Source organism: Ammospiza nelsoni, chromosome 20, assembly GCF_027579445.1.
Source record: "Ammospiza nelsoni isolate bAmmNel1 chromosome 20, bAmmNel1.pri, whole genome shotgun sequence".
Taxonomy (NCBI): domain Eukaryota; kingdom Metazoa; phylum Chordata; class Aves; order Passeriformes; family Passerellidae; genus Ammospiza; species Ammospiza nelsoni.
The window spans coordinates 3452079-3513774 of NC_080652.1; the positions used below are offsets into that span (position 1 = coordinate 3452079).

General features: G+C 45.6%; 1 protein-coding gene across 1 annotated transcript; it reads right to left on the minus strand.

Moving 5' to 3' along the window:
* Positions 1–22196: 22196 nt before the first annotated feature.
* Positions 22197–42901, minus strand: LOC132082336 (tumor necrosis factor ligand superfamily member 8-like). Its single transcript, XM_059486576.1, has 4 exons — positions 42717–42901; positions 34841–34886; positions 23735–23809; positions 22197–23137 (listed from the first exon to the last, which is right to left on the minus strand). Exons 1-4 carry the CDS (start codon positions 42852–42854, stop codon positions 22740–22742), a joined length of 657 nt encoding a protein of 218 aa, XP_059342559.1. The 5' UTR covers positions 42855–42901; the 3' UTR covers positions 22197–22739.
* Between the last annotated feature and the right edge of the window lie 18795 nt (positions 42902–61696).

Consider the following 61696-nt stretch of genomic DNA (forward strand, 5'->3'; position numbering starts at 1 on the left):
TTCCTTCCTTCCGACACTTCCTTCCGACACTTCCTTCCTTCCTTCCGACACTTCCTTCCTTCCTTCCTTCCTTTTCTTTCTTGAATCAAAGACTTAACCGAAAAGCAAAATTCTCTAAAAGCTTCATATTTTTTCCCACTTGCAGCCTCCCTGGTATGGCACAATAAAAGGACAGTGGTTGAGGTGAAAGGTGTTACATGAGGAAAATGCTGAGAAACAGATGCTCCCTGGCCTTGGGTACTGCCAGGGATGCAGGGGCAGCCACAGCTGCTCTGGGCACCCTGTGCCAGGGCCTGCCCACCTCCCAAGGAACAATTCCTTCTGCACATTGAAGCTAATTTCCCCCTCTTTCAGGTTAGAAGTGTGTTTGTCTCTGGTACCTCTGTAGCAGCATGTCCAATTGCAGGAAAGCCAGGAAAACCCAGTGAGGATTACTCAGGGTGTGGGGAATGCAGGCAGCAGAAGGCACAACCACATGAAGTGTTCTGCTAAAAGATGATTACAGGGCTGCTTTGTGACTTACTTCATGAAATGTCTTTGAGAGGACAAAAAGAATACAGAACTGATAAACAACTTAAAAATGTGCCTGAAAAAAGTCTTTAAATTGTGTGTTCTGCACTGGCCAGTTGCTCTTCTTCTCTGGGCTTTGAATTTACAATAGGAAAATGCAGGCTGGGATTCTGGGCTCCTTACTTCACATAACCATTGATGTTGGAATGGACTTACAAGGTCATTGACCTGAAACTTTGTGAAGCGCTTAATTTAATCAGAAATTGTTATCATTAATATTGCTACTCCTAATATTACTACTGGTATTGCTATTGTTGTTATTATTGTTAAGTAAATTTCTTCCATGGCAGCTATTTCTTAAATGCTAATAATAGTTTCAACTTTAATATCAGTGTTTAGATCAGTCTCTGCTCTTTAAGATTGCAGGTCTAGTATGAAAATACTTTCAAAATCTTCCCAGATTGCATAACACAAAAGTTCTGCTGTTTAAAATAATGGCTGGGAAGAAGAGAGTAGCAGAACTTAATTTGCACAGAGGGTGAGGTGTAAAACCTCAATCCCAATGTTCATCCAGCCCTTGGCACCTCACACTGAGCCATGTCAGAGTTAGTAGAATCTTTCTAATAAAAATATTTTTCCTCTTGAGAGAAAAGTAGCTTGAATCAAATGAAAACTTGGAAGAATGATGCTGTCAAGAGCAAACCTCAACAGTTTTCATTTCAATGATATTTGATTGTCCTGTTTCAACTTAGTTCAAAATAGTCCCTCTTTTCTCTGTTTTGGTAAAAATGAAAAAAAAAAAAAACATAACGACTCCACTGAAGCTAAATATTAGACAAATCAAGGGATTATATTCAGAGAATGATTTTCAGCTTTCCATTCTGTACTGAAAGGAAACAAAGTGAAACATCTGAACATGGCCCAGAGAAAAAAAAATTCAAGTATCATCTCTGCTTAGCAGTGGCAAGATCAAACCTGTGGCTGTCACACTGTGAGACAGTTCCAGTGAGAAAAGTACAATTTTTTAGTAATACAAACAGTATTTTCACAGAATATGGACAAGCACATGTCCAGAGCTGTCCACATTCTGATTGCACTGGTGGAAAAAAATGGTTGCAATATTTTCTTCCTCAAAGTCTTTATTTATCTATTTGCAATATTTTCCTCCACAGAGTCTTTATTTATGTATTTGTTCATCTAGAAAAAGGATGTGCTAAAAAATAGAAGCAGAATTTTTAGCTGTTTCACGCTGGAACGGTGCAATCAGCAGTGTTTGTGAGATGGACCCAGTGTAGTCCTGTCTACATTGCTGTGCTGTTGCTCCAAAGATCTTCATCTGTGTTTGTCACGGTTCCTATTATTAGCTCATACTCTAAATGTTGTTTGTGGTTGCCAGGAGATCACTGGAGGTTTTCTGGACCCTCTGATTCTCATCACTTCTCATCTGGCTTTTCCTCACTTTTTGGAGGAGCCTGGGGAGTAACTAAATGCAGAAACACCAAACTTTGGGTCTGAGGTCAGACTTAGGCCTGACACATGTTAAACTCCACCCAGCTGGTTTTAAAACAATGGATTATTTTAACTTGTGATACTTCCCTGTGACCATGTTCACAGGAACCTTAGGATGAGGGAAGAGACGAGGATCTGACTCCATGTTTCAGAAGGCTTGATTTATTATTTTATGATATATGTTATATTAAAACTATACTAAAAGAACAGAAGAAAGGATTTAATCAGAAGGCTAGCTAAGAATAGAATAGCAAAGAATGATAACAAAGGCTTGTTATCATTCTCACCGTGATTGGCCATTAATTAGAAAAAACCAACATGGGCCAATCACAGACGCACCTGTTGCATTCCACAGCAGCAGATAATCAATGTTTATATTTTGTTCCTGAGGCCTCCCAGCTTCTCAGGAGCAAAAATCCTAAGGAAAGGATTTTTCATAAAAGATGTCTGTGACACTTCCCCCATTCCATGTCAAGTTCTAGTCAAACCACAGGAGCACCAAGGCTCCTCCAGCAGCCAGAGGAGCTGGGGACAAACTCCTGAGGCCAGCTCTGCCCTCAGAGCCACACAGAGCTGCCCCTGTGTCTGCTGGGACCCGCTGGTGCTGTGTGGTGCCCCTGTGCCCAGGTGAGACCCCACCTGCAGAGCTGCCCCAGCCCGGGCCCAGCACAGGGAGGAGCTGGAGCTGCTGCAGAGATCCAGAGGAGGCTCCAGGGGGATCAGGGGATGGAGCAGCTCTGCTGGGAGGAGAGGTTGGGACAGCTGGGATTGTGCACCTGGAGAGGAGAAGCTTTGGGGGGACCTCAGGGTGGCCTTGCAGGGCCTGAACAAGCCAACAAGATGGAGAGAGACAATTGACAAGGGCCTGGAGTGCCAGGACAAGGGGGAATGGCTTCACACTGACAGAGAGTGGGTTTAGATTGGAGATTAGGAAGGAATTCTCCCCTTTGAGGGTGGGCAGGCCCTGCCACAGGTGCCCAGAGCAGCTGTGGCTGCCCCTGGATCCCTGGCAGTGCCCAAGGCCAGGCTGGACAGGGCTGGGAGCAGCCTGGGACAGTGGAACTTGATAATCTTTAAGACCCCTTCCAATCCAAGCCATTCTCTGACTCTGTGACTAAGAGAACAAACTGTGTTTTTCTGTTTCTGGGGAGTTGTCTCCCTTTTTCCCCAGCTACCAGCTCCTAAGGAAGCCCAGGATTTTCAAGATCTCTTAGTCACAATTTTGTGTTGCAACAAATCCTAACAAATCTGGTCACTCAGCTTGGAGGCCATTTGAGGCTTTTTTGTGGTGCTTCATGGTAGCATCACATCTCCTCCACACATGTTCCCACCTACTCTCTTTCCCCACCATCCTGCACATGTGAGAGGTGGGCAATCATGAATCAGAAGCTTTTGTGCATCACAAACCTTCCTGTGGTCACTCTGAACACTTTACAGGAAGGAGACTTTTTTGGCAGCCACCTATTGCACATTTCCTGGGGGGAAAGTTCTGGGTGCAAAGCTGACGAGCACAGGGTGCAAGGACTCCATGTGGCCCCTGGTGAGGATGTGGCCCATGATTAACACAGACAAGAGGATTAAATTGGAAAATATTTAAGGAAAATTTCAATTTTTTGTTTAGGTTGACAGACAAGATTCACTTTTCTCCCTTTGCTGGTCAAGCAGAGCAGCCCAGTTTAATTCAAGAAACTCTTCAGCCACGATGGAAAAATGCCCAAGCATGAGAGAAGAGTTCCAGAAATAGTGCAAAGCTTGATATCCTCACACTATTATTCACATTTCCAGTGAAAAATACCTGCTTCTATCCCTGGACATGATTTACATAAAGATGCTGACGGAAAAAAAATAAATTAAAGTCCTGTAATCCCACGCATGTGACCACAGGGGCAGAAAATCCCACGGCTTGCCTCAACACACCCTCTGCCAAGTGTTTCCTCTCTTGCTCTTGCTCTGGGACTGGGGATGGCCTTTTCAGCCACCCCCACGCAGAGAAACTCTGCAGCTCCTTCTGTGCTCTGCAGCTCCTTGACAAGAGAGGCACCGAGGAATGGCGTGGGCGGGACAGCTCCAGGGAAACCCCGACCTGCCGCAGGAAAAAGGCATTGAAAACAAACTATTTTTATTCCTCCAAGTACTTGTGCTCGAGAGGAATGCAGTGAGAGAGTCACCAGAGTTGTGGTGGGGTGACACTGCTCGTTTTGGCCCAGGGAGGGGAAAACACCAGAGTCCAGAAAGGATTTTTTTCATGCTCTGTGTGCAGCTGGCAGTGCTGCTGGGTTTGTGGCAGTGCTGGGAAAATTGGGACTGCTTGTTCCCAGTCCAGTGAAATCAGTGGAGGGAGTTCTACAGTTTTTGGTAAAGATTTGGGACAGGCCTCATGGCACCGAAATGATGGAAAAACCAAGTGTTTTCTTTTTATCTTGTTAAAATTCAGGAGAAGAGAGGCCAGAAAAGCAAGGGGCAAAGTTAGGGCTCTCCACTTGGTGAGAGTGAGACTGTGTTGGGAATGTAATGTCCATTTCTGGATCAGGAGACTGGGATGGGATGGGATGGGATGGGATTATAATAAATCAAGGTAACTCCAATAAAGGGGAGCAATGACAAGGAGGACTCTATTGATATCAGAAGGCTAATTAATTACTTTATTATACAATATTATTCTATACTATACTACATTACATCTAAACTGAACCTGCTCAAGAACTCAACTCCACAGAATTTTGTGACTGGCAGCCCACAGTCCCAACACACACCTGGATTCAATTGGCCAGTGAATCAAAACACTCACACCAGAATCCAATTTAGCAAATTCCTTCAGGTAATCAATCTTCCTCAATGCATTCCACTTGTTCTAAAACACAGGAGCAATGAATGAGATAAGAATTGTTTTTTCTTTCTCTCAGGTTCAGAGAATGTGAATCCCAGAAAATATCCTTGGGAAGTTGTGCCTTGCTTTTCTCTGTGAAGAGAAATGGGATGGGATGGGATGGGATGGGATGGGATGGGATAGAATAGAATAGAATAGAATAGAATAGAATAGAATAGAATAGAATAGAATAGAATAGAATAGAATAGAATAGAATAGAATAGAATAGAATAGAATAGAATAGAATAATCTCAGCTGGAAAAGACCTACAAGGATTGTCTTGTCCAACTGCCAGACCCCCGCAGGGCTGACCCAATGTTAAAGCAGATTCTGAAGGGCATTGTCCAAAAGCCTCTTAAACACAGCCAGGCCATTCCTCTCCAGAAATTCTGTTCCAGCCTTTGACCACACTTTCTGTGAAGAAATGTGGAGTCTAAACCTGCCCTGATGCAGCTTTGGACCATTCCCACATGCTCCATCTCAGGGAGCAGGGATCAGCATGTGCCTCTCCACTTCCTAGAGATGCTCAGGGTCCTGCCCAGCACAACCTGGGAGATGTTGAGGGAGCTGGGCTGGTTTTTTTTGGCAAAAGGGAGCCAAAAAGTCCTGGCAGTGCCTGATAATGCACCCAGGGTGCCACCACTGCCTTTTAGGAGATGGATTATGGAAGCTGGGATAACCCTTTTCACTCAGAGGGTGATAGAGCTCAGGAACAGCCCCTCAGAGAAGTGCCTGAAACCCTTCCCTGGGGAGATGTCAAAGCTTGGCCAGAGAAAGCCACGACCAAACTGATCTTGTGCCAGAGCCAGTCTTGCCTTGAGCAGAAGGCCAGGCTACAGATCCCCAAAATCTGGTCCAAAGTACATATTTATATCCATATGTAACTCTTTCAGCCAAGGACTTTGATTAATTAAAGCTGATGATGCTATTAATAATCATTTAAATAGCAGCCTTGTAGTGTCAGGTTTCTCATGTCTCAGATATTATGCAAAGTGAAACAATTATTGATTATGCAGCCAAATTCCTGCTATTTCCTGAACTAACTTCCTCCAGCTTTGCTTAACTGGGACAGTGACTGGCAAGACACTTCTCCAACACATAACTGGACCCGTCCCAAACCAGAGTTATCATTGCACAAAACTTTACATAGCAGAGAAGTCGCTTTTTCTGAGACTTTTCTGGGGAAATGTTTGGATGCCTTTGGGGTAACAATTGCTCCTTGCAAGGGGAGAGATGGCCACGTGGCTCTGAGAGGGGACAGGGATTAGGATGAGGCAACACTGGCCAGCAGAGTAGGCAGCCCTGCAGATTTCTATCGACGTCATGGTTTTATTTTCCTGATTGTGAGATGATGTCCACGATGACCACGAGCAGAAAAAGCAGAAGGAAGACTAAAGCAACTGCTGTGAGTCAGCAGGGCCAGGGCTTTGTGGAGCCCTGCCTGTACAGCTGCCGGCAGGGAACATGGCCAGGACACAGCCAGGGCCCAGCTGAGGTTTCTGTGCCTTTGGGGGTGTGTGTGGGGCAGAGCTGTTGGCGAGGCAAGGGGCACCTCACCCTCCTTTTGGCCTCCTCTGGGTCAGAGGACATGTTCACCTTGTGGATCCTGAGCAGATGTGGAGCACACTCAGCCTTCCCTGGGAATGTGCAGGTCCAGGAGGGCAGGAGGCTTCTCCTGGCTCTGTGGTGGCCACTGGAGTTCCTGCCATGGGAGCCCTCGTGCTACAGATGGTTGAGAGCCCAGGGAGGAGAGGGAGGACCTGGAGGGATCCCAGGAAGTGTGTGGGAATGGTTTGTCACTGAGAGCACAGAGGAGCTGTAGGAGAGGGATGTTTTCTGGGGCAGGGGAAGCCCAGGCCTCCCCACAGCACTTCCAGGTCTGTGGTTGCCCACAAGTCAACAGCAAAGGAAGCGTGGAAAGGGCTGAGCAGTTTTTGGAAGATCAGCAAGACCACTGGGGTGAGACAAAGCAGAAAAACCTAGTCTCCAGAGCTGAAATATCCTTTTGTTTTTCCCTCTCTCCTTTTCTGCAGTGGGAGACCATTCCAAGCTGCAGCCAAGGCCTGTGATGAGTAATTTGTTTAACTCCGTTCAGCTTTTCTTTTCTAAAAGTTTTTCTCCCAAAAACCAGCCTTCTCTTCCTGCCAAGAGCAGGCTAATTGTTTACTGAATTGGCCCAAGTCCTGGAGCCATTCAGCTCCCTAGCATGATCCCACTGATTTTGCAATGTCTGGTAGGGCCTGGTCACATGTCATCTTCCAGATTAAAGAACCCCTTATCTGTGTGCTTCAGAAGAAGACCAAAAGCAGCAGAAAACATGTGCAGGCCTCCTTAACGTGCACAGTGCAGAGCTAGGCATGAAGGAAAGAAATTAGGATGGGAAACGTAACAGGACCTTGAGGTCTTGCACTGACGTTAATGAAAATAACCACGTAAAACAGCGGCCGATGGGCAGCTGGTTATTGTGATTTGATTAAAGTCAAATTGATGTCTATTTAATATTTAATGCTCTTTAAGGAGGGGAGAGGCAGTTTCAGGGCACTGTGGCTGTGGTGGAAGGAGCAGGAGCTGGATGCTGTAGCTCACGGGCATGTCTGAACACATGTGAGCTGGCTCTGAGGACGTCACCGTGCCCTCAGCAGCTTATATAACTTGTTTTTTTTGATCCTCAGCGAGAGGCCAGGCCTGAAAGGGGAGCATGGAAAACAGGAGGCAAATTGGTTTAGCTCCTGGGCTTGTGGTTTTTCGCCCTGGCTCTTCTCACTCTCCTCCTCCCCTCCTTAATTGAGCTCCTTGTATGGTTTCAGGAGAAAGCAGCAAAGATGGGATCACTGCCTGTGCTGTCCCAGGATGAAGTCTGGCAGTGAGCACATCTAGATAATCAACCAATTATCAGAGTGAACAGCACTTGCTGGCTCCTGTCTACAGCACTCAGTCTTAGGTCACTTTTGCTTTTAGCAGCAGACCTGGTAACATCGAATGTTCTCACAGGGTTTCACATTGCCTGTGCTCAACCACATCTTCCACTTGCACAAGACTTGTGTGTGGGCCTCTTTCCATGGCTGAGATGATCCCAGATTCTGCTCAGATTTACAGCGGCCTCTCCTTCATGCTGAGCAAGTTGCCACCAAAGCCTTGCTGTTGAAATGTGATGGGTGCTGACTGCCTCAATGCTTGACAAAATATCCATAAAATCACTGCTCTTTGCTCTGCCTTGAGTGATTTCCTCCCATTCCCCACCAAAATGAGTTGCTGCATGAATCAGAGCGTGGGGGTTTGGATTTATTCAGAAACCTGCAGGATCTATGGTTAAATAAAGATTTGTCTCATAACCTTGCACCTTTATTTGTCACCCTGCTCCTGCTGGCTGGGAAAGGGGCAGAGTGTTAAAAGCTCTTTCCTTGAGTCACAACAGCAGGAGAAGTGCCAAAGGTCCCAAAAAATTCTCTGGGAAAGAGAATTCTCAGGGAAAGAAGGAAGGGAAAAGTACATTTCATGGGGTTTTCCCTGGCTCACCATGGCATGGGCTGCCCAGGCCTGGCCTATGGAAATCAGTCTGTATGACTTAATGAATTTTACCCCTGAGAAAATGTGCTGGGTTTGTGTCTCTCCTCAGGATGGGCTGGGAATGCTGCTCTGCCAGCCTGCATGGGGCTGGGTTGGGTTGGGATGGCTCCACAGGGAATGTGGCAGCTCCATGTTAGGGCATAGCTCGGGGAGGCTGAGAGGATGTGGAACACAAAATTGTTCTTCTGGGCAACTCTGCTTGATATCTAGGAGCAGTGAAAGGAGGGGAATTTGTCCATTGTCATCCTAAAAATGAAAGTAATGAGAGCAATGCACATCAATTAATGCCTGCATATAATTTCCAAGGTGAAATCTAGCATCCAGCACTTCCAAGGGAAGTTGAAGAGAGTCTATGATTGCTTACGACCTGTGATTAATTTTTCTTAATATTTTCTAGAAAATAATTAGAAAAGGATTTGACTTCCCAATATATGAGATAGACAATTATTTTCCACTATAAGCTTACATTTTTTTTGACCATTCCTTCAATCTCAATATAATGAGTCCTACACTAATGCCCCACATGTTAAGATCAAATTATTTCAAGTAAACTGAAATATCCTGAAAAACAGAAATCATGATTAAGCAGCAACATTTTGGACAGAGGAATGCACTGAAATTTCACTTTCAGAGAACTGAGGAGAGTAGCAGAATTAAACTTTTTCTTTGGAAGACACCTCTGTGGTTGAAGTAGATAACCCAATATGTGATGTACAGTTGAAATGCCTCCAAACTATTTTAAGTCTATGTTTCCATGCTGAATTAATTATGCTTCCATGGCACTTGGATGCTGATCAGGAGCACTGTGGGAGCTGCCTTGGATCCCTTTGTCCCAGGGCTGTATCCCATAGGGGTAATTCATCCATATGCAATAGTGAAAACTCATTTGTGAAAGCTTCTGGGTTTTCTACAAATACACCTGACAGTGTTTGCAGCTTTTCTGAGAAAATGATTCCCCAGCTTTTGAGCACCCATTTATGACGGGGAGTTGGAGTAGTGCTTGGTGTGTTTCAGGTGTGTTTTATTGTGGATTGGGAAGCAAACCTCACATGGGATATAGGCAGATATTTTCTTGGATCATTCTGTGCAAGTGCTTTTTGAGGGTGGTGAGAGCTGGGATGCACCTACAGCAGGGCTTGAAATGAGCCTCAGAGTCATTGTCCTTGCCTTGCCAGAGCTTGCGAAGGATCTTGAGCCCAGCTTTACTGTCCCTTTGCTGTCCCATGCTGTCAGTGCAGAAGCAGGCAGCAGGTGGGAGGTTGATAGAGGGTATGAGGGAAAAGTGCCCCTCACAGGGGCCAGGATCACACCTGCCTGCAGGTGGGCCAGGCCTGCCTCTCTGTCTGCCCTGGAGCGGCTCCATTGCTCCCAGGATCATCCATGGATGGTCCCAGCCTCATGCTGGTGTGGGGTTTGTCACTGCCAACCCACCAGCATCCCACACTGGGACTGACCACACCTGAGACAAACTCTGCTTCTTTTGGGGGTTTGAGAGGAAAGCTCAGAATTTACAGTCCGTAGTTGTTGGAGCCTTCTGGAAATGCCCATTATGCTCCAGAGGAGGTTGTGCCATTCTTCCATGTTGTTCCAAACACACCCTTGGAGCAGCACCTGGAACAGCACTGGGAAGCCAAGTCATACCTCAGGTTCAGCTTTTCTATTTTTCACATTCTGTGCTGCTTTACTGTGTGGGTCTGAGCTTCACATCAGGGGATGCTGAGCTCTGTGCACAGAGCAGGGAGACAAAACAATTCCTGCTCCAGCTGGGCACCAAGGACAAATGATCCAAATCTCAGCCCAAGAGCACAAACACCGTGGGCTGGAGAGAGAAAAACAAGCAGGGTGGGATTGCCTGGGCTAAAGCTGGAATGGGACAATGAACTGCAAGGTGCAAATGGAGCAGAACTGATCCCAGGGAGAGACCCCGTGCCCGGCCGTGCATTTTGGGACCATTTTTGTTCACCTGACACAAACTCTGCCCTCAGGCTGCTGTGGGCACAGCCATCCTGAGCCATGGCAGAGCTGGGAATGATCAGAAATGCTGTCATTTCAAGGATCTGCTGTCCAAATTTCAGTGGGTTTCTAAGCAAGCTGTACGTTCACTCTTTCAGACTCCTTGGAAAACCCCAGGCAAATGTCACTGCGAGCTCTGGCAAGATGACAGATCATTCTCTGCATCTTGCAAAACAGTTTTCTTCTTTCTCCAACCCCCACAGAGTTTCTTGCGAGAAGAGGAAGCAGGCAGTGGTGTCCCAGTGCCCTTCCACTGCAGAGTTTGTGTCTGACTGTGTTTGTAGGACACCTCCCAGTGACGTGACCCTCCCCAAGGTGCTGGACGGAAGGTCACAGAGTGCATCTGGAACACAGAAAAATCAGCATAGGAGAGAAAAGGACTCGAGGAAATGGAAAGACGAAGAGCTGGCCAACAATTTGTACTTCCTGCTTTTATTTGTGGTGGGAGGAAATACCAAAGAAAAGGCCGAGCACATATTTTCCAGGGATTCCCTTGTTATTAAGGGAGCAGTAAGAGCCTGATGGCAACAATACAGTGAGGCAGAGCTGGAAAATCAGTGAAGGGGAGTGAGCACTCTTGGGATGCCTTGTGCAGTCTGGCTAGAACAAAGACTGGACAGACTTAAAAAGTAAAGCATGGATTTATTAAAAGGATCTCCTCAATGGATGCACCTTGGGCAGCACAAGAGCCCAGCCAGGGCTGCACCCAAGATGAACCAAAATGGCCCCAAAATGCACGGCCGGGCACGGGGTCTCTCCCTGGGATCAGTTCTGCTCCATTTGCACCTTGCAGTTCATTGTCCCATTCCAGCTTTAGCCCAGGCAGTCCCACCCTGCTTGTTTTTCTCTCTCCAGCCCACGGTGTTTGTGCTCCTGGGCTGAGATTTGGATCATTTGTCCTTGGTGCCCAGCTGGAGCAGGAATTGTTTTGTCTCCCTGCTCTGTGCACAGAGCTCACCATCCCCTGATGTGAAGCTCAGACCCACACACTAAAGCAGCACAGAATGTGAAAAATAGAAAAGCCAAAACCCAAGGCATGACTTGGCTTCCCAGTGCTGTTCCAGGTGCTGCTCCAAGGGTATGTTTGGAACAAGATGGGAGGATGGCACAACCTCCTCTGGGGAGTGATGGGCATTTCCAGAAGGCTCCAACAACTACGGACTGTAAATTCTGAGCTTTTCTCTCACACCCCCAAAACAAATAACTGACACTCATTTATTAGACCTCCACCACACAGATAAGGCATTCTGGCTCCCTAGGGGAAATCAGGCATTTTTGGACCACCAACCCTTCCAGCAGAGGAGTTTTACTGGACCATCCCCAGCAGCAGCTCCCAGATTCAGTTTCCAGCACTGAGATCCTTCCTTAGCATTTTTGTGACTTTTAAAAATCTGTTATTAGCAAGGAAGCACCAAGGCTGCAGTCAAGGAGAGGGACACCCCAGCAGGATGTTCTTAACACAGTCACATCCCTGTGTTGGTTATCAGGAATTTGAGCAGGGCTGGGCCTGGTGTAAAGCTCTCAGCCCCTTCTGGCACTGGGAAGAGCCAGATCCCCTGGATATTTTATGTTAATGCCTTGGTCTTTCTGTGGTTTTGATCAGAAATCCCAGTGATGCTCTTAGCAACCCCTGTTGATACAAGCTCCAGTGAAACTGGTACTTTCCAGAAAAAGTGAGAAAATATTGTATCTTGGTGGAAAAATCCATGGCTTACACTTTCTGAGACATTGGTTTTCTTTGTGGGGTGAGCCCTGAAAGCTTTGGGAAAAAGAAACAAAACTTTTGGGTTCAGTTTCTTTTCTGTGATACTTCCTTTTGTTTTCAACATAAACTTCATTTTCATTCTCTATTGGGCAATGGCTAGTGAAGAGTGGAGAAACAAAAGTATTTTTCCCCCTCTGGATTCTGATATTCCTGGGAAAAATAAAAAAAGGAATGATAAGAGTTTACGTATTCAGTAATACAGGTCCCTGTTAAACAGGGAAAAATCAGGTTATTTGCTCTGAGTAGGCTCAGACTATTTTATAACCCTGGAATGTAAACCAACTGCAGCCTATAAACTTGGAAAAATCATCAGGGGAAAAATTTCCTTCCTGTTAGGAGCTGGGATTCCTGCTAAGGGGCGGGAGTGGATTTTTTCCCCTGGATTACGTGTTGCAGTGACTGCTGTTCAACGCACTCATTTTGCCTCATTTCGATAGGATTTGGAAAGAATGGTAAAAATAGACAGCTTCTAGGAACCCCTTGAGATGTATGAAACCAGATTAGCTGAGTTATCTCCCAGTTATGCAGGGCACTCTGTGACTGGGCTGATTTTCATTGTTTTCTCTTTTATCCTCGAGCTTCCTCTCTGGATGGTTTGCTTACAGATCCATAAATAAAAAGGATTTATGCATTTTCCCGTGGTTTTTTTTGGATGGCTCAGGTGGCAGCAGGAGGGAAAAATTGCAAAACTGAACGAAGTCAGCGATGTCACCCCAAGTGAGGGCCATGAGTCATTTTTGGGGGACACGGTGAGGGAAGCCAAGCAGTGATGGCTCACCCTGACTGAAAGGTGATTAATACAAAGCAACCCAGAAGAGTGATTCTCCCCTCCACATTACTGAATAATTAATTAGTCTGTGCTTGTTGCACCTCAGGAGGTTGCAGTGGTGAGATTTTAATGTGATTTCTTTTGATGCAGCATGTCCAGAAGAGCTGAGACATCTCGTGTCAGAGCAGGGGATCTCCTGGTGGGATGGGATGGGGCATGGGACAGGCCTTGCCCATTTACCTGCTGGGTACTCCTGGTTTTGACTAAAGACCAGCAGGTTTTGTTTTCCCCTGCAGTGCTTAAACCAGCTTTACTTCAATTTTAAAAGGCTCATGTTGCAGTAAGGTAGAAAAATTATAAATAAAAGCCGTATAAAATCAGGCCTGCTCTGGCTGGCCTGTCATTTCTTCTAAGACAAGCCAGCACTGTGCAAGTTCCCATGCGGAAGCAATCCTGGTGTGAGCAGTTCATTAGCATAACAATCTGTTCCTGGGTAAAAAACAACTTACACCTGTCTAAACTCTTTTTCCACAGTTAGACAAAGAAATGAAATTTTCTCTCACAAACGACTTTTCCTGCACTTACACACCAAAGCTTTGAGTGACCAATCCATACAGAATAACAACTTGTTACTGACCAATAAAGTGATTGGCAAGAAAGCTCCTGACCAATGGGAGTGACACACGAAGTCTGTAAAACTGTATGAAAAGGAGTTCTGTGAATAAAGAATGGGCTTTTTCCACCATGAAGGAAATGGAGTCCCTGTGATTTATTCCCATAGCTGAAGTGCACCCTTGACTGTAACATCCCAATGAATCTGCTTCCATAAATGACATCCTTCCTCCATGAAAGCAAATCTCTGACTGGAAATTAAAAAAAAAAAGTATTTGGAATTGTACATGGCATATAACTCATGGGGCAGATAATTAGTAAAGTTATTTTCTCCTTTCTCTGTCTTTTACAAGAAGGAAGTTACTTTGCCTAATCTTCATGGAATTTAACATAAGAGACTTATGGAATGAGTCAGGTCTGTTGTGTTTTCTTCTGAATAGTTACTGTAGTTTGCTTTTCAGTTTTTTTAAATTTTTTTCAACAAAAGTCAGCTTAAGAATTTTTTCCCTTGTCCTGTTATCCTTTGAGCGAACTTATGTAACACCTAAACAAAATGCACACTGAAGTCCTTGTTGCTTAGTGAGTTTTGCATCTTTTAAATTGACATTAGTGAGTTTTACACCCTTTAAATTAAATTTATTTGGGCCCTTAAAACACTCCCTAATGTGTTTTGTAGTGAAAGGTCAGCACAGGGTGCCCAGAGCAGCTGTGGCTGCCCCATCCCTGGAATTCTCAAGGCCAGGTTGGACAGGGCTTGGAGCAACCTGGGATAATGGAAGGTGCTCCTATTTTTAGCATAGAAGTGGATAGAAAAGGAAATCCAACATAAGTTAAAGAGAGAAAAAGGAAAGAAAGCAAAGTGTGGAGAATTTGGAAAAATACCCCAGCAGTTTGAACAGTTAGATGAGCTCTAAGAAGCTCTGACTCCAAGGATGGAGGGAACGGGCCTCTAAAGTCAGGCTGGACAGGGCTTGGAGCAGCCTGGGATGATGGAAAATGTCCCTTTCCATGGAATGCAGTGGAATTAGATGACCTTTAAGGTCTTTTCCAACCCAAAAAAGTTCAGTGATTCCATGATCAAAGCTGGAGGGGAAGACCAAGTGACTCATTAAAAATCCTGGCACTAAACAAAGGAATCTTACTCAACTGTTGATACAATGCCGTGACCCCGAGCTGCTTCAGCACCTGAACTCCTGCACTGTGACTGTTCCTGCTTAAAACCACTCCAGAACTGAAGTGGTTTTGTATTTTCAGAGCCTCTTGGTTGCTATTGAACACCTTCTGGCAGTGAGGTCTCCACTGAAGTGTTCCTCTGCGTCAGAGCACAAGCACGAGCTCTTTCCAGGCCTGAATTCCCAAACCTGGACTAGCATCCAGCTAAGCTCTTTGAATCATTAAATCTTCACACAGACATTTGACCCTCGTGGAGAAAATCAGAAACCTGCCAAGCACTGGGAGATCCTGAAAACATCTCTGCAGCTCTGAAATCAATCAGAGAACCACAGGGAATGACAGAGTCAATTTAAGTTGGAAAAGACCTCTGAGGTCATTGAGTCCAACCTGAGCATGTGGTGACAGGACAGGGGAATGGCTATAAGCTGGCAGAGGGGAAATTTAGGTTGGATATTAGGAAGAAATTCTTCCCTGTGGAGGTGGGCAGGCCCTGGCACAGGGTGCCCAGAGCAGCTGTGGCTTCCTCATCCTTGGAATTCTCAAGGCCAGGTTGGACAGGCCTTGGAGCAACTTGGGATAATGGAAGGTGCTCCTATTTTTCTGGTTTTATTTTTTGCATAGAAGTGGATGGAAATGGAAATCCAACATAAGTTAAAGAGAGAAAAAGGAAAGAAAACAAAGTGTGGAGAATTTGGAAAAACACCCCAGCAGTTTGAACAGTTAGATGAGCTCTAAGGAGCTCTAGCTCCAAGGATGTGAGGGAATGGGGCTCTAAAGCCAGGCTGGACAGGGCTTGGAGAACCTGGGATAGTGGAAGGTGTCCCTGCCCATGGAACTGGGGGAATGAGATGGGGTTTAAGGTTCTTTCCAACCCAAACCAGTCTGGGATTCTGTGATTCTCTCCCAGCTTTATGGGAGAAGGGCAGATCCCCCCCTGCAGCCCTCTGTAGCCACATTTCTCTTCACAAAGAAAAGCAAGGCACAATTCTTCCCAAGAATATTTCTGGGTTTCACACTCTCTGAACCTCAGAGAAAGGAAACACAATTCTTATCATTTGCTGTGCCTGTGTTTGTGCCAAAGTAGAATGCAATGTGGAGATTGTTTACCCGAAGTGAAGATGTTTTGTTTCCTTGGCCTACTTTTCTCATAGAAAATTGTGTAGTAAACATTTGACAATTTTTTCATTCCTTCAGTCTATATTTTTTAATTTTCTTGGGTCATTGTGCTTCTTCCTTTCTTTGCTTCTATTTTTGTGTCTCTATTTTTTACCAAAGCAGATGGAAAAGGAAATCAAACATAAGGTAAAGGGGAGCCACATTCCCTCACATCCTTGGAGTCAGAGCTTCTTAGAGCTCATCTATCTGTTCAAACAGCTGGGGTGTTTTTCCAAATTCTCCACACTTTGCTTTCTTTCCTTTTTCTCTCTTTAACTTATGTTTTATTTCCTTTTCTATCCACTTCTGTGCAAAAAATAAAGACAGAAAAAAATGGAAGGAGCACCTTCTATTATCCCAGGTTGCTCCAGTTTCCCTTGGTGTGTGTTGGGACTGTTGGGTGACAGTCATGAGATGCTGGCAGTGTGAGCAGAATTGAGTGCTTGGCAGATTCAATTTAGGTGTAATGTAATATAGTGTAATATAGTATTGAATAATATAGTATAATAAAGTAATTAATTAGCCTTCTGATGAGATGGAGTCAGATGCATCATTCTCTCCCCTCATCTGTGAATCCCATCACCCTTAGCCCAAGCAGTTGTCCAAAGGGCTCCAGCACCAGGAATTCCTTTCCCATAAGGAATATTTTTGTTTCTTGGCCTGCAGGACCAGCCTGTGCCCATCTATACCCTAAAAGCTGCCCTGTGATTTGTCTGAAGATGGTTAAAAACACTCTCACCACCATGCTCTGAACCAGGTGTGTTTATTCAGGAAAACACCTGTGCTCTCAATATTTAAACTGAAATAATTAGCACAACACAATTTCATTTTATATGGGAAAATTGATTTTCCTTTCATAGGTGTCATTGCTAAAGCCCCCAGTGAACACTCACAACACAGTTGGGTTTATACATGAAAAATCCCTTTAAATATCAAGGCTCTGCAATGCTGCTCATAATTCTGCCTGCCAGAGGCACAAGTCCTGCTCTCCCACCACTGTTCATATTGAGGAACTTGGTTGAAGCCTCTGGAGTTGCATCCATATAAAGTGTTTTAAAATTGCATAAAATTAGTATTTTTCACCATAAAACTTCGTTTTCTTCTACAGCATAAAATGTGGAAATTGCTGGTGTCAATTTGTGATTGATGTGAATATTGGAATCAAAGATCCCAGACTGGTTTGGGTTGGGAGGGACCTTAAAGCCCATCTCATTCCCCCCATTCCACGGAAAGGGACACTTTCCACTATCCCAGGTTCTCCAAGCCCTGTCCAGCCTGGCCTTGGAACCACATTCCTTCAAATCCTTGGAGTCAGAGCTTCTTAGAGCTCATTGAACTGTTCAGACTGCTGGGGTATTTTCCCCAATTCCTCACACTCTGTTTTCCTTCCTTTTCCCCCTTTACCTTATGCTTGATTTCCTTTTCCATCCACTTTCATACAAATATAGACACAAAACTAGAAGCAAAGAAAGGAAGAAGCAGAATGACAAAAACCATAGGAAATTAAGAATTTAAAAACTGAAAGAATGAAAAAAAAATCGTATATTCGCTCCACAGTTTTCTATGAGAAAAGTAGCTTCAAAAGTGGCTTCCAGTTCTGAATTGGTGCTTAATTTAATTCCAAAATGTGGCTTTCCCTCTGTCAGGTCTGGACAAACCCAAGGAATAAGTGGAATAAAAATGACCTAAACAGGCAAATCTTATTCTTGTGTGGCTATACATCTACCAACTTGCTCACTTGTCATTGTGTTTTACCTCACAAACGTGTCCCGCTTGGAGGCCTCAGTCCATAAATTTCCCCCCTGGAAAGTGGCCATAAACTATCAATCCACATATTAAATAATCACTTCTTTATCTGGAACTGCACAAGGCTGTTGAGTGTGAGGTGGCTGGACAGAGTCAAGGCTCACTCAGCAGCTGAGCCTGGCTTTTCTGGGCAGCTATTTTGGGTGCTCTGACTCACCTGGAGCTTCCTGTTTCACACTGGCTCTAAGAAGGAATTAGGGAGCCTAAATTTAGAAGCTGTTGACATGAAGGGAAATGGAATGTCGGGAGTGCAGGATATGGCAGCTCAGGAAAATGAGCTGATGGCTTCACTGCTGGGGTGCAGCACCCCTGACTTGCACCAGAGCAGGGAGGCTGCTGCAATCCCAGGGAATGCTGAGCGTGGAGAAGCTCTGCTCTCATGGGAACATCCAGCTCTGGGGTCTCACAACCTTGGAAACACCTGAATTACTCCTGGAGCCTGAATTTCAGACAGTGCCACGCTGTCCTTGGGGCTCCACCCTTCTCCATCCCAAACCTTCCAGCTCCTGGGATCAGCAATGAAAAGAAAAACTGGGGATTGAAACCATGGGGGCTGGGGGGGTTCCAGGTGTGACTGCAGAATGTGCTCTTCCAAAACATTTTTCCAAGACCATTTATCCTCACTTTCATTGAAACTGAGACAATTAAAACCATTAAAAGCTGGGGCTGGAGGAGGTGTTGAGGTCACCGTGTGCAGCTACTGCTGCCCCAAGTGTTGCTCATCAGAATTTGCATTTGTTTCAGTCATTCTCCCTCCAGAAGCTGCCTTTGCTCTGAGGTTTTCTCTTGCTGTTTGCACCAAACACAAGTTGTATCACTTCTGCTTTCTAAGGTCCCAAATAGAAAAGTTTCTTATTTATTTTGCTTTTTAGGTTGGTTATTTGTGTTGAGGAGTCCCTTTCTTATATTACACTCAGGATAAGCTACTTGAAAACAGTGGAGCTGCTTTGAATTTTTCTATCTAGTAACATTATGAATAATAATAATAAAAATAAAAATAATAATTATTTAAGAGCATGAGCAATTAGCCAAGAATTTTGCAGAGTGCTGCTTGTTCTCCCAAGGGATCTGTGTGGCTCAGAGCACTGCAGAGTCAGGCAGTGGCTGCACAGGAGCTCAGGGCCCTATTGATCCAGGTGGGATATTTAAATAAAAACTGCTGTGCATTTTCAGGTTGCCAAGAGCCCCTGGTTGGCACAGGAAGGGATTTTCTCTCTGAGTGACTCTGGTGTATTCTTCTCATGCTGAACAAAAACTGAAACAAATGCAGAAGTGAATGTGAAAGTCCCTCCGTGGATAACGAATCTGTGTCACATAAGCCATGGCTTCATTTTCACAGCTGAGCTTTCAGGAGTTTGGGCTGGGGCCAATTTCACGGGAGGTGTCACCGAGCCTTGTGAAATCTGATTGCTCTCGTGGTTTCAAAGTCTCCACGGCTCCAGCAGAGCTCAGATGCAGCTCTGTGATCTCTGATCTTAAAAACCTTGATCAGATTTGGAGTTGCTGCCCCCGGGTGAGCTGGGATGGAAATGTGTTACATCAGCATGGCTGTGATTGAAATCCCTTTTCAAGATTTCTGCTGCAATTAACGTCAGACAAAATTAAACCAATAATAGGAATTTTTTTTCTTTCTCAACCAAGATTATGGATAAATCCTATCAATGCCCCATGGCCAAGGAGGAATCAGATTAAGAGTGCAACTTTATCAGTGATTGGGGAGGGCCCAAACCCCTCGACAGAGCAGAGCTGTGGGATTGTTGCTGCTCCCTGTGTCTGGTGGAGTTGGCAATAACACAGGCACAGAAAACACCACATTTGCCCCCTCTGAGGACCAGGGGAGGAATTTGAACAATTTCTCCATGACTTTGATGCCTTAGGATTTTAGCTTTTATATTTTCCATATATTTATAACCCTGCTGTACCATTTCCATGAATATGGAAAGTACATGAATGTACATCTCTATGAATTCCCTTCAAATGTTACAACCTAAATTCTTTAGTGCATAACTCCAAACTCCACACCCAGTGTGAGCTGCTGCTCTCCCAGACTAGGCAGACACCACAATTCCTCTCCAGGCCTGGCAATCAAGGACACCTCACTGCCTCAGGCCCCAGAGATGGAAACAAAAGTGAGTTTGGGGGGAGCAAACTTGGGGTAAATGACTTCATTAGTAGAAGCTATAATTGGCAGATTAACCCCCAATATGCAAATGGACCCAACTTATAAAAGTGTGAAACCTGTGAAACCATCATCCATTTTGGGTATAGCCACTGGGGCTTCATCTGCCTAAAATGTACCTGAAGGCCCTTCAATAAATATAACAACTTTTTATTTTCTTAATTTTGTCTGGCTTCTGTTTTTAGGTAGCCCAAAAAAGCATCAGCTTCAGTGCATTTGGGATTGCTGCCCTCTCCTGTGCTGGGGAGCCAGAGCAAGGAGTGGCTCCTCAGAAGATGGAACCTCCTGCTGCAAACTGGGCTGTTCCCCACAGAGAATTGCTGTTGATGCTCCTGGAGAGACACATCCTTGTGGGAAGGACCAGCCTGGGTATTTTTTTCCATACAGGTTTGTTGTCAAAATGACCTGCTTCAAAAACTTAGGAAAAAAAAAAATTGAAGGAAAAGGGATGAAAGAATGAAGTGGCTTGGAGTGTGCCTGCCTCAGGGCCTTGCTTCAGTTAAAGCTATTTAACATTTTTGTAACTGATGGGGAAATTGTCCACTATTAATGGGCTTTCTTTCTGCCTATAATTTGTTCTTATTTCTCAGAGGCAATGGGGTAGAGGCCAGATTTCTTTATCCAAAGGTATTAAAATGCCTGGGGCTGAGCAGCTTAGCATTGCTTTGTCAGGATTTTCTCCATCTGGCAAAATATTATAATAAAATCACCCTGTGCAGGGAGATCTGCTTTATATTTTAAAGAATGCCCTTTCTCCTTGAGTTCAAAGCCTCGAGGGAGAGGAGGAGGGGTGGGATGTGTGAGGAGATGCATATTTTCATTCACTGACTGCTTCTATATTCAGGAGCTATGATCCCTCTCTGCCAGGCTTGCTTTAACTTCTCTGGAAACTGGTTGTGTGGATCAAAGTGGAGGCAAATAGAAGATAAAAACCTTATTCAGAGACATGAGGGATTTATACGGCCCAGAGGAGTGAGGAGATCCCAGAGGAGGTTCCAAAGTCATGGGCAGGGTCAGCTGACTCTTTTAAAAATAAATTTCTCTATGCTAAGAGAAAAAGAAAGAAGAAAAAACTAAATCCATGTTTTTTGTTTTTTTTCTTTTTGATTTAGTTTTCTTTTCTTTTCTTTTCTTTTCTTTTCTTTTCTTTTCTTTTCTTTTCTTTTCTTTTCTTTTCTTTTCTTTTCTTTTCTTTTCTTTTCTTTTTTTTTTTTTTCCTGAGTCATTAACAGCAAAAGGAAATTTTGGTTGCATCAATGTTCATCAAAACAGAAAGTGGGTATCTCTAACAGTGAATCATATCAGCTCCTGACCTTTAGAAAGTGTCTGGTGTAATTTGAAGTCACCTGGATGGATGAGACAAAACTTCATTGATATGCACCATCAGTTTCTGGTGATGTAAAACAAGAAACAAATTTCTGCTCTGAGGAATATTTGGAGTGTGCTCACACAAACTGAGCTCCATCAGTCACCAGCATCCAGTGAGCTTGGGTGATAAAGCACCAGGCTTCTGGAGCCAGAAACTCAATCTATGACTAAATGTTTGCTGTGGAGAGTTTGCCAAGCTGCAGTCATAGAAAAATGTCAGTTGTGCAAGGAGAAAAACTCTAATAATGGTGAGAGTAGGCCTTCCTGGATTCCCAGAGATGAAGGGAAAAGGGAAGGACTGAACTGGGACCAGCTTTGGGAACATCTTGGTCCCTTCTCTCCCCACACTGTAAGAATGAAATTGCAAATACATGTCTGGGTTACTGCAATTCATGGAATAAGAGGGCTGGAGAGTTTTCTTTTATCCTGAATTCTCTAAATATTGCAGGTATCCAAAGAAGCTCCAATACCACCCATCCCCTGGCCTGCTCAGACATCCCAGCTCTCAGCTGAGGGCCAGTCTGAAACTGTTTGTGAAAGTGTGGAGTTTGGGGAAGTGTGGAGCCCTGGCTTTCCAGGCAGTGCTGGTGCTGGAGGAGGATTCCCAGCCCAGTGTGTTCTGTGCCAAACTGGCAGGGCAGCACTCGAGGAAAATGCATCCTGATGGACTTTGCTATCTGCCAGATTGGCAACTCCATTGCTGTTTTAATGTTGAACGTAATAAAGGTCTGAGAACCCAGGGGAAAATGGAGGCTGAGCACTCTGCTTAGAAATTCTGTCCCAAAGAGCTTTATATTTAAATAGAAAAGATGGATAAATAGTGACAAGGAAGACACTTGAAAGAAACGACATAAAGTCCATAGCAGAATGCAGCCCAGAAATATCCTGTAAATCCCAAATCTCCTATGTCCTGCCCCGGAGTTTCAGCTACCAGCCCAATAGTCAATAATTTCATCATTTCTGCTGTTGCACAATGAATCTGCTCCAGAGTTGTCACTGTGTGGCCGTGGTAAAGAAAAGCTTTGACTACAAGCTTTGACTGTTGGGTTTTTGAAAAGACTGGGTTAAAACACTACTCCATAAAATAGAGTTAAACACATTTCCCCATGTCCTGAGCACATGTGCCAGCAGTTTATGGCCCTAAAAATCTCTGTATTGTGGATTCTTGCCATGATCTGGCTGGGTTTTAGTCTGTGTTTGCACAGATTATTTTGAAGAACCCTTGGTGGGTTATGTGCTGGATAGTCCAACAATCCCACCCAGAACCAGGCCAGGGAACCTGGCAGCTGCGGCTCTTCAGTGTTTGTTTTTCTGGGACACTCACAAAGTTCCTTGTTCACCCTAGGGATGAGGTGAGGTGTGAAATTTAAACCAAGGTGGTGCCTAGTGAAAGCAGGCTGGTGTTCAGAGGAAGGGTCTGGGCAGCAATGGGAGGTCAGGGAGCTGCTCACATTTCATCGTTGTACTTCAAGACCCCAAGAACATTTTCATTGGGAAGAGAAACATCATTCAGGAACTCAGGATGGTTCAGTGTCACTGATATTTTGTCCTCCTTGTCCAGGTGTGTCAAGTGCAGCTGGATCAAGGTCTTAAAAGTCTCGTCCTGGCACGTTTCTGAGGCACAGAATGTGGACAATGTCTGCCTGTCCACCCTGTTGTTCACCAGGAGCTCGATCTTGAGGTCGATGGGGCTCTTGGAGCAGTTGGGAAAGTGAAAGTTGAAGTTGCAGAAGATCAAGTAGAGGCCGTGTTCCCTGATCACCAGCTCTGGGCTCTGGCACTCGATGCCCTCACAGATCCCCTTCTCCACCAGGCTCAGCTTGGAGCTGTTCACTGTCCTGGACACTGCAGGGAGAACAGAGGGATGTTAGCTCTGAGCTCCACCGAGCTCCCTTCAGCCCTAGGACACCTCCAGCAGGGTTTCCTGCTAAAAGGAGACACCTGCCCAATGGTTTCCTGCAGGAAACTGCAGGAAAACCCCTGGAAAGACAGCTGGGAGCTCACACATGGAGGTGGGGCACTAAAAATTCCAAGGATTTACTCAGCCCGTGGGAAATCCAGGACAGCGAAATGCATGAGTGTTCATCTCCATTATTTCCCCACTTGGCATTTGAAGGGAATTCTTAGAGGTGTACATTCATGTACTTTCCATAATTCATGAAAAATGGACAGCTCATGGAGGTGTACCTTCCTCTGTGGGTATGCAGAAGTTGAATCTTTATTTCCTTTTATGTTTATTAAGTTAAAATAAAAGTTTCTACTATCAGATAGGGGTTTGCCAATCACATTCCAAGAGAGCTAAGGAATTTTTTCCTATAAAATGCCATTTTGGAAAAAAAAGGCTATTTGCTAGTAAACCAGTGTGAATGACATGAGCAGCTTTTCAGACAGCTCTGAAATTTCCTTTTCCCAACCCTCTTCCCCCCTGGACTCCCCGCTGACCTCTCATGTAGGCAGCAGTTCCATTGGCTGCTGGAACACTCTGTAGGATCCTCAAATAGTCTTCAAAGGTGTTACCTGAAGAAAACAACAGATTAACTCATCGCTTCTGAGCTTTTCTTTAATTTTTTGGTTCAATAAAATGCAGCCAGCACTTGGTACCCCACTTCCAGCATGGTTCTTACTCCTTGGCTGAGGATATCTGAGCTGCCCAGGGAATTCAGAGCATTGTCACTCAGCTGGTAAATCTATAACAACCTAAAGCTCTGGCCGATTGCAGCTCTCAGCCGTGAAAAATTAAATTCCTTACCCTGCTTCTTAAAAATAAGAGTGATTGTTTTAAATTAAAAGAGCGTGTATTTGGAATAGATACAAGGAGGAATTACAGTGAGGGTGGGCAGGCCCTGGCACAGGGTGCCCAGAGCAGCTGTGGCTGCCCCTGGATCCCTGGCAGTGCCCAAGGCCAGGCTGGACAGGGCTGGGAGCACCTGGGACAGTGGGAGGTGTCCCTGCCATGGCAGAGGGTGGGATGGGATGGGATTTAAGTCCCTTCCAACCCAAACCAGTTTGGGATTCTTTGATTCTATGAAACAGAAATTATGTGCACCTAAGCTTAATTTAACCAAGTTGTTTTCGTGGTGCAATTACAAAAAGCTTTTAAACATTTAAGTGGGACATAGTGCTGAAAATGGCTCTTTGAGTGCTTTTGGAATGTTGCTCTGTTCCCTCACGATTAAAATGTGGATTTTACCAGGACTTTAGCATGTTTATAAAATCCTAGAGTGCTTTGGGATGGAAGGGACCTTAAAGCTCATCCTGTTCCACCCCTGCCATGGCAGGGACACCTTCCACTGTCCCAGCCCTGCCCAGCCTGGCCTTGGGCACTGCCAGGGATCCAGGGGCTGCTCTGGGCACCGGGGACCCGAACGCTGCTGCTGGAGGGGCCGAGCCGGCCCCGCTGCCCCCGCACACCCCGAGCCCGCCCCAAGACGCGGGTCCGAGCCCGGGGCAGCGGCCGAGAGCCGGGAATGGCCCGAATCCAAAGCGCCGGGACCGGGAGGAGCAGGGACTGCCCCAGGGGGGACGGCTCCGTCCCTCGGGAGCTGCTCCATCCCTCGGGATACAGGAGCTGCTCCATATCTCGGGAACTGCTCCGTCCTGCGGGAACTGCTGCATCCCACGGCATACAGGAACGGCTCCATCCCTCGGGACACGGGAGCTTCTCCGTCCCACGGGATACGGGAACTGCTCCATCCCACAGCCGCGGGATCTGTTCCCTCCCACGGGATGCGGGAACTGCTCCGTCCCACGCCGCTCTGGGATGGCTCCATCCCACGGGATGCAGGTATTGCTCCCTCCCACTGCCTCGCGGGCTGCTCCGTCCCACGGCCGCAGGAATTGCTCCATCCCACGGCCGCGGGGACGGCTCCATCCCACGGCCGTGCCCGGCACTGCAGGCGCCCGCAGAGCACCGAGGAGCCGAGTCCCGGCACCGCATCCCGGTGTCCCATCCCCTGCATCCCGACACTTCATCCCGGTGTCTTGGCACCGCATCCCTGTGATCCAGATCCTGCATCCCAGCCCCTGCTCCCTGTGGTATTCACATGGCCTCTGAACAGAGAGAAGCTGGGAGACAAGCAGAGAAGGAGGAAAACACAATTCTTGTCTCGCTTGCTGTGCCTGTGTTGTGCCAAAGCAGAATGCAATATGGAGACTGTTTACCCACAGTGAGGATGTTTTGTTCCCTTGGCCTGTCAGGGCCAGGTGTGTGTAGGGGACTGTTATGGGACAGTGAGGAGAGAATCAGAGGTGATGAGTGCAGGGTGAGCAGTTGTTAGCAAGGGTGAGTGCAGGGCAGTTCAGTTTAGATGAAATGTACATAGTACAGTATAATAAAGTGATTAATTAGCCTTCTGATGATGGAGTCAGATGCGTCTTTCTCTCGCCATTTCATCAGAGTCATCTTTGATTTACGATAGCTCCCCACTTCTCCCCCTTGCATTTCACCTCCTTTCCATCCATATTCCTGCCTTCTATCTCCTCTCTGTGTTTCCTCCTCTCACCACACTAGATGTTCAGTTAATGGCACTGATTATCCATCCCTGGCAGTGCCCAAGGCCAGACTGGACAGGGCTTGGAGCAGCCTGGGACAATGGAAGGTGTCTTGCCCATGGCAGGGGTGGGATGAGATGAATTTTAAGGTCTTTTCAAACCCAAACCATTCTATGATTCAGTCAATGATTCTGTGATTATTCTGTCTTTATTCTGCATGACACAGAATTGTCCCCTAGGACACACAGGTGTGTCCATCCAGGAAAACAGTGCACATCCCAGTGCTGCAGCTCGACAGGTGAATGGTTATTTATCCTTGCATTTGCTCTCCTTTACATCTCCTGGCCCTGCTGTGGCTGTGGAAGTGCACAGGAGCTCAGATGGCAAACTGGGAATTTTCTGTGTTCCATTCCACAGCTGAACACCAAGAATAAAGCAGGAAGGAATTTCAGTAAAGCTTTTCAAAATAATACTCCCTCTCCCTGGGTACACAAAACTCTGAAGTTTTCCTGTGACTCTGTTATAAAACTGATACCACAGTCTTCAATCCTACAAGGGTCTCTGAAGGAGCAGTTAATGCACAAAACTGAGTTCTACTAAAACCTGACATTACATGTTGTGTGTCATGATCCTCACATGTCCCACTCTGCTCGGTGCTGGTGTGGCCTCACCTCAATCCCTGGGGGCACTTTTGAGAGTCACAATGAAAGAAAGATCTAAAGGTCCAAAGGAGGGACACGGGGATGGTGAAGGGTTAGAAGGGGCCCATGAGGAGCAGCTGAGGGCTCTGGGGTTGCTCAGCTGGAGCAGAGTGAGGGCAGAGCTCCCCGGGGCTGCAGCTCCTCCCGAGGGGCAGCTCCCATCTCTGCTCTGGGCCAGGGACAGGAGCCAGGGCACGGCTGGGGCTGGGCCAGGGCAGCTCAGGCTGGAGCTCAGGGCAAGGCTGTGCCCCCAGAGGGTGCTGGCACTGCCCAGGCTGCCCAGGGAATGGGCACGGCCCCGAGGCTGCCAGAGCTCCAGGAGCCTTTGGGCAGCGCTGCCAGGGGTGCCCAGGGTGGGGCTGCTGGGGGGGCTGTGCAGGGACAGGGGCTGGGCTGGGGGATCCCTTCAGTCCCTCCCAGCTCAGGATATTCTGTGGTTCAATGATTCTAACAAGAGCTCTATTTATATGCAGTGTGGGATAAGGATCTTAAATTTCATAGGATTTCTGAAACTGGGGTAATGATAAGAGATTTAAATCTCCAGACCCTTGCTGTATCTACATGACCTGATTTCTGAGGGAGTTTTGATAACAAAGATGGACAAATCGGGAGAAGCTGGTCCCACACCCAAGTTCCCCCGACTGAAGGGGGTTGGTGTGTTGTGTATTGCACCCTTTGCACACTCCACTGGTGACAGAAACTGTGGATATCTTGAAAAAAATGTGATATTCATCTGATTTCAGTAGTTTAAAGACTTTTGTGGTGAGCAGGAGCTCACTGCTCTCCAAGAATGAGTAAGTTATGTACCCAAGTCCCTTCACCATTCTGGAAATCCCCAAAGAAAAACCAAAACCTGCTTTCCTGGTGTTAGTCATGTCAATTTGGTGTTTTAGTGAGGGCACAGGCAGAGATGTGGAGATATGGCTTAGGATGGGCAGAAACCCTTGTGGCCCTTATTTCAGCTGTGGTGATAACAAGAGTCTGGTAACACAATCAGCACCCTGAGCCAACTCACACTCCTGTGTGTGCAGGAAGGGGGAGATTATTTACAGAAACTCAGTGGCATTTAGGGGGTTTACCCTCCAAAGGCTGAAAATCCCCTGCTGCAGCAGCAGCAGCAGCCCTGCATACTGTGCCAAGCCAAGGGCTGAGCCTGCCCACAAAGTGCCCAGAGCTGCCCTGAGCTGCTCAGGGTGTCCATGGATTCTCCAGAGATCTCCCCGCTCCGACATGGCTGCACTGTGCATTTCCAGAGCTGTATTTAACATTTACTGCTGTCAGCAAGTTTTGTGTTTAAAGTGGGTGACATCAGCTGCATTAGTCAGAAAGGAAATTATGGAAAAAAATTTGTTTTACAGAGACAGGTCTGGTCCTCACTCTGCTGAGGCAGCTTATAACTGTTTTCTACTTTTATTTCTCAAGTTAATTCTTTTATCTGAAACATTTCAGCTCAAGCCAAGAGAAGCTGAAATTCCCTTCAGGACTGATCGATGGATGTGCTCACATGGCCTAATTGGCTCTGCACGAGTCATGGTGTAAATCAGAGCTAATCCCTCTGCAGTCAATGGGATTAGATGGGTTTAAAAATACTGTGAGAGGAGGAAAAACAAAGCTACATCTGGGGCTAAGGAGCAAGGAGAACACACTGGTTTGTGTTTCTCTGTGTGCTGTGAGGCACAGCCACTGCAGATCTTCTGTTTTAAGGAAATCTGCTGGGTTAGGGAGGGGTCTCAGGGGGAAACCCTAAAAAAGTTATCAGGAGATCACTTATTTTTGACTCTTTTGACCCCTTTTATGGGAGGATGGGTATCCAAAGGGTGCAGCTCCAAGGAAAACAGCCTGGCTGTTTCCAGGAGGTCCATGCAGCTTTTCCCCACTGAGAAAAAATGGGGCTAAAATGGGACTGGGAAAAGGGGCTGGGAAATGGGGCTGTGAGATTGGACTGGGAAATGGGGGTGGGAGATGGGACTGGGAAGAAGGGCTGGGAAAAGGGACTGGGAGATGGGGCTGGAAAATGGGACTGGGAAAAGGGGCTGGGAAATGGGGCTGAGAGATGGGACTGGGAAATGGGACTGGGAAAAGGGACTGGAAAAAGGGACTGGGAAATGGGACTGGGAGATGGGACGGGGAAATGTGATATTTATCTGATTTCAGTAGTTGAAAGATTTTTGTGGTGAGCAGGAGCACACTGCTCTCCAAGAGAGAGGGAAATGGGGCTGAGAGATGGGACTGAGGGATGGGGCTGGGAAACGGGACTGTGAAATGGGGCTGGGAAATGGATCTTAGAGAAGCTGCAGTTCCACTGAAACCCCAGAATTTCACCCTGAGGTACAAAATGAACCCCTGGGGGTCTCTCAGAGCATCAAAACACAGCAGCACCATGTCCAGCCAGGAGGGCTCAGGGACACGAGGACACAAGGGCTGCTGCCAGACAAGTCCCAGAGGATGTGGCTGTGCTGGGGAAGTTCTCTCTGCTGGCTGCCTCAGTTTCCCCACCTCTGAGACGGGTCTGAAGGAGCACCAGCAAAGGGCACTGAAACCACGAGCTGAAAGTGGCTCTGTCAGCATGGAGGGTGCTGCTACCCAGGCATGGAAAGCCCCTCGAGGGGGGCTCCTGAGGCTTGTCCTGCTCCCAGCCATGTCCCACAGGTGACATTCCACTGCCAAGGGGGTGGCATCACCTCTGGCTGGGGGCAGGCACAGGAGCAGGGCAAAACCCTGAATTATTCTGTGAGGTAAAGAAGGAAAAGCAGGCAACAAACAGCTTTTGATTCCTCTGTAACCCCCGTGGATTTAAGTGCTTATGAAATTAGGCAAGGTGATGTCACACATCTCTGCAGCATGCCAGAGTTAGCTGAATTTGCCTTATTTTTATTTCTCAGCAGCCACTCCCTGAAGTCCCTGTGTCTAATTTTAACCCTCTCCTGCCAGTTCAGTGCCCTGCAAACAGCAGCCAAGGGACTGGCCCAGCCTGTGATGCTGTGACAAGTGACAGCTAGGTGACATCCCCTGCTGGGCTCTGTGACAGAGCTCTGGGCTGTGCCTGTCACACACACACCGAGAGCCTTTGGACCTCCAGAGCTGCCACTCAGGCCTGAAGGGGACTGAACTCAGCTGCCAAATTTCCCTCCAAAACCAGAAATTAAAGAAATATCCCTTTTTTCCCCCACCAAATTTAGGAAGAACCTCTGATGAATTCCTCACTGCACACCTGAGTACTGCCAGGCCTGTGGAATTTTAGGTTAAAACTCTTCAAATCTCTGCCTGCTTGTCAGTGTAGCAAAGGACACATAATATCATGAGTTATTATCAAACATAAACATAAACATAAAAGTAAATATAAATATAATTTATAAATGTAAATAGGATATAAATATAAATATAAATATAAATATAAATATAAATATAAATATAAATATAAATATAAATATAAATATAAATATAAATATAAATATAAATATGTGTGTTTTCATATATATTTATATCTATTCATATATACATATTTATTCACACATATATATTTATACATATTCACATATAGCTTGTGTTTTTAGTGTTGGGGAGAGGGCAGAGCCACCCCTGAGCACTCTGAGCAATGCCCATCAGCCCAGCTGTGATGCCCACAGCCCGCCCTGGCTGTGTGTGTGCATTTCCCCAGATGCTGGCCGGCAGGAGGCCTCTGCACTCTTTCTAGCATTTACAAGTCCAGGCTTGCCCAGGGTTTTTCAACCTGAGAAACACAACTGCTCTGGGTCACATTTATGCACCCAGACACCTGCCTGGACTGAGGCTGACAAGGGAAAACCTTTTTGGCTTAGTGTGAAATATCCATTTCTGAGGAAGCCACTGCTGTGGGATGGGTGTCTGATGCCCTGCATTGTCATCACACAATCACAGGGTCATCGAGGTTGGAAAACACTTCCAAGATCATCAAATCCAAGCTGTGCCTGGTTCCCACCTCATCCCCAGCCCAGAGCACTCAGTGCCACCTCCAGCCCTTCCTGGGACACCTCCAGGGATGGGCACTCCAAACCTCCCTGGGCAACCTCTGCCAAGGCCTGATCACCCTTTCCATGGGGAAATTCCTGCTGGTTCCCTCCTGCTGGAAATTCCTGAGGCCGCTCCCTCTGCTCCTGTCCCTGTTTCCTGGAACAGAGCAGGCATAGCAGGGATGTGATCAGGATGTCTCTGGCTCATCTGGAGCTTGCCCTGAGCCTTTCTGGCTCAGCTGAGCCAGATCTGCTGGATCAGGGAATCAGCCAGGTGAGGGAAAACACACTCTGGTTTTGTGGCTGCCATGAATAAAACAGCAGCCAGCTTAGAACCCCAGGATCATTTAGGCTGGAAAAGGTTTCCATATCATCTAGTTCCACCTGTGCCCAATCCCCACCTTGTCCCCAGCCCAGAGCACTCAGTGCCACCTCCAGCCCTTCCTGGGACACCTCCAGGGATGGGCACTCCAAACCTCCCTGGGCAGCCCCATTTGATGTTTAACAACGTTTTCCATGGGGAAATTCCTGCTGGTGTCCACCCTGAGCCTGCCCTGGCCTACCTTGAGATCATTCCCTCTGCTCCTGTCCCTGTTCCCTGGAGCACAGCCTGACCCCCGGCTGTCCCCTCCTGTCAGGAGCTGTGCAGAGCCACAAGGGCCCCCTGAGCCTCCTTTGCTCCAGGCTGAGCCCCTGCCCAGCTCCCTCAGCCTCTCCTGGGGCTCCAGCCCCTCAGGATCCCCTTGCCAGGAGGGGCCAGGACTGGACACAGCCCCTGAGGTGCCCCAGCAGTGCCCAGGAAGGGGACATTAAATGACTCTCCTGGTCCTGCTGGCCACTCTGCTCTTGATACAGGCGTTTTCTCCTTTTCCCAGCTCCCTCAGCTGCTTCTCACAGTGTTGGGATCAGATTTGGCTGCAGAAGACCAAACTGCTCTCAGACACAGCTGCAGATCTGGAAAGGCTCCTTGGCTCGTTGGCTTCAGCCTAATTTTCTCTACAGCAGCAGGTTTGAGACTGTCACCTGTATTTTATTAATTTCTCAGAGCCACATTTTTTTTGGGAACAAATTTCCCATTAAAACTGAAAGCAGAGTGCTGGATTTCTTTTCCTGGTTTGTCGAGTGTCAGAGAAAAATACCTATAAATTGTGTGTGTGTGTGTTCATTTGTATCTGCAGGGTTTTATTTTTTTCCCTTTTGTAAATGAGAAGATATTTTGATACCAAATCTTTGCAGCTCAAATAACAAGAAAAGCCATCGGCCCAGATTACACAATTCCCAGTGAAATGAGGCTCAGAGGCCAGCAAGGAGATGATGAAGGCTGTACCTTTCCGGGTCATCAATTTGTCTGTGAGTTCATTTTCCCTCTAAAAAATGAACTTAACAATACCCCTCAGATCCACACTAATGGATGATTTGTTATTTGTGAAATGGGGATGAGTTTCTGCAGAGAAATGCTTCCACAGAAAGAACATTTCACAAACACTTGGTGATGGATTTCATTCCTCCCCCCTGTTGCTCAGGTACTGCACAGACAGTGGCACGGAGCATTGGAGGAGACTGATCCCATTTTTCACAAACATTTAATGAGCTGACATTGCATCCCTCTCAGCCTGTGCCTGTGGGTTCCTGCAGCCCATCCATTGGGGCCTGACAGCTGAGTCAGGGCTGGAAAACTCCCATAAATCTGCTTTAGTGCCCACTGGTGTTTAGCTAACAATAGAACATAATCTCATTGGGGATTGAAATGAAATCGTGGCATTTCTCTGCTTTAATAAGACAATTAATCTCTGTTGTGGCTGGGGCTGGGCTGCTGCTCAGTGAGGTCTCTGCCTGAGTGACCTCAGCTGGACCCAGCACAGAATTGTGTCACAGGATCATGGAATGGTTTGGACTGGGAGGGACCTTAAAGCTCATCCATGGGCACCTCCCACTATCCCAGGTTGCTCCAAGCCGTGTCCAGCCTGGCCTGGAATACCTCCAGGGCTGGGGCTGTGTCCCCCAGAGCATCCCTGAGGTGCTGGCACTGCCACAGGGCTGGAGCCAGGCTGAGCACCCAGCTGGGCAATGCTGGTTGTGGGAATCCACAAAATCAGAGGGTTTTGGGAAAGCTGCAAAAGACAGGCTCTAGAGGCAGTAAAACTGTGATTAGAGCTAAGCAGTAGCCATGAGATTGGTCAGCAGAAAAATTATGTAAAATGTAGAAAAGCAAGGACAAATAGAACAATGGTCTGTGGATTAACGCTTGTCTAGAATAGCTCTCTAAGCTGCAGAAAGTTTATCTAGCAAGATATTAGGAAGTTTGAAGCTTAATAATGGAGCTCTGTGCATTGTGTTTTAAGGCTCACAAGCAGGTATTGTATTTGAAATAAGCAAGCATTGTTTAATCAAAGGTACATGTGCTTAGAGTGCTTGGATAGAACTACTGTCAGTGTGCTTTTGCTTTGTGTGATTGGTCAAAAAACTTATAAAGTGAGTTGTAACATTAAGTTCTTGGTCTGCTGCCTAGGATGTGAGCTGCTGGCATCTTCCCATTGTCATAACCATGTAATGAGGCTGATGCTGGAAAATAAAACAGCTCAAGGCAGTTCCCAGCAGCCCTGTCCTGTTTGTGATTTGTACACAGACCCCAGTGACACTGGTTTTTCACTCCCTTGCCCATTTTAACAGTGCAGGAGCCTTGGTTCATGGCCACAAACCACACCCAGTTTCCATCTGGGCTGCCTGGGAGGCAGAATGGATCCAAATCTGGATCCACAGCAACTCCAGCCTCAGCTCAGTCCCTTTCCTGAATGTTTGACCTGCTCCTGCCTCTGGGTGGGACCTGGCAGCAGTGGCCACAATCCCTGCTTGGGTGCCAGCAGCTGACAGAGCTTCCTGTGAGAGGCCCTCAGTAAATTACCCACTGGGTATATCAATTAATTGTTGGGGTACAGAAAACAGAGAGTACTTTGGACCTTCTTAGAAGACATTTGATAAAATGCCTTGGCAAGAGCAAACTGAGGATTCAAAATGCAAGAAGATTCAGACTAGTTTACCAGAAAATGAAAATTACATCAGACTTCTGCAAGCAAGAGATGTTTAAAATGTGTAAGTTTGTTTATGTGATCTTTAACCCAATCATTGTAGTAAAGCATTAGTAGTCTCCCTAAAATAGTATATAAACATTTGTCTCCCACAATAAAATTGGATTCTTTGATCACCTCAAAGTCTTCCCCATCTCTCTGCTGATAATTACTAAGCTCTGCTTTATGCATTTTAAGAGGAAAATAAAAAGCCCTGACAATTTGCTCCCACTTGAATGCTCTGTTACCCTCCAACAGAGACTGATGGGCTGGGAGAGCATCTCAATGCACTAAAACCAACTTTCAGCAGCTCCTCCTGGGGTGGGCTCTCACCAGCAGCCCCCTTTGGTCCCTCACTAATGCATCATCTCACACTGAGCAGCAGAATTGGGAAATTCAGAGCAGGAGGCTGCCTCAGATTGGTATGGACCTAAAGACAGAAATGTTCTGGCTGATGAAAAAGCATCCTGGCCATTCCTCGGGAGAGCACACTGCTCCTGCCTGGCACCTGCCAGCTGCTGGTGAGGAGCAAAAACAGCTGCACGAGTTGCTTCAGCTGAAATAAAATCATATATACATATATATCTATAAAAATATACATGGTTTATTTATGTTATATATGTGTATACATATATGGGACTGGGCACCAACTTGCATTTGCAAGGAGTCAGATACTGGTGCTGAGAGCTCTGTGAGGCTCATGTCACAGTGTCAGTGACATAAACAGTGCTCCTGATTCCTGCTAGGGCAAAGCAGAATTTTGGTAAATTGTCTCTACTAGACAGATTTTGTTATTTCAGGCTCCCTGTGCTCACAGTCTGCCTGTTCCAATTCCTTGATTTGTTCCTTTTGCTTCTGGTTTCCCCTTGTCCATTCTCGACCCACCCATTCCCTTCTCTCTTTTCCCCTCAAACCAAGAGCTGTTTTGGAATATCTCAAACACATTTTTACCCCTCCTTCGTGCAGATGAGGACTTTACACACATTTGCAAGAGCCAGCACTTAAAATAAGACTTTAAAATCAGAGTGATGTTTACATCTCCTAACAAAAAGCTCTTTGGAACAGACACCCCAGGGCATATTCAGAAATATTTGTTATTTCCCCAGCCATACACTTACCCAGATGTACTGAGTAAATGGAAAGCTTTTTTCTTGTTTTCATTTTTTCCTCACTAATTCAACTTTTCACCAACAGGAGCCTTTATTGGAAATGTTAAGATGAGCACAATTGACTTATTTGTGCCCCTGGGAAATATTTGCATTAGAGATATGACAAATTGCCTGTGTTCCTTAGGGGTCTTACCTGTCCTGATGGGGTTTTTGATGCCCTCCATGGCAGGATCAGCTTCCTGAAAGAGGGGAAAGAGTAGAGATGGATTATTCTGAGAATGGGAAATACCCAATTCACTGGGTATCCATGCATCTGTGGATCTGAAACATTTCTGGTTTATTCTAACATAGAAAATCGACATTTTTCACACAGCCAGATTTTTTCAGCATAGTAAGAAAATTATGTGGGTTCTGTTGGGGATGTTTCAGAAGCACAAATCCTAAAAAAATATCCCTCTCTGTGTCTTTCAGGGACTGGACAACCTGGAGAGCCAAGTGCTGGGAAAGTTCATCAAAGCCCCAAACAGGTCTGAGCATGACAGTGATGTCCTACCTCACCTTTCCTCCTAATTCTTGCTGAGGTGTAAAACCAAGGGTGAAAATGGCACAGGAAATTCTCCTCAGTCAGCATGTCATGAGAAATTCCCAGAAAACCAGCTCCAGGGGTGAAATGCAGCAGGATTCCCTCTGATGACACCTTCCTGCCACCCAGACACACCCCCCAGAGCTCCTGGCACCTCATGAACACCCTCAAGGGGCAAAATGTTCTCCCAACAGCTGAGCAAAGCACTGGGAGTTCCTTGTTGTAGTAAGGTTATAAGAAAAATTGTAAAGAAAAGCCTCATAAAATCAAAAATTATAAAGAAAAAAAAAGCCTCATAAAATAAAAATTTATAAAGAAAAGCCATATAAAATTAGGCTTGCTCTGGCTGGACTGTCATTTCTTTTAAGTCAAGCTGGCACTGTAAGTTCCCATGTGGAAACAATCCTGGTGTGAGCAGTTCATTAGCATAACAATCTGTTCCTGAGTAAAAACCAACTTACACCTGCATAAACTTTATATACTTTATATATATAAACTATAAATATATAATAAATATATAAATAGATAAATATATATAAAATATAAATATATAATAAATATAATAGAAAATAAATATATCAATATATTAATATAGATTTATATAGATTTAATATATTTTTTATATATTTATATAGAAATATAAATAAGTAATAAATATAATATAAATTTTATATACTGTTAGATAGAAAAATGAAACTATCTCTCACAAAGAACTTTTCCTGCACATCTCACTGAGGGTTGGATTGACCAATCCATACAGAATAACAACTTGTTACTGACCAATAAAGTGATTGGCAAGAAAGCTCCTGACCAATGGGAGTCTCACATGAGGCCTGTAAAACTGTATAAAAAGGAGTTCTGTGATTAAAAAATGGGCTTTTTCCACCAGGAAGGAAATGGAGTCCCTGTGATTTATTCCCACAGTTCCTCATTGTGTGTCACATCCCTTCAGTGCCACCCTGGGTGATCCCACAGGGATTTCAGTGACACAGAGAGTGGGCTCTGCTCAGGCTGGGCTGAACCAGCTCCTCTTACCTGGCTGCAAATTACCTGGGTTAATTGTGCAGGCTAATCAGGTTCAGCTCAGCACATTGAAAGGGATCCATTAGGATCATTGAGTCCTTCTCCCTGCTCCTCATTATCTAAAATTAAACCACAGGACCTAAAACCTCTCCCAGCTGCTCCTTGAGCCCTGTCAGTGACCCACCTGAGCACCTCCCTGTTCAGTGACCCACCAGGACATGCAGGAAGGAGAAATTTGGGAAGCTCTACTAGCTTTAAGACAACATCTGATATCTCCTGCTGTGGTAGGAACAGCTTCCTCCATAGTGGTGTTACAGCACATACACCTCGTTTCTGTGTCAGAAGTGGATAATGGGTCCTGTGGGGAGGAGGAAGCTGGTTGGACAAGGAGAAAAGCTGTGTTGGATCTGTTTGTGGTACTTAATGTTCTAATCTTAAATGTTTAGGAAGGTTTTTAATTAGATTTTGGCTCCGTGTGGCCACGTTTGAACAGCAGAATGTGGAGCTACATCTGCTCCCAGCAGAGAGTTGTTATCCTTTGGTCTGGTGCCAAATGCTGTGTCCTGCAGAGGTGGCAGAGCTGCTCCCAGGAGGCTGGCAGTGACAAGTTAATGGTTGGACTCACTGATCTTTGGGCTCTCTCCCAGTTTGGATGATTCTGTGATTCTCCGGGAATTTGTAGATCAGTAATTTGTTCATTTTCTCTCCCCACACCTGTGTAAGGCAGGGCAGAGTCACCTCCTGAGCCAATATTTCTCCAGGTGACCTTCCTGAGCTGGGCAGGGAGGTGCTGGACAGCAGAAGAACAGGAACCCAGAGACGGAATTTGCAAAAATGAAGATTTCCAAGCTTTTTGGCCCTGACACAACCTCCTCCCTTGGGAGCTCTCATGGATCTCATCACCTATCACCAAATATTAAACTGAGCAGGGTTTAGGCTGAAAACACCCCCAGGAATCTCTGCCAGGACCTCTCATCCCCTTCCCTTGCCCCTGCCCTGGGCTGTTGTCTCACACACACTCAGGGCACAGGGAAGTGTTGCTGTTCAATGCAATATCTGAACATTCCTGCTCTCTGTGGAGAATTCAGGATATTTCAGGTGACAGAAAAAGGGGGCTCTGCCCCCAGTGAGATTGCACTCAATGAAATCAGGCAGCCAGGGAGGTGTTTGCCTTGCTGGTGGCTCAGAGCCTGCTCTACATTTAGGGCATAAAAACAAAATTAAAATGGACTAAAGGCATTGTGTTCTCACCTGGGAAGGCTCCCAGCACATAGCAAAGCAATTTATTTTAGTGACAATTGAGTAGATACTGAAATAAACCTTTAGGACTTCCTTTGAGATATTACTGGTGTTATTTCTTTCTTTTCCAGCAGCAAGAATATCACATGTAATGCTGTCATTTGGAATGCAAAGAGGCACACAGGAGGAGCCCAAACAGATTAAATTCCACAGTGCCAGCTAAGAAAAAATTCAAGACAACAAATTTCACCCTGTCTGGAGTGATCTGGGGGCTGGTGATGAAAGAGCTCAGTCTTTCCTCAGCAAGCAGAATAATTTGAGTTTGCTTTATTAGAGAAAATGACAATCAGGTGCCAGTGAAAGTGATTTATTTCTTCTTTCTCTTAATCATTTTACAAGAAGCTTTCTCAAGCTGAGGCAGAATAAAGGGTCATTCTAAATTCCTGGGTCACAATAGTGAATATTCATTGAACCAGACACCTCTGATCCTTGTGAGGGTGGGCAGGCCCTGGCACAGGGTGCCCAGAGCAGCTGTGGCTGCCCCTGGATCCCTGGCAGTGCCCAAGGCCAGGCTGGACAGGGCTGGGAGCACCTGGGACAGTGGGAGGTGTCCCTGCCATGGCAGGGGTGGGATGCGATGAGATTTAAGATCCCTTCCAACCCAAACTACTCTGGGATTCTGTGAAGTCTTTATCTACTCTAGAAATCCAAGGAAATTCCCCAAAACCAGTGACCATAATGGGGCTGGGCTTTCCTGGAGCAGGTCCTCATGGCAGCTCTGTGGGCAGGAGCTCTTTGGTCCCCTGCCCTCAAAGGAAATGCTTCCATTCCAAAAGAGGCCCCAAGGCTCTCCCGTGTTCCTGCTCAGCCTCTCACCACCATGATTTCAGCAGGAATTTCCCCATGGAAAGGGGGCTCAGGCCTTGGCACTGCCCGGGGAGGTTTGGAGTGCCCATCCCTGGAGGTGTCCAAGGAAGGGCTGGAGGTGACACTGAGTGCTCTGGGCTGGGGACAAGAGGGGATGGGGAACTGTTGGGGAATATGAAACAGAAAAGTCTTATAAATATGATTGCCTGGCAAAAGATTTTGAGAATGTGGAAACTATAAATCAGATTGAAATGAAAGCAAGCTTTGAGATCCCTCAGTTACTGAACAACTGGAAAACAATGGTGTGGCCAGCTGAAGGTGATCCCCTTTTGATGGAACAACACCCTCTGCTTGCAGACAGGCCCAAGGGTCAGAGCAGACCCTGCAGCTTGGCAGAAGGGGCCCAAAGAGGAGTTTTTAGGGTTTAAAATGTAACACAGTGTGGTAATGTAATGATTCTTATAGGCTGTATGGAAATGCTATAGGATTTGTATCTTGTACTAGATTGGTTAGTGAGAATGAGAATATTCAACACAGAAGATGATTTACTGTATTGTAACAGGAACCTCGCGCTCTTACCCTTTTATTCTCTTACTCTTTTTACTCTCTTACCCTTTTGCTCTCTCACCCTCTCTCCCCTCTCTTCTCTCATTCCTGCTCTGAGCTGTGTTTGGCAGCTCCCAGCAGGGCCCTGCACCCAGGCCCTTTGCAATAAACCCCAAGTTCCAGACCTGGCTCCAGAGATTTCTCATCCCCACCCATCCCCACCATCCTATCCCTGACGCTCCTACAGGGAACAGGTTGGATTTGATGATTTTGGAGGGCTTTTCAGTGATTTTGGGTTTTATTCTATGACCCAGCTCTGGCTGGGGAAGAAGACGTTGGGGGCACTTCCTCCTGAGGTGCCAAGAGGCAAAGGTTGAAGCTGGACATGAGAAGAGCAGAAAGCAGAGCACTGTCCCCACTGTCCCTCATTGGATAATGAGCCTCACTGGAAACATGGTAAAAATCAGTTTTTTCCTGTGCTGACCAAAGCAACATCCACAGCAAGAGCTGGGCCAGGGCAGTTTTCTCCTAAAATGCCTCCCTGGATTTCCTGTAGTGCTCAATGAATGAAAATTCTGCTTTTAGAGGAATTTTCAGTATTTTAATTTAATTTTATTTTAAAATTTTATTTTATTTTATTTTCCTGTCTGTCAGGGTTGCCACAAGAGGGGGCACCCAGGGCCAAAATGAGTTTTTAGGAGACATAAAAACCCAATGAATAGTGCAGAACTGTGCTGGCTGCTGGATGAGTCATTCACAAATCTACTTCTAAAGGTTCTTAACAGCCTAAAAGAGCAGATCAGCAAATAGAAAAACCTACTCTGACCTTTAGTATTTGCCACACTGCTGATAAAAGGTTTTCCCCACACAATTTAGAAGTTCAATAAATGAAGTCTACAAAATCCAGAGCAGTGATGGACTAACCCAGATCATGGACTCTGGACATCCACACAATTTGTTAATGGGAGGCCCAGGTGTCTGATGAACTTTTCTGTACAGCATCAGACTTGTGAGGGTCTGTGTGCCTTAAAATGACATTTTTCAGCCCTTCCTGTCCCATTCTCTGTCACTGGTTTGCCATGTCTCTCTCTCTATACACACAAATATCTCCAGAGGTGGGTATATACACATCTATCCAGCAAAGAATGCAGCAGGCACAAGGGTGGAGGGTTTAACACACTTATAAACAGTGTTAAGAAGAAAAATGATGGCTCCAGACCACCTTACAGAGACTGTGCTCATTCCAGAGGAAAATTGAGTCACTTGTGAAAGATCAACAATGGCCTGAAGCCAAGTGGTTCTGCAGATGAAAGCTGAAGGAATGAACTGACTTCAGCACTGCAAATAGTTCCAAAAAACCAGTTTAGCTCTAAAATTGACCCTTCCCAGCTATGGCACTAATGTGCTGTGCCACCCTTCTGAAAAACAAGGCGTAAAGGAAATTTCTTGGGGTGCTGGAAAGTGGGGAGGTGTGATAATCTCTGTTAGAGGTGCTGTAGGATTCAGAGAAGCAGCTTTGAATCATAGTTGCCTTTTTCATTCAGCCTTTCATGTTGTGTTTCCCTTCTTTGGAGCACTCAGATTGTGGGGGTTGCAAGTGCCTGGTTTCTGCAGAGTTTGATTTTCCTTTTCCAGTCTGTCTTCCTTCAACTTAAATTAGGCAATTATGAATTCATCAAAAGGCAGCCTGTGATGGGGGCAGGGAGAGTTTGATTTTGTCACCACAAGATTTCTTAATGCTGTGGCACGCAAGGGTCCAACCACTGCATTGTGGCCCCCAAACACCCCTTGGAACAGAGGGAAATAAAAGGGTGAGGAGGAAAAAGCATAAATATAAATAAAAGGGTGAGGAGGGTGTGAAGTTACCCCTGAACTCACACACACAATCCAGCTGGCAACATCTGGAGAGAAAACCTCATTGCCCCAAGGAGATTATAACACAAAATAGTGGGTTTTTTGTCAGTTATAAAGAAAATAATGAAGTCAGCTGGTGGTGCTCTGATCCCTACAGCAGCTCAGGGCTCCAAGGGCTCCCCAGTCAGGGCTGGAGATGCTCAGATTCCCCAAATATCCTAAGCCCAACTTCCCTCTGACAGTGCAGCCAGAGCTGAGGTGTTTTTGGAGCTCCCTGTGGAACCTGTCCCACAGAACCAACCCTTCTTCTCTGCTCTGGGAGTTCAGGACCAGGCACAGATGGGGGTGGCTGTTCTGCTTCTGAGCTCCCTGAGAGCAAAACACAATCTGGGTTTCACTGCCAAATTCTCCTCAGAGCGTAAAATTGCTGCTTGATTTTATTTGTTCCTCACAGCCCTCAGCTTTGTATTTCCTCCTTCAGCCAAGCTTGTTTTCAAAGCAGCTGCAATGGTGTCATTACTCTTTTAAGTTAAAACCTTGGCTCTTTCAGCAATCTTGTTCCTCTGGCAACTCCTGTAACTGCTTTATCCTGATGGAGAGGTGATTTAATGCTTGCTTCCATAATCAGTACAAATGAAAGCCTCATTATACAGCAAAGCTGGGGCAAGTCTGTAATTACCTAGACTGTTATTTTAAAGATCTCCCCTGATAGCCCACTATTTCTCACTTAAAAAGCCCCATGTCTCATGTTAACTGTCCTCAAAGTGCTTCTCTTTTGGGAGAACACTGATTACAGGTAAATGATTCCTCTCTTGGAGGAGTATCAGTCAAGCCTTCCTGGTTTAATTTCTGGGTAATGTGCATACACGGGCACACAAATTGCACAGGGTAAATTTAGCAAGAGAAAATATTGAGTCAAAGGATCATATTTTGTTTTCCATGGCCAGTTCCTCCAGCAGCTCTGTGCTGGAGCTTTCCCTCTGTGAACAGTAGTGGGGGTACCTCAGCACTTTGATTTTTGCAATAAGATTTCAGAGACTATAAAACTTCTAACCTGGTATTTTACCTTGGTGAAGTTGATGGTAATGCCCCTACAAGGTCAGAAATTCACTTTTTATCCTCACAACCATCCATCTCCACTCTGGCTGTCACTGGTTCCCCATCAACCCCGGATCCACTCAAGAGCAATATTTTATTTTAGGATGTTAAAGTGACTATTGGTAGAGGGAAGAGTTGTTTGTGTGTGACCTTGTGTCACTGATATCCTTTCTACAACTCTGGCTCTGCATTAAAAATCACACCCAAGGCAGGACTGAGGGGACAGGGGCCACGAGGGAGCTCCTTGGCCCCCAGCACTGCTCTGGGTGCTTTGGGACAGCTCTGCCTCACCACATCAGTACCACAGGGTGTCACAGAGCTGTGCATGCGTCCTGCTGCAATCCGTTCCAGAGAACCAGACCAGACCTTCTCAAACACTGAGGTTCTTCTCCAAAGAGCCAGCAGGAGACACACACCAAAGCAGGTGGGACAGAGGCTGCTTGGTTCCTTGGTCAGGAGCCTTTTCTTTCCGTTTACAGAGTAGGAACTGTGTGCCAAGAATAAATGTTGTCTATGGAGGAAGGTTCTCTTTTCCTGAAGTTCTTTTGTCTGTGTTTCATCTTTCCCCTAATTCATGTGTGTGTGCATTTATAACAGAGGTGGGAACTGTTCTTCTGGCCACAGAACGAAAAAGAGAAGGGAAGGGAAGGGAAGGGAAGGGAAGGGAAGGGAAGGGAAGGGAAGGGAAGGGAAGGGAAGGGAAGGGAAGGGAAGGGAAGGGAAGGGAAGGGAAGGGAAGGGAAGGGAAGGGAAGGGAAAAGAGAAGGGAAGAGAAGGGAAGGGAGAAGAGAAGAGAAGAGAAGAGAAGAGAAGAGAAGAGAAGAGAAGAGAAGAGAAGAGAAGAGAATCAATCTCTTACCGTCCTCTGGACGACCAGGACCATGATGGTGGCCAAGGCAAAGACAAGCAACACACCCAGGGTGGCGATGATGAAATACAAACAGACTTTGTTAGTGGCTCCAAGCCTCCTGGAATCAGTGTCTTCATTCACATTCATGGCTGATTCATGCGAGTCCTTCACCTGAGAAAGTGTTTGCTCCTGTTCCTGGCACGTTCTTATATAGCTCTCCAGGCACTGCTGTGTGTCTCCCCTCGGTCAGGTTCAAGTTGCAGCCCATCTCTGCTCCTGGCAGGATTTTCCCCCTTCATCCTGGCTCATGTGATCTGGAAAAAAAACTTCATCACTTGCCGTACAAAGAGAGAGGGCCCCGGGGGCGTGAGGCAGGACGCAGCTGTGAGCAGGGGAAGGAGCTTCATGTTCTTGCTCAGGGATTTCTCCACCGAGGTCCTGCGCTGCAGCCGAGGTTTCTGATGTCACAAGGTGCACAGACACCACGATTCCCCGCCCCAGGCTCTGTGAAATGGGCAGATATGCAAATTCTCTTTCATTTTATACTCCCTGCAGCTGCAGTTGGGCTCAGGGAGTCGCCCCGAGCTCTGCCTTCCTGTTGTGCACTGAAAGCTCCGCTGCCTCCCAACAGGGAGCCACCTCCAGAGCTCTGCATCCACAGGTGGCCTTTGGGCAGCCCCACTGTGCCCTGGGGTGCCCCAAGCACAGCATCACATCCAGGGGACGGAGAGAGGGAGGAGATGGATCTGCTTTCTCCTGCACTGTGAGTGCTGGGAGCAGTTTTGGGCACCTCAGCAGGACAAGGACATTGGACTCTGAGGGTGTGTCCAGAGTGGTGAAAAAGGCACCAAGGGCAGGACTTATGAGAGACATCTGAGGAGATTTGGTTTGCTCAGGCTGGAGAAGAGGTGGTTGAGGAAGGACCTCATGGCAGTCCTGAGCTTCCTCCCAACAGGAGCAGGGTAGGAGCTGCTGATCCTGGACCAGCTCCTGCCCTGGAGCTGCACCAGGGGAAGTTCAGAGTGGACTTTATGGAAAGGCTCTTCCCTGAGAGGGTGGCTGATCACAGGAATAGGATCCCCACAGCACTAACCCTGCCCAAGGGGAAAGGAACCTCTGGGTGAGCCTCTTGGTCATAGGAGTTTGTGCTGGGCACTGCTGGGAGGAGCAGGGAGTTGGACTCAATCCTGTGGATCCCTTCCAACTCAAAATATTCTATAATTATACGGCTAGCTTTGTCTGGGGAGGTCTGGAGATATTTGGGTGATTGAAGAATTTCACAGAAATGTGTCAGAAATAAATTTCTGATGCAGGGTAAAAGTTCTGGGCAGAAAGGAAGCAGTGACATCAAAGTAGCTGAATGCAGAGGTTGAGATGTGCCCACAGAGGGTGTCAGTACAGGATTATCTGTAGACAGGGAATTCCTGCTCATTTCTATCCTCTCTTGGCCTGGGACTATCACCCTGGCTTTGCACAGAGCTCAAGTGAGATTTATCTGGAAACATTCCCCCTCTATTCAGTGCTAAAGGACCCTGCATGTTTTCCGTGGGATGACTCCTGACTTTCTGGCCAGTCCAAGTCAAAAGACACCTGAGTTTTTCTGAGAATGTTCCCAGCTGGGTGTGTGTCCCCTTTTGAATCACATCCATTCAAACCAATTACTTTATTTAACAGGAAAACAAATCCTGGGTTGTCTCAGCTAATCCCAATTTGATATTACAAGGACATCAGAGAAGGCAAGGAGAATCTCACCAATGGTCCACCCATCTCAGCACCTTGCCTTTGGCAGAGAGCAACAAGAAATTCCTTGGGAAGAATATCAGACAGGCATTCATTGAGTGCAATTCTCCAGTTTCCTCTGATTTGGGCTCGTGGCCTCCCACATGGTAGAACTTTTAAATTTTAATCCAATTGTTCTTCTTTACACCCCTGACATGGCAGAGTTGTAGCATTTTCTATCATTACCACCATCTTTAATGAAATCACTGGAGCACAGCACTACAAAGGTTTCTACAGATTTGCAAAGCAATGTTTTTCACAGCATCCCTTATCACCATGGGAACAGGCACAACCTGTTTAAACCAGAGACAAAGGGATGAGAAAATGGTCACACTCGGTCAGACCTGGCAGGTTGGATGAGGTGGATCCTCACCTTCTTGGTGGATGCAAAACTTCTGGACAGCCATGAGCAGCAGAGATTCTAGTTCTGGAAATTAACCTTTATTATAAAGGAAAGATTTACAAATTCTTGCCTGTGGAAATTCATTTGACCCTTTAAGGCAGCAAGTACAGAGCAGCAAATTCACTCTTTGGGAAGCAGCACATGGAGATTCCCCACCAAAGTAATCCCCAGCCCTCCTCAGCAATGTGACAGCTCTGAAATGCAGGAAAATCCCAATTCCCAATGTCCTGCAGTGACTCTGGAGCAGGCAGTCAGCACCTCCTGCTCATGACTGAGCAGGTACATCCCTCACTGGGGTAGATGATATTGCATGGGATAATGGAGGTGTAGTTTGTGGGGTGTCACCTTGTGTGGTGTCATGAGGAGGATCCAGTTCTCAGCGAGCTCTTAGGCTTTTACACTCACACCTGGACTGCAGGTCAGCTCTTCAAACAGAGAAACACCTGTGCTAAACTCATGTAAGCACAACCAGGTGTAGTGGCTGCAAAAGGAAAAGAGATCAGTCAATATCAGTGAGAAAAAATTGGATAAATTTGTGCAAACAAGTGCAATCCAGGCTAAACCAGTTTCTGAGATAAATTTGCTCAGCCCATGAGCACAGCACTGCAAACCCACAGGGTGAGCTGGAATCTGCTGGGAAGGTCCTATAATCACAGAATCCCAGACTGGTTTGGGTTGGAAGGGACCTTAAAGCTCATCCTGTCCCACCCCTTCCTGGGCAGAGACATCTCCCACTGTCCCAGGCTGCTCCAAGCCCTGTCCAGCCTGGCCTTGGACACATTCAGGAATTAGGCATCCCCATTAGAGGTTTTGGAGTCTTCTGGCTGTGTGTTCTGGCTCAGAGGTGGTTCCTGTCCTGGCCTTGGATACTCCCAGGGATGGAGCACCCCCATTAAATTGGGATTTTGGGTATTCTGGCTGTGTGTTCTGGCTTAGAGGTGGTGATGTGCTTTCAAACGTGACAACATCACCCTGCACACCTTTCACACTCTCACCTGCCTGATGATGCTCATTCCCAGAGCTCAGTTTCATTCTTCTGACCAGTATTGCATCAGTTCTCCCCAGCTCTGATTCAAGAGGTTAAAGAGCAGGTGCTTGCCCCAAAGTTGCATCAGCACGAGCTGTGTCCTCTGCAGCAAAGAGCTTTGCATAAAAGGGCAGAGAGGCAGAAAACAAGGCAACCACAAAACCAGCAGCTCTAATTATTTCTTGGTAGATATTGCAGGTGATTGCCTTTGTCAGGAGAAATACAAAACATCCCAGCCTGTTGTTTGTACTTATTGTTCTGCTCCTTGGCTGAAAGGAAATGAACTCACTGAGAGCTGAGAACCCATCCATGGGGTCACTGGAAATTCACCCTTGACCGAAGCTTTATCAAAGACAATAATGCCCAATTTTTGAGAGATGTGTGGGCACCCAGCTGCCACTGAAATCCAGGGGTTGAAGAGTGTAGGTGCCTTAGAATGTTCCTGGGTTCATATGAACTGTGTCCATTTCTTGTCAAAGCCATCAGCCATGTTTACATCCCAGAACCTCACCCAAGATCTGAGAGACAAAATGAACCCTAATGTCTGTTTTATTACCCTGAGTGACTCCTGCCATCACCCTGATGGAGGGCCAGTGATAGCAGGGATGCTGTCAGGCTCCTTATGGAATCAGGGAATCACAGAGGGCTTTGAGGGGGAATGGACCTTAGAGATCATCCATCTTTGCAATGTCACTCTCAGTTTGTGCAGGCTGAACTATTTAATCTTGCCCATTCTTGAATTCTGCCTCCCTCTTACTCCTTTCTTTGATGTTTTTGTGCAAATCTCTTGGGGCTTTTCGAGCACACAACACACAGCAGGTTTTGCTGGTGGAAAAGCAGGATTTTCCCTGTCCAGGAGAGCTGGGCACTGAGATGCCTGAAAGACACTCAAGAGAACCCATCAACACGAGCCACTGTAACAAAAAGTGTTTTTCTGGCAGTTCTACTTTTCCAGACTATTTCCTTAGATTTTCCACAGTGCAGCCCTGCCAGCCTACATAGATCACAGAATGGTTTGGGTTGGAAGGGATCTTAAAAATCACCTGGTCCCACCCCTGCCATGGCAGGGACACCTCCCACTGTCCCAGGGTGCTCAGAGCTCCATCCAGCCTGGAATGAGAGGATTTCCAGAATCCTTTGTGGAGGTGTTTGCAGGGGTCCCAGGATGAGGGAAGAGACAAGGATCTGACTCCATGTTTCAGAAGGCTGATTTATTATTTTATGATATATATTATATTAAAAGAAAACGATATATTAAAAGTATACTAAAGGAATAGAAGAAAGGATTTTATCAGAAGGCTTGAAAGGAATAGAAAGGAATGGAATGATAATAAAATCTTGTGACTGACTGGACAGTCTGAGCCAGCTGACTGTGATTGGCCATTAATTACAACCACATGAGAACAATCCCAGATGCACCTGTTGCATTCCACAGCAGCAGATAACCATTGTTTACATTTCATTTCTGAGACCTCTCAGCTTCTCAGGAGAAAAGATCCTAATGAAAGGATTTTTCATAAAACATGTCTGTGACAATCTTTATCTTCAGTGAGAGACCCCAGTGGCTGCAGGGCTCTCTGGCCCCCTCTGAGCTGCAGCTGATTGCACACCCATGAACATGTCAGCACATGTGGAGAGCATTTGATATGGAAATGCAAAATCAGTAAATTGAGGTGGTGCAAAACACCCAGAGCACTTTGAGGATGAATCACCTCCTCAGAGGCTTTGTTTCCTCCGATGAATCACTGAGGGGTTGTGCTTGAGCTGCACATCTCAGCCCTTGGCCAAGGCTGAAAAAGTTGTTTGGGTTTATTTTTAACAGCATTTATTAGAATCTCTGTCCATTCACATGGTCCTGAGCAGAGGAAATGACACTCCAGTATCTCATTGCCCACACTGCTGTGAGGATGCCTTTGGCTGTCAGCACAAAACTCTCTTTTGAGGGAGATGTTGCCTATCTCCCATCTCTCATCCCAGCCCCTTGGAGGGTTTCCAGGATTAGCAACATTCTTTACTCATTTTGTTTCTCAAAAAAGATCACTGGATAAAAATAGACATCAGACAGGAGTAAAATGAGAGGGAAAAGGGAAGGTTAAAGCAGCCATTGAGCAGTGTTATCTCTTTGGGAAGCTGCAGAGGGTTTATTCATGCTGTGCTGCTGCCTCCTTGCTCAAAAGAATTATATCACTCAGTCTTGTAAGAATATGGAAAATCAGGTGTGTTAAATTAGCTGAAAATTGGTTATGGGAAAAAAAACCCACCTCTTGATACTGCAGTGGATGTGCACCATCCATCTCCTTTGGAGAGCAGAGGTGTTAGGAGAGATAATAAAAAGCAATAATAAAACAATACAAATGGAACAGTTATAAAAGTGCAATAACTTCCACAAATTTGTCAGAGACAGAGTTTGCTCAGTGGGATTTACTGTCTGCTCAAACACACCCAGAGTTCTTCCCCTGTGGCATCCACCAAATTGGGGAGCTGGAAAACTTCTGGTGCCTTTCAGCAGCACTTGGGAGAGTCAATCCAAGTGGAAAACTCATTTCTGGGTATTAAACCCCTCTGTGTTCTGCTTAATTACCAGAAGAAAATAATACATGAATTGCAAAGCTGGTAGAAATGGAATAATTAATATAGTTTAAATAAAAAAAATATGCAGAGTTATTCAGAACGCGATTTTCAGGCACATCTAGAGATTTCAAATCACTGAAATTCCAGTTATTCTGTTATAGAACACCAGAAGAACATTCATTTCCCACAAGGATGTCATAATTTCTTGAATACCAGGCCATTGCTATGTGATTTCAGCAGCATAATAAAAATATTGATCCATACAGAAGTACATTCAGACTCTCAGGCATACTCTGGGATCTAATTAGTAAAAAAAAAATAGAAGAGGATTGTATCCATTTCAAGGTCATTAAGAGAGAGAAAAAGAACATTTCAATTTCCTGGTGTGAGTGTGGCTCTTGAAAATCTTGGCCTGAGAAAATCCATGAGGTGGATTTGGGTCAGGAGGAGGAAGTGCTCATGGATGGATTTGGGTAGCAGGAGGAAACAAGCACTGGAGCCCAGGGGTGTGAAGGGAAAAGCTCAATTCCAGAGTGCTGGACAGGGGCAGTGACAGTGGCACAGTGTCACACACACCCCAAATGGGCACAGAGAAGCAGCACCACCACAAAAACACCACTGAACAGGATCTCACCCACAAAATCTGCAGGAGAATTACAGGATTTAAACCAGAAAGGGCCTTTTAAGATCATATAATTGGATACACTATTCAGGAAAGGGCACAGAGTTTTACCCCAAACCCTGGAAAATGAGAATTGTGCTGAGCATCAGTGGGGGCTGAGCTGTGGGGCAGGGTCAGGCTGGAGCAGCATCCTGGGGCCCTGTCACCCACCCAAGGGATGGTGTGAGGCTCGTGGGCACCCAGGGGTGGGGATGAGCAGTGATTTTGAAAGGGAGGACACTGGGAAGGGCAGCTTGGGTGTCTTTGGGACACAGATCCAAGGATTTGGGTTAGGACAGGCAGGGCTCTGGAGTGATTCAGCTGTAATAATCAGAATTTCCCCCTGTGTCAGTATGAAGTATTAATCATTGGCCATGGAGAGAAGTGGAACTATGAATTAAAGGTTGGTCAGTCTGATTTAGGGAGGAAGTTGTTATTTGTGTTCCCTGTGCATGAGTGTTGGAAGCTTTTGATAAAAGAGAGATGAGAGATCTGAGGTCAGATTGAAAACAACCAAACCTTTCCAGGGACCACATCATCTCTGGTTAGACCTCACTGGGAGAGCAGAGTTACCTCACAGTGGAATTCACCGGGCAGCATGAGATACCCAGGCTGGAAATAAACCCCAAATAAACCCCAGGCCCCAAATAAACCCCCCCCAAAAGCTGGCATTCAGCATTTGACAGCTCTCAAATCTCCCTGTGTCCTACAAACAGGGTCTGCTCAGCATGGCCTTCATACACTGAACCCTACTGGGAAATAATATGAGAACCACTGAGAAATCAAAGTTTCCCTAGCTTGAGATGCAGTCTGTACATCAAGAGAAGTGCAGGAATGTGGGGTGAAAGTCTATTTATAATTCTGGCAGGTTGAAAGGCTTTGTTGGTTCACCTTTCTCAAAATAAGAAAGCTCCATCACTCTTCTGCTCAGGCAAGAAACTGTGAAGTTGTTTATTTTTTCCATCCCCATCGGGCAAATAAGGAAAGAGGTTACAAAATTCCCTCTGTAGAGTGCCTGGGGTGCCAGGACCACCTTCTGTCACTCTGTCTGGGGTGGAATTATCCCCACAGCAGCTGCTGAGGTGGGTCAGTGCTGGGGCTCCTCCTCTACCTCCCCATTAAAGGACAGAAATGAAGCATCAGAAGGTGGAAGGGTCTCTGTTTAAAACTGGGAGTTAGACACAGCTGTGCCTCCAGTCTGAGGACCTTCTTTAGGTATTTGTGGCCCTAAAGGCTCCCTGAAGCTGTCCCCAAGACTCTGGGGTGTCTTGGGGATGCCATGATTGCCAGGGCATCACCACTGCCTGTTCATTTACATGAGCCACTAAATTTATAAATCACAGCCGAATGAAAAAGGAAAATTAAAATACTCAGCCTTGAGTGACAGTTTTTGTTTGTCTCCACAGAGGTATTTATTTGTCAGGTAAAATCCTGCATCTGCCAGCATTTTTCTCTGGAACAGTTACCCTGAAATTATCCAAAGCCTTTTCAGAGCTGTTTTTCCCAGCCACAAGAAGGACACATCCACTCTGGATCCCATTTGGTTTGCCCTCTGTAGAATTAAGTTTGACATTTTCCTTTGATTACAATCAGGGCATACAAAAGCTCTGTGCATTGCCATTGATATTCACATCATTTCTACTCCAGTTTCTGTTGAATTAATGAAACCCCAGAATCTTTGCAATGTCACTCTCAGTTTGTGCAGGCTGAACTATTTAATCTTGCCCATTCTCTAATTCTGCCTCCTTCTTATTCCTTTCTTTGATGCCTTTGTGCAAATCTCTTGGGGCTTCTTGGGCACACCACACACAGCAGTTTTTGCTGTGGAAAAGCAGGATTTTCCCCTGTCCAGGAGAGCTGGGCACTGAGATGCCTGAAGGACACTCAAGAGAATCCATCAACATGAGCCACTGTAAGAAAAAGTGTTTATCTGGCAGTTCTATGTTGGAATTCAGGACATCCCTCTGGCTGTCCTGGATTGCCCAACCCCCTGCCAGGGGGCTCAGAAGCCCCTGGCACAGAGCCCGAGACCCTTGTGACTTTGATTATGACCTATGGAAAAAATTACCAACCTTATATGAGGATCTGCAAACCATGAAAGTCTAAGTAGAATAATGGTTAGTTTGTCACAGGGTGAAAATGTAGAATTTTGGGGATTTTAGAATGGGGGTTCAGGAGGCAAGATGGAGGAATCTGGGCATGTCCAGCCTTTCTCCTTCTTCTTCTTGGCCTCCATCTTCTGCTGTGGTGGTGGCACTTTTGGATTGGTTTAAGGTAGAAGCTCACTGTCTGACATAGGTGATAGCTATTTGAAAGTAATTGTAAGTAATGTACACGTAGTTTTTAATATAAAAATATAAAACTGCCCCAGGGGCAGGCAGAGTGCCTCTGTCTGACCTGCTGGATGAACCTCAGCAGGCCAGGGAAAAAATTTTATAGATAAGAATCAATGAACAACTTTGAGAACGAGAACAGAAGAGTCCTGACTCCTTCTTTGACTGCCAGGCTGGGAAAAGAGACTTTCTAATGTATCTTGGGGTCATCCTGACCAGCAGAATCCTGAGAGTTCTACTTTTCCAAACTCCTTCCTTAGATTTTCCACAGTGCAGCCCTGCCAGCCTACATAGATCACAGAATGGTTTGGGTTGGAATGGATCTTAAAAATCACCTGGTCCCACCCCTGCCATGGCAGGGACACCTCCCACTGTCCCAGGTGCTCCCAGCCCTGTCCAGCCTGGCCTTGGGCACTGCCAGGGATCCAGGGGCAGCCACAGCTGCTCTGGGCACCCTGTGCCAGGGCCTGCCCACCCTCACAGGGAAGGATTTATTCCCAATACCTCATCCAGCCCTGCCCTCATTTACCTTAAGGCCAGTCCCCCTTGTCTCATCACTGCCCATCCTCATGAAAGTCTCTTCCCAACCTTCTCCCAAGTCCTCTCAAGCACTGGAAGGTGCTCTAAGATCTCCCCAGAGCCTTCTCTTCTCCCAGAGGAAGGAATGCCACAAGGGGAAGCTCAGCCACACCTGCAGAGGTGCCACCAAGCAGCACCTGGGGACCTGTGTGTTCCCCAAGCTGGCTGACAATTCCCAAGGAGCTGAAGCCCTGCGGGATCCAGGAGCTGTGGTTTGCTGAGTCAGCAGCAAACACCACCCAGAGCAGCTCAAGGCGATGCTGAGCTCCGTGAGCAAACCTGGCCTGTGGTTTCATGCAAAGCCCTTTTCCTTCTTTTACTCTGTGTGGGTTCATGCCCCCTAAATTTCGCTCTCAGTTTCAGGTGTGAATGAATTCAATATCTTCAGGTTGTGTTGAGTTAAGAGAAACTCCCCAGTTTGGACTGGTTTCAGTACAAACCCAAGCAAAACCACAGAATTGCTCATGGTCTCCAGACCAAACCATGCAGTTCACCTTGTTTTTTGGGGTTTTATTATGAAAATTTTAGGGAATCTGAAATAGAATAGACACAAAGCTTTGAGTTTTGACCTGTCCATTTCTGCCTACTGGGAATACAATGGTTGGTAATGGAAATCTTTGCAGCCAAGAGACATTTCTGTGCTCCTCAGTTGGTTTTAAGTGAAAATTGATTGATTTATTTGCCCTTCTTGGGTCCTGAGCTTTGAGCTTGGTTTTGGCCCTTGCTTTGGTCTTCTTAGCATGGTTTCAACCCTGTCACCCACCCAAGGGACAGAGTGAGGCTTGTGGGCAGCACCATCAACCCATGTCTGGAAGATCAAAAATCATAGATTCTTCCTCATGGTGGGAAATCAGTGCAGGCATGGCAAAGCCAAGCCTGTATCTTTCATATCTCAGGGTTTAAGGAGATTTAAAAAATGGTGAGACTCTGCTGTTGTTCTCTCCTACTGATTATCAGGGGATTCTTCCAGGGGAGATTAAAACTTGGATAATTTCAAAGTCAGGGAAATTATCAAGCACTTGGTAACGCAGAGTTTCACACCTGTGTGAGTGTGGTGCACATGAAAGACAGCTTAGCCTTGAATTTATGACAATTAAACAGCAGAGAATTAAAAACACGAGTGAGATGGAGAGTGAGCAATACTGGAGAAAATTTGTAGAAAATTTGTCTTGAAATATATCTCATTTTTAGTGATACACAAGCAGATGTGTGTATTTTTCCTGGGTACACTTCCAAAGGCTGTGTCTCACCTACTGAGCCAATTCTGTCATCCAGGATACATCAGTGCTGATCCATTCTGCTGAATTCCTTAGGAATTGCCTTACTGAGCACAACTGAACCAAGAAACAACTAGACTGGAAGATTTCATTTTAGAAGACAGCCAGGTTTCAGCTCAAAGCTTCCAGTCAGGATGGACTTGCCACTTCTTCCAAGGAGTCACAGCAATGTTTAACTTACTCCAGTCTGATGGGTTTGCTTCTTTGTTCTGTTGGATTGACAGAGCCAAAGGGAAAAGGGGAAATCCTTGTGGATTATTTTCTCTCAGCTGTTGTTAACTCACATTTCCACTTATTTATTTATTTTTAAAATAAAATTTTATTTATTTTTAAAATAAAAGCTTTATTTTAACCTAAATTCACATGAACCCAGGTTCAGATTTCCTTCTTTCCCCAGCTGAAATAAAGAAATGAATAAATAAATAAATAAATAAACCAAATTTGTCAATTTTTTCTTACTAAAGATGTATTCTGCACCACAAACCATTTGTTAACTCCTCATTCTGTTGAGCAGGGAAATTCTGTACCCAATTTCCCCTGCTCAACAGAGAGAGAGACTTCTCAAAACATGTAGGATGGGAAAATGCAGCTTCAAACAGTGTTTTGAATGAATGAAATAAAAACACAGCAAATAATTGAAACGTTTGAGGCATCCACTCAAATGAAAAAAATATCCCCTTTCTGTGTGGCCACTGCTAAACGTAACGAGGCAGTTTCAGGATGTGTCTTGATATTCTGTTTTTGGTTGGGTTTGGTTGGGTTTGAACTATTTTCTAGAGGAGGCTGGCCTGTGGGAAAAACCCAGACTGGGAGGAAATTTGGTTTCACATCTGGTCCCTGTGTCACAGCCATGTCCCACCCCGGTGGCTCAGCATCCCTTGGAAGTGCAACATCATTTTAGAGGAGATATTCAGGACTTTGCCTCGAGTTTCTTAGGCCAGAAACCCAAGGGAAAAGAGTGGGAGAGAAGCAGTGATCAGTCTACAAGGAAAAACTGCTCTTTTATTGCTGCCCATTGTTTCAAACAGATGCATTTTAGTTAGAAAGGCAATCACTGCTACATACATTCCAAATATTACGGTAAAATTCCTGACTATCTGCATACCAGGAGCTCCCAAATCATTAAAATTAAAGCTGCTTACTAGGAATATTCACCACTTGAAACATTTACCTGGTTATGGGATGGAGCAGCATATCTCATTTAAGGGAAGCTTTTGATAACATATATTTTAACATTTTCTTCAAGAAAGAGGAAGTAGGAATTTGAATGCAGTGTAGGACTCAAGACCACCCAAGGGTAGAAAGAATGATAGAAGCAAATGTATCTGAAAAAAAAAATCTTAACTCTTCCTCCTACAGCTTAACACTTAAGAGCCACCAAGATGTGTTCTGCACTTTTCTGCTGCTCCATGAACACCTTGGGAAGGGAGATTGGGCCCAGCTCTGAACACAAGCACGTGATAATGATAATATCTACAGGTCTAAATCCAGCTATTTTCACCCCACAACTCAAATCCTGTTAGAAGCAAAATCTTCTTGGCTTTTCACCATTTTACAGACAGAAAACCTCAGGCAGGGGGTGGAGAAGGGAAAAATGGAGCAGAGACTCCCTAAAAGCTTTGTTGGATGAATTGGACAAGTGAGGTCTGTGGAGCTGCAGTGGGGCTCTTCCCTGAATTGCAACAGGATCATTGGGCAGAGAAAAGCTCCAGGAGCACGTGTGACAGGGGCTTGTCCCTGTTGTCCCAGCTGAGCAAGGCAAGGAATGAGGGAGGGATGTGGTGAAGATCATGAGGAGGTGGTGGTGTAGGTTGTGAGAGAACACGAAGCAGCTTCGAGACAAGCAGAGGAAACTTCACATTTGGAATTTCAAAGTCAACTCGACATTTCTGCTGCAGCAGATAAACATCTCAGTCTCTTTTCTGGCTGGGAATCGTCTTTTTCTGTTTATAAATAGAAAAATACACAACAAGTTATCCGGTGTTATTTCCTCTGGGGCTTTTTGGGGGTGGGTATCTGTGGGTGCTAAGCAGCCCACAAAGAAGTTGTTGTTATTAATGATCAATGTGAAGCAGGGGAGGGCGGGGGCTGAGGCTGACATGAGCCAGGTTTGGGCTCACCACAAACCAAATATAGGTGAGGGAGGGATGGCACAGCCACACTGCTGCTCTGGGGCTCTGATTATTGGACACAGTCTCAAGCTGCATCAGGGGAAATATAGGTTGGATGTTAGGAGAAAGTTTTGCACAGAAAGAGTGATAAAATTCTGGAATGCTCTGCCCAGGGAGGTGGTGGAGTCACTATCTCTGTTTAAAAAAAGCCTGGATGTGGCACTGGGTGCCATGGTTTAGTTGTGTTAGGGCTGGGTTGAACTTGATGGTCTTGAAGGTCTCTTCCAACCCTGTGATTCTGTGATTGCTGCTTTGTGATATTATATATATCCCTACCAGCATTTTTCTTGCCAAAAGACACCTTAGGCAGACACATGAAGACCTGAAAGCCTCAAAACTATAAATGAGCCATGAAGGCATTGACAAGCAGCTGGACAGGGTGAGCAGAGCCCTTGAGGAAATGTTTTAGCCCTGGCAAAGCCTTGCTGGTGTCGTGGTGCCAGCCAGCAATGGACACCTGTGGGCTGGGGTGCTGCACAAACACACTCTGAGGCAGCCTGGCTGTGACCGTGCTCACAGGGGTCTGAGGATGAGGGAAGAGATGAGGATCTGACTCCATGTTTCAGAAGGATTGATTTATTATTTTATGATATACATTATATTAAAACTATACTACAAGAATAGAAGAAAGGATTTCATCAGAAGGCTGGCTAAGAATAGAAAAGGAAAGAATGATAGCAAAGGTTTGTGACTGACCAGACAATCTAGACAGCTGACTGTGATTGGCCATTAATTAGAAACAACCACATGAGACCAATCCCAGATGCACCTGTTGCATTCCACAGCAGCAGATAACCATTGTTTACATTTTGTTCCTGAGGCCTCCCAGCTTCTCAGGAGGAAAAATCCTAAGGAAAGGATTTTTCAGAAAATATCATGCCTACACCTGGGGAGTGCAGCCCGGTCAGGTGGTGCAGAGGCTGATGAGGAGGAGAAGCACAGCACATTTATCAGGGATTTGAGGCTCTGTGTGCCAGTCTGGCGTGCAGGGACTGTTCTTGTTCTCCTGGAGCATCCCCAGGGTGGGCAGCAAAGCCTTCAGTGCTGCTCCTGCAGGGGATGGATCTGCCTTTGGGGAGAGGGCAAGAGAAAACCTTTGGAGTTGGGACTCTGAGGCACCCAAGGCATTTCTGCATGCCCAGGTGGGCTGTGCCAAGGGGGACAGTCCCAGCTGGTAAATCCGTGCCAGCTGCAGCAGCAAAGCCAAGATACCCTAAACCCTGTGGGTGCTGTGCCATTTGGGATGTGCTGGGGGCACATCTGACCAGTGAGCCTTTAGAGGGACCCTCAGGGTGACTGAAGTGACTCAGCCATCAAATCTGAACCCAGCTGGAGTTCTCAGGGTGCCCAGAGCAGCTGTGGCTGCCCCTGGATCCCTGGCAGTGCCCAAGGCCAGGCTGGGCAGGGCTGGGAGCACCTGGGACAGTGGGAGGTGTCCCTGCCATGGCAGGGGTGGCACTGGATGAGCTGTAAGGTTTCTTCCAACCCAAATCATTCTGGAATTCGATGAAATATCACAGTGGATTCCCCTCCTCTCAGAAATGCTGTTTCACTGAAAGCAAAACTGGATTTTGGAAAGATGATCATTCTGATAAAACTATTCAGAAATAATAAAAAAAAAAATCCCCTTTATTTTAATAAGCTTGAAAGACACAAGTTCAGCATTTGGGGAATAGAATGATTTCATTTTTCTATAAAAATGACATTTTGTTTTGGAACTCTTCACTTGTTATTAATTTATTTATTCAATATGTTTATTCAGCTTGAAACTATTGGGAAAATTAAGCCTTTTGATCTATGTTTGCAACATTTTAGTGGTGGAGAAAGGGACTTGTTTGTGATAAATTTCTAGGAAATTTTTTTTTTTGTAAATAGAATTTATTCTTAAGCTGCCTCATAACAAACCAAACACAACAGCCAATTAATTCCTGATGAAATATTTGCATCACTGGCAGTTTTTCAGTGATAGCAAACTCTGTCAGCACTTCTATTCAGCAATTCAGGAAGCCTTCCCTAACTGCCAATCTAATGGATTTTGTAACACTTTGGAAAAGAATCAGCTTTGTTTTATTTCCTGAAGAAACAAAGAATTCCTCAGTGCAACAAGGACTGGATGATGATGCACAAGAGGGGACAGGGACTTGCAGGCAGGAAAAACAGGTGATTCTAGGTAGAGGTGGAGAAGGAAGGAGCTGTAGGGATAAGTGAGGATTAGGTGGCTGAAAGATTTAATTTGTGGGTCCAAGGGAATGGGAAGAATGTTGTCATGAAGTTTTCATGGGACCTGGGCACAGGAAAAGGTGCCAACCTTGCAGGGCACTGTGCCAGGGGATGGAGCCAGGCAGAGGTCAGGCAGATCCAGCAGAGCAGCAAACAAACATTGGTGACTATCCTGAATTTCTTAATAGGAAATTATTTTAGGCGCAATTTTCCTGATTAAAGCCAGCAGTTGGATCAGGGATTCTCCACAAAATGAGGAATTATCTATAGGCAGCCTTTGAGACTTCTATAATGTCAAAATTGAAATATTTATTTATTAAATAAATTAAATATTAAATTAAATAAAATATTTATATTTATTTATTTATTTTAGCCTAAATATTGAGCCTGGCGGATAGAGGGTGGAAGGTTAAATTAAATATAAAATTAAATAAATTAAATATAAAACAAAACCAAATCTTTATATTTATTTATTTATTTATTTTAGTCTAAATATTTAGTCTGGCCTCCAGCTGAGTATGCAGCACAAAGGGAAGGAGATGGGATGGAGTCAGGCAGAGGCCAGGCAGATCCAGCAGAGCAGCAAACAAACATTGGTGACTACCCTGAATTTCTTTAGGACATTATTTTAAGCTCCATTTTTCTGATTAAAGCCAGCTGTTGGATCAGGGATTCTCCACACAAAGAGGAATTTTCTATAATATAGAAAAGATGGAAAAATATTTTCTATCTTTTCTATATTATAGAAGTCTCAGCCTTTGAGACTTCTATAATGTCAAAATCGAAATATTTAGCCTAAATATTTATTTATAAAATAAATTAAATATTAAATTAAACAAAATATTTCTATTTATTTATTTATTTTAGCCTAAATATTTATTTGGCCTCCAGCTGAGTATGCAGCACAAAGAGAAGGAGAGCAGCCAGGTGGAAACATTTAGCCAAAATATTTATTTATTAAAGAAATTAAATATTAAATTTAACAAAATAGTATTTATTTATTTATTTATTTATTTATTTATTTTGGTCTAAGTATTTAGCCTGGCCTCCAGCTGAGTGTGCAGTACAAAGGGAAGGAGAGCAGCCAGGTGGAAACCAAAACCAGAGCACATTGTGGACCTGCAAGTCAGAGCAAATCCCAGTCAGAAGCAGAGTCTGGTGACCTCAGCCAGAGGTTCACTGGGTGCAGCCATCGAAAGGGAATTAATTGTTGGATTAATTGAGAGGTAGAGGAGGAAGTGCCCCAAGAGCTCAGGTTAGCACAGGATACAGCCCTAGACGGCTGCACAGCCCACAGCCCAAGCTTTCAACACCCCTGCGGTGGAATGGGCTGTGATAGCCATCTCTGCGAGCAAAGAGCTGCCTGCCAGGAGATGCTGAGGCTCCAAAACTGGGAGAAAAATCCTTCAGTGACTCATCAGTTCATTAGAAAAGGAACTTTCAGGTTGACCAAGCCTGTTCATGAGTTTGAGTTGGGTTTTGCTGAATGGTTGAGGTGAAACCACAAGTTTTGGAAGCACTGAAGCATCAGAATTAGACAAGATAAAGCAGTGGTTTAGATCCAAGACTGCTTGCTTGGTTTGGCTCTTGCCAAGCCCTGAGACAGATGATGGAGGTATTTTTCCTCATCCATTACCAGGCTGATTAATTTACCAACGGATGCCATAATAGATGTAATCTCCTCTCTGAGTAATTCAGAGCACAGATTTGAGCAATCTTCCCCCATCTTCAAGAAATCATGACTGTGACAGCATGCACAAATTAGAATACCATAATCTGAATGAAAGCACAGGAAAATACATGATAATAATTCCATGAAAAGTGCAAGCTGAAATTCCCTCCCTGGGACTCCCGGAATGAGTACATATTAGAGGAGTCTGTGAATTCAGACCTGGACTCAACAGGAGATCAACAACCCCTTCAATATTAGCTGAGTAAAGATGAAAATGTCTTGGCTTCAAGTTCTATCTTTATTTTTATGCCAGAGCAGGAAGTTGTGTTCCATACACACCTAAAGTAATAAATAAATAAATTAATACATACATAAATAAATGCATATATAAATATATAAAATAATTCTGGAGCACAGCAGGGACAGATTGTCCAGAGTCACCTCATCAATGGAGTCACAGAATGGTTTGGAAGGGTCCTAAAAGGATCATCTGATTCCACCCCCTGCCATGGGGACACCTTCCACTGGAGCAGGGTGCTCAGAGCTCCATCCAGCCTGGCCCTGTGTCGGGTTCTCGGCTGTTTAGGTGACCTGGAAAGGCCCGGGGTGGCCTTGGGCAGCCCGCGCTTCAAAGGATGAGAAGAGGCTTCAGGTTCTTTCTCGGTCTTCAGTGTTTATTAATTGTTTATCTAAAAGATTTTCTCTTGGCCCGACAGAGATCTGCACAGCAAGCCAGCCATGAGCACACTGAGAGCCCCCGGGGCGGTCACCTATCTTTATACTCAAAGTTACGCATACAATATTTATCAATTTTCCCCAATGCCTTTTACCCTTATTAACCAGTGCACTTTTAGTAATAACCAATCCCAAAGTGCCAACATCACCACAGAAGATAGAGGCCGAGAAGAAGAAGAAGAAGGACAGGACACGCCCCAATTCCTCCATCTTACTTCTTTAGACCCCCCTGTACAGAAATCCTAAACCCTGTGTTTCACTCTCTAATTAACTTATCCCTTCACCATTCACCCCAGTGAAATCCTCCCATCCTCACACAGGTGTCGTCTCCCGTGTAGGATCAAAGTGCAGCCACCAGACACTTCTGGCAACATTCCAGGACTCCCAAGCCCCCCAAGGGTGGTCTCGGTCACTCTGCACATCAGTCCTGAGGTGCTGAGATCCCACAGCCCTGGACACTCCAGGGTCACCACCTGCTGGTTTTGGGCCCTGCAATGAGCACAGAGCAGCCCAAATGCCCACCCAGCCCAGTGCACCATCAGCAATAACAGTGCAAGATGCTTTGGGAGAGAGGAAAAATCTGAGTGAATTCCTGCTTGAGTCCAGTTACACCCTGTGACAGTGATATCCATGATTTAATTGTGCAATGTAGAAAACAAGCATTCTTTTCATTTAAGTGCTGAAGGGTTTGTTTTCCTTGAACCTGTCCCCATGCTCCTTAGGTTTGTTGGGTTATGGCCTGGATTAATCTCTGGCTTGCTGCCTCCACTCAGTCAAGGTTTAACAGGGATCTTTGAAATCTCTTTATTTTGAAATCAAGAGAGAGAAATGGAACTTTTCTAGAGGGGATTGTCCAGCTTATTTTATGCCTCTGGTTCAGGACAGCATGGTTCATGTCTTATCCTGTCACAGACATCTTTTATGAAAAATCCTTTCCTTAGGATTTTTCCTCCTGAGAAGCTGAGAGGACTCAGGAACAAAATGTAACCAATGATTATCTGCTGCTGTGGAATGCAACAGGTGCATCTGGGATTGCTCTCATGTGGTTGTTTCTAATTAATGGCCAATCACAGTCAGCTGGCTCAGACTCTGTCCGAGCCACAAACCTTTGTTATAATTCTTTCTTTTTCTATTCTTAGCCAGCCTTCTGATGAAATCTTTTATTTTATTCTTTTAGTATAGTTTTAATGTAATATATATCATAAAATAATAAATCAGCCTTCTGAAACTTGGAGTCAGATCCTCATCTCTTCCCTCATCCTCAGACCCCTGTGAACGCTGTCACACTGTCCCTCCTCAGAGACTCTGCTGCCATCAGCTTTGGCTGAGAGAGTCCCATGCCTGGGACACTTCAGTTGACACTTCACTTCACTGAAGCCTGTCTGGGCACGGCAGCACTGCCTGAAGCCTCAGACAAAGGAAAGAAGGAGGAAAATCAAAAGTAAGGTTTGGTCTTGATATGAATCCTGCAGGGCAGCCAGACCCAGAGAGCTGTGATGCTCATGGGACAATGACAGAAAGTGCCTGAGTTTTATTTTGGAGCAAAAGCCATTAAAAGTGA

Bases quoted from the DNA above. Each gene is read 5' to 3' on its own strand.
- LOC132082336 (XM_059486576.1), bottom strand. From the start codon at position 42,854: ATGAATGTGAATGAAGACACTGATTCCAGGAGGCTTGGAGCCACTAAC. The intron at 34,887-42,716 runs GTAAGAGATTGA...CCCCTCTTTCAG, and splicing joins TCCTGGTCGTCCAGAGGACG to GAAGCTGATCCTGCCATGGA. The intron at 23,138-23,734 runs GTCAGCGGGGAG...TTCTCCCTGCAG, and splicing joins AACTGCTGCCTACATGAGAG to TGTCCAGGACAGTGAACAGC.